At 44.7% G+C, this 62466-nt stretch overlaps 3 protein-coding genes across 4 annotated transcripts; 1 reads left to right on the plus strand and 2 right to left on the minus strand.

The window, feature by feature from the left end:
- Positions 1 to 12582: 12582 nt before the first annotated feature.
- Positions 12583 to 17584, minus strand: dolpp1 (dolichyldiphosphatase 1). The gene is made up of 8 exons (XM_070850661.1): positions 17504 to 17584; positions 16705 to 16805; positions 16464 to 16548; positions 15551 to 15650; positions 15220 to 15318; positions 14011 to 14139; positions 13782 to 13871; positions 12583 to 13099 (listed from the first exon to the last, which is right to left on the minus strand). The coding sequence occupies exons 1-8, from the start codon at positions 17577 to 17579 to the stop codon at positions 13063 to 13065; spliced, it is 717 nt and encodes a 238-aa protein (XP_070706762.1). The 5' UTR covers positions 17580 to 17584; the 3' UTR covers positions 12583 to 13062.
- Positions 17585 to 21922: 4338 nt separating this feature from the next.
- On the minus strand, positions 21923 to 30245 carry miga2 (mitoguardin 2). Its single transcript, XM_070850667.1, has 16 exons — positions 30192 to 30245; positions 29139 to 29415; positions 28771 to 28981; positions 28562 to 28677; positions 28336 to 28456; positions 27349 to 27476; positions 26971 to 27088; positions 26604 to 26710; positions 26316 to 26428; positions 25809 to 25881; positions 25054 to 25140; positions 24816 to 24914; positions 23943 to 24077; positions 23787 to 23840; positions 23579 to 23695; positions 21923 to 22915 (listed from the first exon to the last, which is right to left on the minus strand). The coding sequence occupies exons 2-16, from the start codon at positions 29232 to 29234 to the stop codon at positions 22715 to 22717; spliced, it is 1776 nt and encodes a 591-aa protein (XP_070706768.1). The 5' UTR covers positions 29235 to 29415; positions 30192 to 30245; the 3' UTR covers positions 21923 to 22714.
- An 855-nt stretch (positions 30246 to 31100) lies between these two features.
- On the plus strand, positions 31101 to 33848 carry st6galnac4 (ST6 (alpha-N-acetyl-neuraminyl-2,3-beta-galactosyl-1,3)-N-acetylgalactosaminide alpha-2,6-sialyltransferase 4). 2 transcript variants are annotated; one of them, XM_070850484.1, is made up of 5 exons: positions 31101 to 31422; positions 31535 to 31681; positions 32113 to 32525; positions 33053 to 33160; positions 33278 to 33848. In XM_070850484.1, exons 1-5 carry the CDS (start codon positions 31411 to 31413, stop codon positions 33462 to 33464), a joined length of 867 nt encoding a protein of 288 aa, XP_070706585.1. In that variant the 5' UTR covers positions 31101 to 31410; the 3' UTR covers positions 33465 to 33848. The 2 variants fall into 2 exon arrangements, with proteins under 2 accessions (XP_070706585.1, XP_070706586.1); XM_070850485.1 differs by having other exon boundaries at positions 32116 to 32525.
- The last annotated feature ends 28618 nt before the right edge of the window (positions 33849 to 62466 follow it).

The following is a 62466-nucleotide window of genomic DNA, read 5'->3' on the forward strand; positions in this document are numbered from 1 at the left end:
CTGTTGAATGTTGGTAAGTGGATCTGGACTTTTCAACAAAATGGACCACCATATTTATGTTTTTCCATTTGCTTGAGAATACCATTTTTAGTTAAGTCAGTGTCTTCAACCTTAAACAAGGAAATTCAATAAATGAGTGTTAATATAAAAATGTTGTGATGAACAGAGATAAGACCATGAGGATGAAATGCTGCTCCGATTATTATTGGAAAATATTAAGTGTTGTTATCTTGCTTAAAAACTACAAATCCTGTGGAGTTGTTAGAATTTAATGAGAGACAGGAAACATTCAAAATGAAAAAACAAGAAACAAAAAATGTCGCCGCAGTGAAGGGTCTCAGTATGTGCAAATATTCATGATGCTGTCAGAGAGCTCAGGAAATCAGAAAAGCATGTGGACTAAGCTCCCCGCAGCTCTCAAATAGATCACTGCTGTCCATCACTGCACACTTGATGACACGTTCCATCAGTTTAACACAAAGCATGACAAGGAACTCCTCAGGAATAACTTACTGTTTCTGCAGTATCCAGAAGTACTGCATAACATGAGTGAAAACTGTGTCCAATGCCAGTCACATCATCTCGCATTCTGCATCTGCATCTGCATCTGCATCTGCATTGTGCCCTTACTGTATTTCCTTCATTTCTTTTTACCGCATCAAAAATCCATTTTCCATTTCCTGGAAAAGTCTTAGGGCTTCATGAAAATACAGGGAGTACGAACAGAGTACAGCTCCCTTTCCAGAGTTGGATGTCCAACCATAAATCAAGCGACGGGCAACAACAGACCCTGATTGCTGAGGTGACTGAGATCCAAGGACCTGTCTAACTGAAGTACAGCGTTGCTTGGCCGCTACAAGAGAATTTTCTGGAAAGACAAGAGTCAGTGCAGCACTTCACAAATCTGGACTGTGTGGGAGAGTGGCCAGATGGCAGAAGACGGCAGCCTGGAGTTTGCAAAAAGGCAGTGAAAGATTCTAAGTGTGTGACGCAAAAGACTGCGGTATGATTAAATGAACACTGAAGTCTTCAGCCATGATGCAAAGTGATATTTTTAGTGTATAACAGCGTTACTCCTGAAGGAGAGCATCATGGTGGCAGCATCCTGTTGAGTGTGGGGACAGGTGAACTTGCAAGGAAACTCCCTCAAAGAACTACAAGTGAGGTTCTGTTCTGACAGGAAAATGACTGCATGCATGTAGATGAATCACTAAAAAGAATGGAGATTAAACAATCTCAAAAAACAGCAAAGACAAATGCGTCACAACAAAATTGATTGTCCCTTCATTGGAGCAGGAACACGCTGTAAGCAGAACACTGACATATTATCACCTTATATAGTTCATATGGAAAACATGTTAGCAAACAGTTGTCTATTTACACATCAAAGCAAACAGGAAAAAACATTACCATTCATTTGGAGTAACGTTTCCTGCTACTTGGTGAATATAAATAACACATTCACTCTACTTTTTGCTCTGAATTTGGTCTCCACCGTTTCTTGACAGAAATATCTGGTCCTGTAGCTGCTAAAAGCTCCAGGAAGTGTACAGTCTTTTTTTTAAAAGCGTTTTTCTTTTCTTTTTTCAAAACTGCTAGCTGCGTCTACATTTGAGAACGGTAGGAGTGAACCAAAACAGTTACGTTTGGTGCTGTAAAACCAAACTAATGAGCTGAATGAGTTGAAAAATGTTAAGTTGTTCATGTAAGCCATGCTAAAAGTTGTGAAGTAAAGCAGTACCTTTCACATTACACATGTTCATTTCATCCATTACTCATACATTAATATTGATTTTAGCAGCTTTAACACCCACTGCAAAAAATAAACAAAAATGCCAAGTGGTTTATCAAGTCAGGTGGTCTGCACATGTCATGGGGCTACAGATAGCTGAACCAGTAATACAGTAATAAAATCTAAATAAAAGTCCAGCGCACATACTTTTCTCATTTTTTATAAATTGCTTCCCAATTAAAAACAAGTGAACCATCTGTTGGTTGTTGGTTGTTGTTACTAGCATGTCAAATTCACCAATGATACATACTTGTGGATTATCATCATCATCATCTTGAGTCAGTGTCAGCTGTTTGATTGGGCCTTTTAATCATTTTGAATTAACATCTCATGTCTGAGGGTACCAATATAGACAAATGATTTTCATGCTGGAAACAGCTTCAGAACTCTAGAAGTTATATTAATGAAGCAGGAAAAAAACACAACCAGTTGACAGAAGCAACGTATTACTGAATTATAATGTTTGTCATTTAAACGAAAGCCAATTTAGGCTTGTATCATGATCGCTTTTGCATCAACAGAACCTAACAAAACTAGTATAATAATAAGAGGCTATAGGGGGAAACATCAACATTCCCACTGAGACAGAACAGAAGTACAAACAGGTGACAATACAACAGAACATTAAGGAGGATCATAAGCTATTCATTCAGACTGTGAGGATTATGAAGATGAGGGAGTCCAAGGAACACCAGCAGCTCTTGTCTGTGATCCTGTGCCTGATCTCCTCCTGGTTATAAGAATGCTGAGTTTTAGTCAAGTTGAGTTGAGTGAAACAGGCACACAAAGTGCATAACAGAGATTAAATGGGAACACCTTTAAAGCATGAAAAGGAAGAAAAATATTTTAAAAAGTAAAAGAGAAAAGATATCACGCGCAATATAAGAAACCATGATAATGACACTGGGAGGCTGTACAATGGTGTTTGGAGCTAAATGCAGTGTACTAACATGCCCACAATGACAATGCTATCATGCTGATGTTTAGCAGGTATAATGTTTACCACATTTTCCATTTTAGCTTAACATGTCAGCATGCTGACATTTGCTAATTAGTACATACATAGTAGGATACATAATGCAATCAATGCGTTGACCTAAATGCTAACACTGGCATGCTAACATTAATTTCTGGACCAGATTTAAAACCATGATACATCCAACTGCCAAGACATTTCACCAAAAATCACAACTGTCAACGTGCCAGTGGATTAGAGGAAAAATCAGGGGATCAACAAACACATTAACATTCAATCTCTGGAGAACATAAATGTCTGTACAAACTTTCATGGAAATCCATTTGATAGTTGCTGAAATATTACAGGCTGGACCAAAATGGTGGACCAACAGCCGACTGACAGACTGACATTGCAATCCCTGCCAAACACTATCCTTGCTAAAAAAAAAGAAAAATATGCATGCATGTGTTTATATGTGGGAGTGTTTGGGCAGCTTTGTATAACAAAAGGGTCTTAAGTCTGTATCTATATTTATTGAGGGATTTAGTTTCTTTTGCAGTGTGAATGTAATAAATGCACACTGGTGATCCTTGACCTGATAGAAAATTGATAAGAGCTGGTGTAAGAAATGGGATGGTGGGAGTTATTATCTTTTCTCTTATGAATATGATCAGAAGAAGCACAAACACACAAGTAAAAACACAAATACAGAGAGACGGACACTCCTGGCACAGTTTTCTGAACTTTTATCTCCTTTCATTGTACTGTTCAGCACAATGAAAAATGCTATATTTCACATATTCAGTTCAGTCTCCTTATATCAGGCATGTATTGAATAATTTATGGGTCTTGTATTTATAATATAACTATTCTTTATGGTGCAAATTCACACACATATCTCTGCCCTGTGACAAAAGTTCTTTACAAGAAACTGGTCATCACTTGAAACAGTTACTGGCTGCTGTGGTAACCTACAGAGGGTGCAGCACAACAAAGAGGGCAGCAGTCAAAAGGTCTGGTTGTGAAATGGAGAGGCATCAATAGAAAGAGGAGAGAGAAGCCTGTGAGAAGGTGAAGAAATAAAAGGTTTAGGTAGTGAAGGAAAGTTATGGCCTGGGGCTATAGACAGGTAAGTGTGTGGTTGAAGAAAACAGCTGAAAAGAATTGTAAAAGAGGGCTATAAAGAGAAAACAAGAAGGCTGAATCCTGAAAAAGCACACGAGATGGAGGGAGAAGTAGAAAAAAAGGTTGGCAAGAACCAGGCTCAAACAGCATTGAATAGTCACTGAATGCCTTTGCATTCTGTAGTTACTCTGTAAAGTAGATGTCATTGTTGGTGGCAGGGTCCGCCACTTGCATACTTGATTCACTACTACAAACCAAACTACTTGTGCCATGTGCAACATGAAATCATATTGTGTTTGCAATTATTTTTACAAACTTGACATTGAAATAACATGAGATTGTTTGGCTGCACTGTAAACAGATGCAAACAGTCCATTTAAGTATTCAAGTAAAATACTTTAAAGCTATTTAGCATTTATATACAAACACCTAATAAATGTTAATAACACACTAGAATGTAGTGGTATATACAGCTATACGGACATTTTTAGTAATGTACAGCATTTGTAAAAAGCTTCCATCCATCCATTGTCTATACTGCTTATGCTTCAGGATTGCACGGGGGCTGGAGCCTATCCCAGCTGACTTGGGGTGAGAGGTGGGGAACACCCTGGACTGGTCGCCAGTCAATCACAGAGCTCAGATGAAAATATTATATATCATTACAACTATGTTTTAGAAGATTGTTATTCATTATCTGCTTAGAATATTATCTTCTTAATGGGTGCCCACAGGAGGAGTTATAGTTGTTGGTGAACACTTATATCTGTTTACAACTTGATTATAGTATGTTATAAACGAATGATTAAATGTCTACACATTGCTTATGAATGCTAAAGTAACTATACCAACTAAACTAACTTCCACAGGCTTTCAGCTCACTGTTTTGCTCAGGTGACGAGGGCTACATGGCACGAAATGAGTTTCTGTTATTGTGTTAATCAAACTACAAAGCAGATTTTCCTCCCATCTGCAGTGCAAGAGCCCACCTGGTCTTTCTTTGCACTGATATTCTGAAATGTGAAAGAAATTCATAAATTTCACTACAATTTGTGGCAATTAGATCCACTCTGAAGCTGTATGAGACAGCGAGGCAGGGATTTTACAAAAGTCGGTGTGCTGAAGCAGATGTTGTGGTTCACAGACACAATATCTGGTACAAATAGTGCCAGGCTACAGTTTGAGAACTGTATCAGTGTTGTGTTTGTTTGTATTACCCAGTGCGATAATAATACTAGTGCTACATGAACTCCATGTTGTGTAAAAATAGAACCACATGTTCACCAGCTGGCCTAGGATCAGGGCCTAACAGAGACTTTCTCTACTGTTACACAGTCACTGTTGTCTCAGAGTCTAAATAAAGACTAAAACTACTGGAGGTGACAGGGCAGAACTAAAAAAAAAAACTCAGCAATCAAAGCTTTTCAAAAATCTTTCAGTCTACCAGCCATTTGTCTGATGTGGAGATTAACTATTCTATAACACAATTCATTGGAGGTGTCAATGAACAGATCTAAACTAGCCCTTAAAAAAGGACAAAAAAAATATCTAGTGACTTAAACAGGCTAATGTTACACAACAAATACATACAGACAAAAAGGTCATCACAATTTGACTCCCAATACTTTTTGTCCTTCAAGCAGCAGTTTTGTCCTTGAACCAAACCACGTTACAAGGGAACTACTGCCTCCTATAAAACACTTCAAGTCAGTGTGTGTTGCCCTCAAGTGGAGAAGCTGTGGAAACACAAAGAGACACAGCAGTGATGTTCAGGCAGTAAAGGCCTTTGACATTAACCAGTAATTTATATAACAGTGAACGTGAATATGATTTATATCTATAAATGATGAAAAGATTTTTCACACTTGGCAGCATTTACTGGTACATTCAGTGGTGGAAAGTAACTAAGTACATTTACTTGACTGTGCTTAGGTGATTTTCTTTACACTTATTCTTCTACTCCACAACATTTCAGAAGAAAATAATGTACCTTTTACTCAGTAGTACATTTATCTAAGAGCTTTAGTTAGAAGTCACTTCAATAAATCCACCAGTGCAGTAAAAATGTTTCTGTCTGTTTTTAAAGCCATTTTCCAAGATAAGGTTTACTTCCTCATAACTCTAGTGAAGCGATGTGCTTAATTCTCACTGCTTATGAAATACAGACAGTTCTTTGGGCAGGTTCAATGTGCTTGAAATTAAAAAAACAGGTTGAAATACTCTTACTGCACTGATAGATGTGTTTTTTTTACTTGTTTTAAGAAAATAGGATTTCAAAAACCTAATTATAGACAGAATTACTTTTATTAAATGGGAGCTTTGCACTGTTTGAGACTGAACTGCCCAACTGTACATAGGCCGCTTAAAAGTAGCTTCAGCTTAAACAGCTGCAATCAATGGTAAAGTGCAATTTTAGATTCAATAATTCAATAATATAACCAGCCTGTAGTAGCTTTTGACACTACAAAAGTACATTTTGTTGATGATAGAAATGCACTTTAAGTATTTCTACATAGTTGTGTTGTTACTTAAGCAAAGGATCAGTTTAACTCTTAGTTAACTTAGTTAACTCACTCACATTAAGTTTTTTATTTTGTAAGAATAACAGAGTCACAAAATAATCGACTGATTTGATTGTAAAAGTAAATTACATTGTAAAATTCCAAGAGCTGTTCTGAAAAGTCAGATTTTGTGAATTTATATGGGGTTCAGGTTTGTAAAATAAGACAGTGACTTCATGAAATGTGTCACACCTTCACGGTCAACAATATTTTGTGAAAATGAGCATGGAGGAGAATATTCAGTTCTGTTCTCTGTTTGGGGGCTGCTCGTCATCGCTGCTCAGCTTATTGAGACTGGTGTTCCCTGACTGTCAGGGCTTTAGAGGGAGCTGCAGTCAGGCTAAGCAGATATGCTTGCTCGAGTGAAATGGACAAAAATTGATTATGACATTTCTCATGAGCCTTGATAATGGACAGGAATACAGTTGACACCTAAAATCTGTGCATGTTACAGAGGTTATAATGCAATTCCACAGTGGCTTCATCTCAGCTGATTTGAATGTGAGACACATAAGAAGGATATATCTAAATGTGTTTGTTTTGCTAAATAAATGTGAAAGTCACCTCAAAGAGTTAAAACTCAGTGTAATGAATTAAGCACAAATAAACAGGTCTTTCACACAGGTCTTTCGGGGGTTTTTAAAGTTCATTTTACATGTAATTAGGAGAAAACAAAACTAACATCCATGGCAATCCATAGCCATGCTAGTATTGTTGCTGCCTGCAGCTTCTGAATCTGTTAAGTACAGAAGGAATCGACTCATCTACAATAGTTTTTACTTTCTTAGCTACAGATATGGACGTCGAATCAGTGAAGGGGTGAGATGAGTGAAAAAGAAAAGTGAAATAGAGGACCATTAATTTCTCACATTTTACTCATAAAATTCAGTAAATCAACAGCCTTGCTGAGCTGGTTTAGGGCTTTGGATCAGATTAAGACGATCATTTGGCTCATGAACAATACCCATTTTACTCCCAAAGCCAATACAACAAAAAGCAAAAAAAAAAAAAAAGAATAAGAAAACAGCATGAGGTAGTGAAAAAAAACATGTGCGGCCATTGCTCAAACATTTGTTAAAACACAGTTGTAGTTCAGTTTGAGATCCAGCAGGTTGTTTGTGGTATTTTGTGTTTTTATCCAAAAGACAGAAAAAGAAATGTGAGGGCGGCAGTTTGAATGCGCCTCATGCCAGTGCTTATACATTTGTTAAAACAATTGTGTTATGTTTGCATGTTTCAGCGGAGGAGATAGTGGCTCTCCAGCCGCTAATTATCATAGACTTGTTAGTCGTTCAAGATGAGTTGGCAGAGTCGATACAGAACTCTTTTTGAAACCTTATTTCCCTGAAAATTGTGTCATTTATTTTTATCCCAATGAGTGGAGCTATTTAGTTTACCTTTACCCCTATTTCTTTGATGGTTATATCTTTTTATTTAATTTCTAAAATCAGTCCACTGTAGATGAACAAGTCGACTTGTCAACAACTGTGAAACCATTAAGATACTGTAGAATACAGTTTCAGTACAATAAAGTCAGTTTGGACAAGAGGCTGTGCATAAAACTTGCTTTGGGCCTCTCAGGAGGATGAAATCAGCACTGCTCATGGATGTAAGCTAATGTTAAGACCCAGTAACAAAACAAAACTGCAGAAAGTAGGCGGAAGTGTTCATATTTCACATTCATTATTTATATCCTAGTCTATTTTTTATCATTTGCCTGTGGTGTCGGGTATCATCTTCATGTTTTTAGCACACTTGAAATATATGTTTTAATTATCTCATGAGACAGCGTTAATATTGCTTCTTAAAATCCTGTCTCATAGCCAGTTCCCTTCACTGACATTAGTTCATATAATTCAGAATTCTCACATGGGCAATTCAATGATTCTTTGTATTATATTTACCCTACATGTTGGTAGTAAAGGTGAAGAGAATATTAATTAATGACTATACATATCAGTGAGTTTAACATATGTCAGTAAAATCTGCCAAAATCCAAAGAACACAGGTAATAATTGTATGATTGTCAGTAAGAGTCTGTGGCTACATCTGATCAATGGCTTTATCAATAGTTTTAGCCATACAACAATATTGTAAATGTTAAAATTATATTTATTCATTTATGGCAATAGTTAGTGTTAGTTAATTTGGATACTAAGAACAAGCAATATTGCTTCCTTCATTAAAGTGAAATAAAAGACTCAATGTTTCAAAAGCAACATTGTTTTATCATTGATACCATTTTATAATCAGAAAACTCTGAATACATTGACAATAGTCAATTTTGGATAAAAAAGGCCGGTTTGATCATGTCATTAAAAGATATATATATAAACTGTATTAACGTGATGGACATAAAACAAATCTGTGCTTATCTCACTACAGTCCGTACTGTAGATGTGAGATGGGTGCCATCTAGTGGCACTGGTTCAACAGTAGAGGCTCTGTGTGTAAAACATTATACACTGTGAAGAATTTCATCAATTTGACTTAACCTGCATTTTTGACATTTTGTTAAGGGGAAAGATGTGAGCTGGCGGGATTTAATACCCTTTTATACTTTCTTGGATTAGATTTAATCTTTTATTAATTATTACCAGTGTTATTGAGGCTGGAATTGCTGCAGATTTAATAACTAAGTATCTGAAAAGAGTCATTACTGCAGAACATTTTTAAATTCTTAATAAAAACATCTTGAGGAAATGTGACCACTTGCAAATCTAGCGAGTTCATTTGTTTAATGAGCTGTGTATGCACTTCCAACAGTGTGACTCTGCACATTTGTGTACAGTAAAACACTGATTTTGAGGCTTCATACGGTACATTTTTTCGACCGAGTTTTGTGCAGAGATGTTGAACAGCTTCCATTTCTCAGACTGAACGCCCTCAAAGCTGCTGCTGGTATCCTGTGAGATTCCGCTCTGAAATTCTTGCCAATGTCTGCTGGCAGAAATGTGTCCTGCCAGTCCATAAAATCATCAAAAATTCCAAATTAGAGGGACATCGTCAGCGTTTGTTGTAAGAAGTGTTGAGGTAATTCTCTTCAAAGATACATGTCGTGGACTTGAATGCAGTATTTGAGGCAGGTTTGGTCGAGCTTTACAGGAGAGCAGAACCAAACCAGGGGACTCAACAAATGCAAATCACAAGCTGTTTACTTCATTCAATAAATACTCTTCTTTTTGATATGTGATACACCTTTGATTCAAATTCACTTATATCTTCTGCTCAGACAGCACGAGCAACAGAATATTACACCTTTTAACATGACAACATAATATGCTGTGTAAGAGTTGCAGTTAGACAGCAGCAGCCTGTTGATCAAACTGAGCCTGCTGTTCTTACTTGAGGACATAAATCTTAAAAATTACAGTTTCACCTTTAAAAGTAATTTTCAGCTGGGCACTCTAGTTTTTTGCTAACATTTCTCAAACAGGAGTAAATAGCGTATTTGTCAGGGGCTATTTTCTGCAGCAGATTATTACACATTTTGCACTATGGCGAGCATGAGAAGAAGCAAGTGTGGAGCGCCGTGTTCATGGTAATAAAGGGACATGTCAGCCAGTGCAGCAGTGTGGCTCTTTGATGTGTTCTCAGTGCTTTTTAGACAACAATAGAGGTTTACAGCACAGAGGAATAATATATATCAGGCTTTGGCTACACTGGTAATATCTGATCTAGTAACGATTAGTAAATCATTTTGTGTTTTGACCTTGTCATGGGATTTGTTGTTATCCTTAAAAGAATGCTTTAAAATCTATTTCAAATATACAAACGTGACAAATCAAAGTAATAACCTTTCTATTTGACATATTATCGTACAAATGTTGTTCATCCCTGCAGAACCGTTCCTTAGACTGCAAAAGGGACCTTTCAGAGCATTAAACCAGTAAAATTATATTTACATATTTAACAGGTCTGTTTAACCACTTTGTAACAAGCAATACTGATAGAAAAAGCAGTACTAGAGAAGTTTAGCAACTGTAGTAATTAGAAATAAAGTATATACAGACATTGTAAACTAATATTAGGTTTTGCAATCAGCCGAATTATTATTAGATATTTACAACTTATTTAAAGTCGGCTTCAGCTCACTGCCTTATATTAAGCCTTGTGACATGATCTCAACATTGCAATAACAAGCTTCATCCAGTGGATGTCAGTCCTCCATGATCTTCATTTCAGTGGGCTTGGCGCAGCTTGTCTTATGTCCAGGTTTAATCTTTTAGAATCTAGACAGCGTGAGAGTTCAGAATAAAACATTTGCTCAGAGAAGTTCTGTCGGGCTCAGCCAGTAAAGGCTCGTCTGTGGAGGGAGGGGACCACCAACTCTGAACTATCACTTTGGTCCACATCCAACAAGGTTTCTCCAAAAGTACTCACTGCTCATCTAAACAGTGCAGGTCAGAGAAAATAGCTTAGAGAAACAGAAATAGGTCGAGGTCTTCATCATTTTTATCTAGGCTATGCCGGCCCGTTCCCGACGGGTGTTTGGGGATAGCCTGAGGTTAGACCTGAAAAGTGAATCAAAAATGGAATGGGTCGTTTAAATAGGGCAGATGTTTCTTTTGCGCTCTGCAAGTCAGGAGGATAGACGTGATTTCTCGAGCAGTGTTCAGTGGTCACATTGGGGAACAGAGCGCAGGGAGAGGAGTGCATGACGCTCCTTTTACAATGCAAGGAGCTTGTCCATTGTTTGAACCAAACAGAGGGCTATTTTTCATTTGTCACCTACCCTAGCCCATATAGTCCCCAAATACACACTGAAATGCTTCTGTTTTGGGAAAATAAGGCACTTTTTTTTTTTTTTATTCCTTGAGACACATTTTCCACAATTTGTGTCATTGGGGAGAAAATAATAATGCAATTTTATTGCAGGCCTGAGCACGATTGTTGGCCATCTCAACAGTATCACACAATAAACTGTAAACAGTTTGCATTATTTTTTGCTTCCATGGTGTCATTGCAATATTCCTCAAGGACAGCGATGTCTGCACTATATCTTGTATTGTTTTATCATGGCAGGTGCCTCATGCAAATCTTTTCATCAGTATTTCTGTCACTACATTTCATCTCCCTTCTCAGTTTTGGAGTTGGTGATGCATCAGGACAAATGAACTGAGACACTGCGGTGGGAATAACAGCTCAGCCGACAGACACTCCACTGACTTATGCGCATCGGTGAATATCAAGTGCCACATTAGCTCAACAGCAAATACTCTACAAAGCAAAACAGCATTTTGATTACAAAAGGGTGCCACTGTTTTTCAAAGGACGACATTTGAACCGTCTCTTGTACATAAACACATTTTTATTCAGCCTGATATAGGTTACACATGGAAAAAAAAAAATCAAATTCTAAGAGAACTACTTCCCTTTGTGGAGCTAATGATATGACAGTTTTAAATCAGCTTCAGATCCCCACTTGACAGCTTTCAACATTAGCTGCCGTGGGCTGTGAGGAATTAAGCATAATCACATGCTACGACTGACCTGAGGCTTTTTTTCCATTCTTTAAAAATAATACAAAAAGAAAACATATCCCCTCAGCAGTCATTAAGTGTTTCCGCACTAAATGATATGGAATGTCAACTTGGAAACGCAGATAAAAAGAAAACTCTGCAACGGCAGAAAAAAAGATAAGAAACTCATTTAAAAAAAGAAAAAAAGAAAACTGATTCCCAGAATTCTTTTCCCAGGCTGCTACTGTGTGTGAGGCATTAAGGAAACACCACCTCAGTCCAAAGTGTGTGCGACAACAAAAATGACTGAAACCTGCTGCTGTGATTCAGTCTCATGATCCTCAAACGTGGATATGAACAGAAATAAACCTCGATGCTTAATAGTACATAAAGTACATTAAATTCACACTGCTTGCAGATCAGCTTTGGAGTCTAATATATTAGGACTGACAGTCATAGATACAAAGCAAAGACTGATGACGGAAAAGAGGGGGAGGGTTTTAACATTTAACTAGTGTTAGTCTTTTACTTGTAAATTTCACAAAGTGCAAATTCTCATTTATATTACATCATAACCAATTTTTTTTTTTTTTTTTTTTTAGAAATTGTTCATTTTCTATCATATAACAATGAAAAATGGAAAACCTAGCCATAACCACCCCCCTACCCACCCCTACCCACCAGCTATCCATCAGAATATTTTAAAAAAAGGAATCACTAAATACATGCTGCAATGACGCCCACCAATTTGTTTGAAACTTGACCAAAGCCTCCTTTTAGGCTCCTTGAATCTCTTACAGTACACTGTTACTGTCAGCGTGCGTTTATAGTTAAAATATATATATTAATCTATCATTAAATAGTATGCCTCTTGCACAGTCTTGCATGCATTGAAGAGCATTTTGGGCAAGCTGTACAAGAAGGAGAGGCGTGTGGACGGACTTGCTCAGGCTGTAGGCTCCGGGCCAGGTCCAGGCACTCTTTCGCCACCTGTAAACGGTTTTTGCCCTTTACTCCTTGCAACCACGTCAGTCCAAAAGATGGTTCTCCAGTGTGTTTTTGTCGAGTGAGCATTTGTGTGTGTGTGTGTGTGTGTGTTCATGAGTGTGTGTATCTAATTGTGTATGTGGTCCTAAACTCAGTTTCACAAAAGAGCTGTGTAGATCACTGAAGTTTTGTTCCAAGCTTTCGTTGCCTGTTCCTAGAAGACGAAAAACAACAACATAAAGAGACTGGAGTCATGCCACGCAACTGTCTCACACACATCAATGGCCTGGTCCTGCCAGCATTTTGAACACTGTCGGGTTCACTAACGAGGACCAAGTAAACCCACACAAATCTTTTGCATAAAGTCTAGCTGTGACCCACGTGTTTGCACCATAGCATGCCATCTAGACGGTGCTGAATTTGAGGGAACAGAGCCAGAGTTAAAAAATGGAGAAAGTTATTGCAGATTATTAGCTGTCTTGCATCATTTACTTTTATTTAACCTCCTCTGTCAGAGTAAAACGAGTTCTATAACAGACAGATGATGACAGAAGTCAATGATGGACACTTGAAGAAACTGTGGGAATGTCTAGTTAACAAGCTTGTTAACTGACAGTAAGCTTCATCAATTAACTCTTCATTAAAATTATGGTGCACAATATTGAGAACAAAATACCAGGAGCAGTAAATGGCACACCACAGAGACCATAGAAAGCTCAGGCAGCTATTGTAACTGATAAGTGTTACGTTAGACAGGAGCTACAGTAGTTCACCAGCTAGTCCCAGCCTCTAGTACCAGCTATGTCATCAGGATGTGTAGGTAAACTGTGTCACCTTCTGGTTTGACAGGGCCTTAATTGTGATAGATGTGGTGTATGTCCACAAGAGAAACTTACCTCGCCTCTGACCTGGTCACTGTATACTCAAACCATAAGATGTTGGGAATCAGGCTTGTGTCTCGCACCAGGAAGTACTCTGATATTGGCCTATCATTTGTAAAAAAAAAAAGAAAATTGAACGAACACATTAGTGGAGTAGCCATGACAGGCCAATTATTCAGGCTGAGAATGAATCTTCTTCCCCAGTGACACGAGAAGGAAGCAGAGAAATGAGAGCGCTACTTACCACGCTGCTATTTTGGGGAATAATGGTGTCAGCACCTCTTGTGTGAAAAAGAACCAGATTATGCCAATTGTACTACCAGCCACTCCGCCATAGAAAACCTGGCTCCAGGTGTGATACAACAGGTAGACCCTGAAAATGAGACATTAAAAAGTCCTAAATTACATGAAGTCTAGCAATAAGCACGTTGAATAGTATCAAACTTTGTGTGTTCAATTGTGTTGTTGCACCGGAAGTATCACACATCATCATCCAAATTTTTATTCACCTGCCCTGAGTACAGTTACTGCTGTGATTAATGAGCTTCACACATTCTCAAAGCTGATCAATCAGTTATGCCATTGACAAGTTTTTTTATAATTCTTTATATTGATATTTGGAGGTTCTTGTATTCTATGCCAAAATAAACCCAATTAAATGTAGATCCTTTCTTTGCTGTACTTCAGCATTTCAGCGCAGCTGTGCCAGTCCCTCTGAGATGTGACACCGAGGTTGACAAAACATACAGACTTGCAAACGTCTGAACGAATCTGTTCTCTCTCTCCCATCTATCTTTCCTAGCTTCTCATTTTTGACCAGTGTGGACCATCACTTTCACCAGCTAACAAGCTAACAAGACAAACACTGTTGATGGCAGGTCACATCAGCTGTCACCGCTCTCTGCAAGCACATGTTTGTACTGGCCTAGAGATCATTTGTGAGGGGAGAAGCTCCACTCATTAACTCCACTAAACAATCGAGAGTGTTTTCCTAGTTTCAATGACGTCAAAAGAGTGAAAGAACTTCTCCAGGAAAAGGATGTAGCAGAATTTGTCACCTATATTTCAGGAGTGGCATTTTCTTAAACTTTCATTCAACAACCTATTAATCTTTAGCTTATAAAAGCTTATGAACTTAATATTGCTGACATCATAACCTAGGCCAAAAACTAACTTTGACTTCAGAGGCGAGCCACGCTCGCCTCTGGATTTCTTCACAGAATCATTTCTTATAACAAATCCTGACCAAAAAAACTCACATTTTAATATTCATAGTAACATTTCACAGTGCAGTAGAGAGCTTGGCTCTTAACCTCTGCAATGAATCAAGTGCCTCATGAAAGGTACTTTTAACATAATGCTTGGTTTTATAACCCCAGGATGTTAAAGTTTGCCGCTATATTCACTTTAGATTTTATCTGGTGGATCTGGGGGGGGGGTGTCAGTCCCTTACCTGCTGTATGAGACTGATAAGGCTATGCCCAACAGGATGATGGACAGTATATGTCTCCACAGCAGGTCCACACATCGAGCATTGTTCGTTTGATGCATTCTTAAAAGAGAGATCAGCATGAGTGTCAGCATCTAATGAGTCATCAAAAACATTAATGTAATTCACATAATAATGACACATGCCCTGGAGTAAAACAAGTAAATAACACATGCAAGTATGATTAATGTAAAACTAACAGACACTGCATTTGATTAGTTTGTAACTAGTTGTATTCATGGCAGCATGTTTCCGCCCTTAAACTACCCCAAACACAAAGGAGAAACAAGCTCACCTTAAATAAAGGAAAAGAAAGAAGTAAACAACAAAGAACCAGATAAGCTGGGAATGACTGGAGGGCATCCCATACTCTGTGTGCAGGGTTGTGTGAGCCCCTGCAGAAAGACAACAGAAGCTGAAATAAATATGCATTCACAATATGAAGTGCATCTTCATACAAATATAGAACCATTTCCAATGGCCAGTGGAACCAGTTTCTTTATTATGTATGTAAATTGTGTGTTTGTCTATGATTTTATACTGCATAAACAAAACAAGCCATAAAATGTCACCTTTATAGAAGGCTTTTTTGACGAAAACAATGAATCAAAAAAATAACAGCAGATGGATTAACAATGAAAAGAATCATTAGTGGCAGCTAAAATATATTAGAGCTGCTATATTAGGGTCACAAATTATCAAATTATCACATTTGAGAGGGTAGAACCAGTGAATGGCTCCAGTCGTATTTTAGCTTTAAACATAACTAAAATTATTCAATAATTCAAATATTTTCATTTCTGTCAATCACAAATTATTGCAGCTCTAATATATTCCCAACAACACTTAGCTATAGCAATTGATTTAGCAATTGACTGATTTAGCCTCAGTAACACTTTATATTCTAAACCAAAACTGAATTCAAAAAATACTCTAAAACATGAAAATTACAGTTTATCGACACCATGGGCTTATTTTCTTTTTAACCTAGTTATACATGTTTGAGGCCCAGCTTTTACCTGAGTATTTGCAGCACACAGGGACGCCAGCTTGTGATGAAGATAAACTAAACAACTGAACCAGCAATGTTCTGAACCTCAGCAGGTAATGTGGTTAATATCAGAGGAAGATTTTTTTTTGGCTGTTGTAATGATTTTGCAACGTTGCCCAACCCTTTGAACTACACATAAAGAGAAGACTTCACTCACCTGCACATGGGCGCGGCTCTCTGAGAATGTGCTTCAGCAGCCAGTTCACCCCTTCATTCAGGATGAGCCCACCAAAGAAGGAAATCTGTGTACAACAACAAGAGGTCGGCTTATAGACTTCTTCACATGATCCTGACTCCACTGTTCGGGCTCATGTGAGACAATTAACAACTTCACAGACTGGCTTTACATGTGATGCTCCTTCTGAAAACACCACGAAAAGTGCATGTGCTGAACTCACCGTGTGCAGCTCCCGTTTAAACACTATGAGTGTAACAAAACCCACAAGAACTGCTATGGGTAGGAGACTGATGTAGGCCAGCACATGTCCCGTCAGGTCACCTAAAACATAGTAGCACAGTCCTTATGTTAAAGCATATTATAAACTGGTGTAAAGTCGACTAGCACTGGTGGGAGTGACACTTTGAGGTAACTCAATGAACCCGGATGGTTGAAATATTTAACTGAAGGTAGGAAGCTGCTGTGGTGGAGTAGCTACACCTTCATCTGTGTTACCCAACACGCCACAGTAATTAATTTAGTTAATTCAAACAGATCGGTGGATGTGGTTTATGCTAGTTATACTAGTCAGTATCAGGCCATGGAGCTAGCTGCTACATTAGCCACAGTGCTGGCAGTAACGTTATAAGGTGAAATGTCTACTTATTTCCACCACAGTCTTAAATCATATTTTGCTGTTCAGAATGCTTAAATTTTGTCTATTAATTCTTACAGGACACGACATGTTGGCTAATTCCTGAGAGAACATATCAAACCCGATATTAAGACAGCTAGCAGGCTAGCTAGCCTTCATTGTGGACAGTATCGCCGACTGCGCATGCGTGGCTGTCTCACAATTTCGCAGTCCGGGTAACATTCCCCGCTGTGCTCGGGGTTTTACAGCGTCTCACAATTTGGCAGGATCACCAACGGCCGTGTCCATTCAGTAGCGAGCAAACAACACGCACTCTCCGGAAATTACAAACATTACAGCGTTACAAGAACTCCACCAGATAGAGGAAGATGTTGAGTTCACTCACCCTCCGGGAACTCTACGTGTGTCAGAGATATGGACCGCCATCGAGGTGGTGCCGAGCACTGCTCTTCCAACGCCATCTTACCCGGACACAACCGGGCAGTCTCAGAAAAACGCCCCAGACGCCAGACCAGCCAATCACGAAGGGAGCTCCGTGTTCAGGCGGGCCCCGGCAGCGGAGGAGCCGACCAATCACAGCCGAGCACCGGAGAGGAGATATTCTGCCCATAGAGAAGAATTATTGAATGAACAAAAAACACAAAAGTCCAGCACTCCACATTAAATCAGCGAACTGCACTCATTCAAAAAAAAAAAAAAAAAAAGTTATGGTTTTTTTTGTGTTTGCAAAATTATTATTTCCCACCTGGGTCATCTATAATGTCCAGATCAGGTATTTGCCCAGATATTTACTTTTATAAGGTAGAATTATCAAATATTTTAAAATGATATTTTTTTTACAAGTTGTAACTTTGATAATTGCTTTTTAAAATGATTTATAAATCATTACTCATGCTTTACAGATAAGTTATGAGCCATTCGCAAGAGTAGGGCTGCCTTTAGTGATTTCTGAAAAGTCATCCTACACTTTCCTACAAGGAAAAGCCATCTAAAACAACTGCAACTGTCAATATCTCCAAACAAAAAAATAGCTATTTGAGTTGGGCATGCAACATGCAACCATCAACATCGTCAAACGGGCCTGAAAACCTAAATTAAATGGACCAAGATGGAAAAGGCCCAGAAAAGATGGAAACTGTTTGACTGACTGATTAGTACAAAAGTTCATGTAGCATATTAATGAGTTGACTTATAGGCTGTAGCATAAAAGCAGTGAATACAGAGAGTAACATGAAATTTGATTGCTTTAGGGACGAAGTATTAGGGGATATAGCAAGCGGCAGGTGTTCATCTACCTGGACTGAACAGAGAAAGGTAATATATACTCACCCAAACACACAGCAGACAAACTCACTTAAAGCCAGGCATGAATAACACATATACACAAGCCTGCAAAACTGGACACACAAAGAAAACAAGCAAAGACCTGAACAAGAAACCTAAAACACAGACTGACAAACCCCTGTGTAAACTGTAAAACTAAATACTGATATAGGCAAAGGGTAGAGATGTGTGTAACCTTCATGCCTCATGTTGTACAGTCTCCAAAATGTTGTGTACTGACTATGTTCCCTGTTTGTGTTATTGCTTGTTGCTGCGATTTCTGAGGATTGAGGTTGTTTCAGACTAAAAATGTTTCACTGTGGAGGTAAGAGGGGTTCTAAAGATAGAAGAAGTGTTGTGCACCCCCCACTGGCCTAATGTTGAATCACTACAGAGCTTTCTTGTATCTCTCCAACTGACCCTACTCACTTTGTTAAGGTCTAGGTAGGTTTAAAATCCTGCATCAAATTTCAAACTTTATTTACCATCACAGCCAACCTAACATTAGCATCAGAACAGAGGTGGCCCTCCATGATTCCAGGGGTTAGGAGACGGTCAAATAGAAGAAGTAAAAGGAGAAGGACGAAGAAATACTGTATGTAAGAACAACATAGGTTCATAGACCGAAGTTTTGGTCAAAATGAAATTGTGTCCAGATTGTCACACCAATGTGATACAATTTAGGGGGAAATAAATGTTATTATATTACTCTTTATTATGCTATTATAAAGGGTTGCTCCCAAAGGGGTCCCAAAAACATCTCCAACCTTTGGTTAGAGTTGTTTGGTGGGAAAGGGTCACCAAAGTTGAAGGCAGTGGATTTATGCATAAATACACTATTGTATCAAATTAGTTAGTAATGTATAATGTATATATAATATATATTTTCTCTTTTTAATTAAGCCAGTGCTTCCTGATCATTTTGTGTAATACTAGAACATGAGTCCAAGTGGAACATTAAAAATAAACTGAGTCGTCATCAGTTGGAAAAAGGCATAATCATATTGTTTAGTAACAAAAAATAACATTTAATATGGAGAATCAAAATCAATTTACAGTTTGTGCTGGCATTGTGAATTAACGATAGAAAAGACAAAAGGCATGAATAGGACACTTGTAATGTACAGCAATGACTTTCAACAAAAAAAAAAAAAGAAATCACTCTTTCCATATTTTGGCCATCAGAAGTCCCTGTAAAACTATACAACTTATTGAATATATGCTAAGTAGGAGAGTCCATGCCTGAATTTTGACTTTCAAATGATTACAAGTTCCTAAACATTTTCTTTAGCTTACCTCTAATTGGGATTTTCAAAACTAATAACTACTAGATTTGAGTCTGGGTCTAACTGTTGCAGGGATACACTGACTGATGCATTTCAGAGAATACACAGTTAACATGCAAAGGCTGTTGGAGGAATTCATCTCTGATCATCTACTCTCAGGACACGGAACAAGCTGACCGATATGTGAACACAAGACTAGACGTTAGCATTTTTTCATAATTGCATTTACCTGCATGATGCATACGGTAGCAAATATACTTGATAATCTACACTAACAGGACCAAAACATTGGGAGAATGGGAGAACATTTTCTGAAGCAGTTCACCGGGGACTGGACCACAAGTTAAAATTGGAGAATTTCAACATGGAGATTAAAACAAAAATTTTGGATAGTAACCAGAATAAACCATTTCCATAACACACTTTTCTGGGAAAGATAGTTTCTCTACTGTACAGCATTTAAGCTCTATGTTATTAATAATATGTCAGTTCTATGATGCAATAAATAATTCAATATGTTCGTACAGTTAAACTCTTACGCAGCAAAAAAGGATTGTTGGACTTTGCTGCGTCTTTCTGCTTTGCAGATAAAGTGCAAAATGCTTAAAAACACAAAGCTGCACATCTGTCAAAACAAAGAACTACATTATTTTCTGTAAAAGCTCCATTTACAGATGGAAGTTTGGGTTCATGATTGACAGAAACGGAACTAATCCTACAATGGTGACTTGTGACAAGGTCAGTACAGTTAAAAGGAATACAATTGTATTGTGATGTCATATGAACCATAAAAATAAAATTTAAAAAAAGCGCAATTTGGATTATGAAGACCACAAAACACACTTTTATAGTTATGAATAACAAAAAGATGACTCCAGTAAATGATAAACTACTGAAATCACAATACCCAAAGATCTATGAATTTCTTCCCTTTGCTCAATCACGCACAAGCAAGAAACCATAAGCATACATTCTGTGCTTCTTCTGCTGTTAATAATAAATAATCTTTTAATCATGTTTCATTAACATAATGCAGTATTTGATAGTTTCTTAACCTTTAATTTGGCATCTTTGTGCCCCTTCAATGTCTCTGAGCTCCAACAAGTTCACAGTACTGGGAAAACAAAGAACTCGGGGGGGGTGTCATCAGTGCACTTTTGTTATGCAGGTTACAGTCGGACAGTGCTAAACCCCCCTTTTCATTACAGGTCTTCATAAAACCAGAAACAAAATGACAATATACTTGGTAACAGACGGCACCGTTTCATTTAGAGGTCGTGAAGCAGGCCAGCTACACATAACATGTCAACGTGTTTCTGATCAAGTATAACACAGAGACTGAGGGTGTTTGATGTGTCTGATTAACATTAGTTTTTTTTTTTCTTTTAACAGAGGACATTTTAACATAGTAAGAAAAGCACAGGTGTAAAGAATAAAATGAATTCTATTTAGCAGCTTCAGTTTCAGCCTCCTGGTATCGCACATGCCGGCTCTGTCGTGTCTTTCCGGGACACTTTGAACTGAACTATGACAAGTGAAAATGCCGGCTGTGAAAGAGCTGTTCAGTGAAAACAGCAAATGTTTTTCTCATCTACTTATCCTTTACTCATTGACTGCCAGTAACCTTTCAGATTAGAAATATAATCATAAGGAAGTAAATTCTTTCAAATTTTAAGTTGAAAACTCAACTTGTACAACTTGTGTTTGTATGCTTTTCGCTACAAAACGTAATTTTTTATTTTTTAGTGAATTAAAGCTTATATTTGGAAATAATTCAAGTGGGTCAACCAATTAATGAATACATTAACTGTTGGAATTTGAAAACAAATGAAGAAAAAAAAAATAAATGAAGAAGTTGTGACACTTCCTAATTTTGAAGTTTTTATGTTAGTTATTACTCCCTGAGCGCACTGATGCGTTATGCTGTTAACACAGATATTCGTCTGTTACACCTTCAAAACTGGCAACAATCCTCTGTGAGAGGATATCCAGGCGGATGTTTTCACACCTGGTGTTGTGCCATTTCAAATTTCTTTTTGCGTCTCTGTGCCACTTAAAACTGATCATCCACGGCCAGATAAAGTATCAGGGATCGATTGTGACTTAACAGAAAATAAAGCTTTACAAAACGTAACTATTTGCATTTTAGCTGGATTAGCTATGTCCACCTTCGACTGAGAAGACCAAAATCAAAATATAGCTTTGGGATAATTCAATATGAATAGCATGCTAGCACACTAATCTTACACGATGTCTTTTTGCATTTAACACACGTTCTGGGATATATGACATGCTAGCACATTTGATTAAACCAAATTGGAATAAATACTACTTCAGATTAAAGAGGATTTAAGAGCAATCACTGAAGAGACAAATCCATTACATCCTTTATCACGCAGTACAAGTAGTCAGGAGTTATCACGTTTTTAACAAACATCCTTCCCCTTTAATATAAAAACATACAAACACACAACATTGGCAGACTCACATGATTCCTTTTCACATAATAACGAACACTATGATATCCCACCCGATGAATGGAAGGTTACAGTGCAGCCAAAGGTTCTCTGAAGAGACTCGATCCATGTGGGGTAGTAGAGTAGAAGGCCCAGTCTGTAAGGTGTGTTAAGTATCCATGTCAGCCAGCAAGGCAGAGACACGTCCTTGCAGGTCTGAGATCACACGACTGCAATAGGCATTCTTGATATACCACAGCTGATAACAAGGGAAAGCTGGAATCACATCATCCAGCCGCTGTGCCTCATTAGTTCAAGGGACCTGTGATGCTGTAGATCTGGTGAAAATATATCCTCTTACAGTAGTTGATGAACACGGACGAATGAACCAATAATGCTGGTCCTCAGTGTATCACAGGAGAATGAAACAATCCAGTGTTAATGGAGATACAGAAAAAGTCCTTGCTGCTCAGCCCACTGCATTCGGCCTGTACAAGCCCAGTGAAGCCCTTTGTGACGTTAATCATCATGTTAGTTGGGCCCTGAAGAGCCCTCTGTGTCTCTGGGAAGGGCACCATTGACCTCCATGAGGCTATCGATTCCCAGGTACCCCAGTAAAATCTCACTCCGGCGGTGGGAAAGGTTCAGGATGTCCTCAGCCAAGCTCTGAGCGGAGGTGAAGCGGACCTTGTCATGATCGAACATATCCTTAAGGTACTGCACAATTTGTTGCTGCACATGAAAGGAGATAAATGAATGACAGGAACTCATATAGAACATGACAATTCTAACATTAAAGCTTTTATATCACGTCTTCTGTAGCTCTGGAGGAAATGCTCATCAAGTCTGCAAAAACAGTAACTGGGAGGCATGGAGTCTAAAAACAGGTTGAGCAAAAGATGTATGTGAGTTGCAATATGGGAAATGTAGGATCCAGCGTTTTTCGAAGTCCAACACTGCCTTTTATATATTTGAGGGGTTGGTGGTAACTGATTTAAAAAAGGCAAAATTGAAGCAGCAGAGTCTCAAATATCCTGACTTTAAGACCACAGTATGAATCACCCCCAAAACCTGGATCCTACAGTTCCCATAACGTAAGTTTCATAGCTTGATACTGTTGAATTAGAGCCTCCCTGTCCACATCTTTCAAACTCCATGACCAGTGTGCAACACAAGCATTCTGTCATAAATAACCATGCGAGTTATTTCAATTCATTTTATTTTTCAAAGTTTATAACTACTGTTGTTCTCCAAAGCCACAGAAGATATTACGCAACTGTTTTTAAACTCTTAACTTAAATTGTTTATGTGCCAAAACTAGACCAAAACCAGTCAACTGCTTTCCAAAATTGTGAAAAAAAAACATTACAGCATCTTAGTCGTATAATCTCTTACCTTGAAGATGGTACAGACTTCACTTAAGTGTTGCCTGGGTCCCAAAAACCCAAAAGCTAATACCGGGCTCACATGCTCTGATATGGCATAGAAGTGGGAAATAAAACCATCAGGAACCTATGAAGAGCAGTAAGAGAAAAATCTATTAAAATCCAAGAAAGGGAGATGCAATTAAAAGTACTTAATCCTTAAATTAGTTCAAACTCACCATAAGAAGACGCCTTTTTGCTTTTAGGACAGACCAGCAAGCAGTCGCCAGAGCCTAACAGAGAAACACCACATTGTTATTAAAGCAACTTGTAACTAACTTATCAGTGGCAAAATCAGGATATTTGTATGTGTGTGTTCAAGTGTACAAATTAACCGTCTCTTTGAAGCTGTCAGAGAGCCAGCGGTTCCTTAGCACAGCTACCACAGAGGACGGGGGACTCTCCAGGTCTTCAAATGCGTCCATCAGGATGAAGTCCAACACTATGTCGAAAAAGTTCATAGACACCACCTGCAGAGATGACGACATGAGAATCCCAACAGTATTATGTCATTACAAAATAGAAATACAAATCTTATTTAAAGCTACTCGATGGAGTAGCCTGCGGTTTTGTTACTCTGGAGAGGGCTTCTTTCATTTATTTATGATTATCATTTCATGGCAGACTTCTTCCAGGAGGATTTTTCATTTATCAACCAATGGAGGCAATTTCAAAAATGAGGTTGACCTGAAAATGAAAGAGCAACACAGAAGGGTTTGGAGCACAAACAATCACATGTATATTGCAGATCCTTTAGGGAGATCTGATGTGCATTATACCAAATTAATAATTTATATAATGACAGGGTGTTTGCCATTTACACAGCCAACTACACTATGACCCTCGAAGAGAGCTTCACACTGAATAAAGCATAGAGTAACCTGACTGTTGGCTGTACTTGAGTTAAAGTTTAATTCGGGTTAGTCATGCAGAGTATCTCAAGTTCATGTAAACTGCCCGAGTATCCCTGTCGCCATGAATAAATCAATAAACACATATCCTTGCAGTTAGAACAGTACTTTTAAAGAATTCAAAGGTGAAATGTCATTTAGCCAAAAACTTAGTTTTAAAGACTGACCATGACAGCACACACACACACACACACAAGGTCGGGGGATTACACCTACATTAAACGTTAAAAGGTGCATGCTTGAAAAACAAAATGAAGAGGAGAGATGAGAACATGGCAGAATGACAGCATTACTAACCCCTCTGCCCTCCAGCTCCATCTTAGTAATGGGCCACGTTTCCTCCCTCTGAGTGTAAAGCAGCATGTCCTCGTAGCTCTCCAGGAAGGCTTTGGGACTCTGTGATAAAGGAAAAAAGACAGCAACACAGGAAATAATTAGTTAAACTGTACAAATATCTCCACAGAAGCAGAAGTTTGTCCGGTTTATCTAAATGGGACACATTAATAAGTGAGGGTCCAGATGAGTGGTGTTTTACCTTGTTTGCCTTCACCATTAACCCTGTAATCATTTGCTTCCCGGTCTCCATGAAAAACGTTCGGTGAGTTTCATCTAACAACAGGACCTGAAAAAAACACACACATACACATTATCTGACTATTATGGATGGTAATTTCTATGATAATAATAATAATACATCCACCAAACACAGCAGATATGCATGACACACAGGCCATATAAACCAAACTTGTGTAGAATCCCTGGATGTGCCTCCCTGCCAGTACAGATTGCCTGAAACTAGGGAACAAAGTACAGCACAGTACACACTACCATAGTGCCGTCCATATTTCTATGGGTGAGGCACACTGTGAGTCACCTCTGCTGATCACAGCTGTTTTTTTATTTGACCTTGTAGCTTTTGTCTGGATGTCGCCTGAGCACGGAAACCTGACTCACTGCCTGTGGGTGCTAAGAATGTACCTGCACAGAGGCAGTATATTTCAAACTCAGTGTGCTGTATGGTTTCTACTAGAGTGTCATTCCATCCACTGTATGAAATCAGAGACAAAAGACAAAGTCAAAGAGATCTACATTAGATGATCTGCTTGCATCCAAATTACAATGCCTACAAGCTAACTTCTGGAGCTTTTAACCGCTAGCAGTGCTATACAGCAGTGTTTTGGAGAGGTTTGTAGTTTATAAAACATTTATCAGTTATCACACTAAGTGCAACCATCCAAACAAAGAGAATGATCTATGTAATATGGGTAAGTCATATGAGCTGAAACAGACCTCAAACGCTTGTCTCACACAGTGAAGCTTGGCCAGGAAGTCTTGGTCACCGAAACATTCAAGTAATTCAGTCCTGGTAAAAAGAAAGAGAAGTATGAAACTCAATGAAACCTTATTCTTCTTCTCTTAAAGCAGTATAAATAGATTTTTTAGTGGCTTGGGAGAAGTGCAACAAGCTATAAACACAACATTGACACAGTGTCATCTCATTAAGTTGATGTGGCAAATGTGTAATCAAACAATAATCTATGTACACATCCAACAGACACTGTGCAACATTGTCATTCATTTGGAGTTGTGTTTCTGACTGCTTGATAAATTTAAATCCAATGTTCACAACCTGTTTAGGTTTTCACAAACTCCTATCTGAAATATCTGGCTCTTTAGCTACTGAATGTTCCAACTATGTTCACCAGCTAGTTATGAACTTTTCTGTTTGGCGCTGAGCAGGTAGCACGAAGGTCGTGCTTTAAGTATTTAGGTGCAGATGTCACACTTCAGAGTTACCTCAAGGACCGATAGGCCACTTTATTCTCCCGGACCTGTGACAACGCTTCTTCATAGAGAGCTGCTGGCCTAAGTGGCTGGTAGATTTCTTCTATAGACATGGCATCAAACAGCTGCACAGACAAAACACACAAACCTGAGATTACAGTTCACATCTGTTTTGTATAGGAAAGCCGCAGATATGAACGCATCTGCAAGACGTGAGAGTGTAATGTTATGAGTGCTTGATACAAGTTGTTGAAATCTGTGACTGTCATAATGAATCTTGTTTTCTGTCTGTTGACAGACCTCTGCAGCCGAGAAGAAGGAATCGTCAGAGGTAACAGTAGTCGCATCATCATCCCGCAGCCTGTGGAAGCTCTCCACTTGAGGCAAAATGAGAGTTCCTTCACTTTCTGCAAAAGGAGCAACACAGGGCAAGAATCAAAACATTAGAGAAAGTTCATAAGAGAAATAATAAAACAAGACTGTATTAATTCTGCTCTCACCCGAACAAATGGACCCTTCAATTTTGTCAATAATGCCACCCTCCTTAAGCATTAACAAGTTATTTTTAGTAGTTCAGCTCTCTCTTGTTATTCTTCACACAACCATTAAGATTAATGGCAATTCTACCTTCTTTTACCATCACATAAAAGCTAAACATGAATCTCACCAAAGTCTGCCAGCACACTGTCTGTTGGGATACTGCTGCCAAAATCTTCTTGTAGGTGGTACGCCCTGTGCAGTAGTGTCTCCAACTTGTCGGCAAACACTTTGTTACGTGCTTCAACCTGTAATGAAAAGGGGAAAAAAGCAATAAATAAGGAAACAAAGATACTTTGTTAATATATAGTAAAAAGCCTCTTAAGTCCGAGATCAATTTGATTTCTTTGTCTGCGTTGGAACTGTGCAAACCAAGTGGATCACAAATACAGTGGGTGAGATCCCAACTGCACCATAAAATATAATTGTGTACTCAGACTGGAAAGTAATCCAGTCATGAGCAAGAATTTCAAGCACTTTGTACTGGTGATGATTGTTGGATGGTTACCAGAGGAAGGTCCCCACATGTTGCCCCCTGCAGAGCAAGGCTGTTGTTGCTGGAGGTTGAGTGCGTGTGATGGCGGATATTCAGAGCCTGTTCCCACTTCTGTAGAGCTTCCTCAAACAGCTCCATCCCTAGCAGGAAAAGGGCAATTTGAGTTAACAAAACTGTCTATTTGTGAGCTGGAAAATCAAAATCAGTGGCAATTCTTATTTTCTCAAAAATATTGCTTAATGCAGGTTTAAGTGACTCGACTCTGCACAGTTCCAAACTGTGGAAAAAAAGACAGAATTCAGATTTATGCAGGATAATCCAAATGCCAAACAACAGCACTCTGGGTTCAAGAGTCCAACATTCACCTGATTATATCCTAGATTTTCTCCACTTGTTCTACATTACCAACAGCAGAGGATTAATGTTGCCTTCACTCAACGTAGGAAATGCTTTATTACACTGCTGTATAATAATTATGGCTACCATGACATTGTAAAACACAAAGAAAAATAACTTGCATGAGACTCAAGATGCAAAGATTATAAACCAATAAAACCAAATGCACATATGAATTTTACCTCCTAACTCTGCCAACGCAGCATTTGGCTTTTACGTTAGTCCTCAAAACAGATTTTTTTGTTCCATGATCAATTTTTATTTTAGACATAAAAGTACTTCAAGGATAACTCTGGTATTTTTAAACGTGTGCCCTAATTTTACATATTTTGGTGGGTTCAAATCAAAATCAAAATCTACAGAACCAGTTCCAAAAGTTTTATTAAACTACCAGTCATTTCATACCCAAAATATGTAAAAATAAGGCCTGGGTTTAGAAATATAAAGAGTTATCATTTAACAAATATTAAGAAGCAAAATCTGGTCTCACACAGTACAATATATACTATACACTAAGGTAACACACCAAAAAATGTCACCATATATGACATGCATCTTATGTATTATGTTTTTATAAAACCAGAGGTAATAGTAAAAACCAACCCATTAAATAGAGATTTTCGGCATTTGCATCTTCTACTGCCCCCGACTCTTCCACCACAGGCTCCGCTTCCCAAGGCGTGGATGGATTGGCAGACTGATTTGGAGAACTTGGGACCCGCATCTATGCAAGCAACGCAGACAGCAGAAGAGACATTAGGAAAATGTGAAATAAGGGGAAAGTTAAGGAAAAATGACATATAATTTGTTGTAAATTGTAAAAACTAACAGATGCCAGGCTGTGAGAGGAACTTGAGTGTTTACTGGGAGCCAGCGAAGAAATTCCACTCATGGTGTCATTGCTCCGAGTGCTGGGACTCATCATCTGTCGACCAGTAAACTGACCTGTGCGGAGAAAAACATTATCTTGTCATAAAGATAGAATATATTTTCCAATGTGACTTTTTTCCCCCTCTCCCAGCATAAAGTCATGCACACCTCTCTTTAACGACGAGGGTCTTCCTGACTTCATCAGCGCCTCAGGTATTCCCAATGGCTTCTGGCCCTCCTTTCCTTGTGTTGCCTGCTTCCTTTTTCTCCCCCGCCTTTTCAGCTGATGAGCAGTGAGAGCCAGAGCGACACTGCCCAGTGCTGTGGCAAACAGCACCTTCTTCAAGCTTGGAGTAAGCTTAAGCTGAGAAAATATGGACTGAAAACAGGAGAGACACGCATCTGTCATCATAAGGGCCTCTCCCTGACATACATTTAGCCACTGTTACTTATCATGCACTGAACAACTCAATTGGCAGCCAATAGTGCTTGTGTATAGAGATGCAAAACTTAACTGTACATGCAAAGTGGGTTACCTGGCCAAAGGTGGAATAGAGAAACACCGGTATCTCCGCTACAGTCATTGCCAAAGCCTGGGCGATGGACATCCCGTCTGCTTGTTTGATTGACATCTCAGAAATCGAAATGCTTCCAGGCCACAACTCTCCAAAGCCCGTCACATTCACCCTAAACAAGGTCCCCTCTCTGGTCTGAGATCAGCCAGCTCAGGGCTTGATGAAGAACCCTCTGTTGTCATCCACTCCTGGGCTTCTACTCCACACTCGTCCAGTGTTTGGCTGTAGATTGTTTAGCCTGCAATAGATAAGACACTTGACTTGAATGTGCCAGACTCCCCAGTTTGAGCAGCATTACATTTCTGCACAGACCTTGATAAAGAGATAATCAATAAACACAGTAAACACTACCGCAAGGCCCAAGACACGGAATTGACTTGCAAAGGTTCGTGGTTTAAGCTGGGAAAATCAAGCCAACATTAACTGTTAAGCAGCAGGGCAGCTTGACATTGTTCCAGCTATTTACCTACACTGTCTGGTATGCAGCCACTGCCTCCCACCTAGTATGCATGACAGACAGCATGTGTGGCTTTAACATGAAACTGGCTTACTTTTTCTTTCTCTTTTTCTTTCTCTACTTCACTAAAACATCGATTGATACACAAAATAATCACTTTCCAGTCAGACAGAACAAATTATTGATAATGTAGAGGCTGCTAGCTAAAAGAGACTGGCTGTAAGGTGAACAGCAAGCTAGGCAAATAGCAAGCACCTCAGACCAGCTCAAATGTTATGTAGAACACACAACAAGTCTAAGTCTTAAGTCTATTGTTAATGACAGGCCAAAATCGGCACTAGCCAGCATGCAGCAGCCGTCCCAGGCGAGCATGCTAACGTTAGCTAGCACGCTTAGCTAGCCTAGCTCAGCCTCATCTGTCAGTTCACATCACGGCATCATCCGGTCAACCGGACACCGACTGTAGGGTTTTGCACTGACGCCTCGGAGGCTTCAGCGGCTGTGTACAGCTCACTGGCGGCCCAACTAATAACATAATCCCTCACACAGGTACATACCGTGGGCATCCAAGGCGGCAGGGAAGGACATTCCTGTGACACAGTCAATGAAAGCCGCACACTAGCTTTGTACTTGGGGGCGAGAGGCTTTGGAAATGCAGGAAAACTGACGTACCAGCAGCCAATGGAGTGACGAGTACAGAGGTCTGCTTTTTTCTTGACCAATCGGATGGAAGGTGAGAGGAGAAAGTAGTTTTAACAGCCAATCGGTTCGGAAATCATAGAGCATCGTCCCTGCGTGAACCAAAAATCAAAAGCTCAAAGCTGCCGGAAAGTTTACTGTGCGGCGTATTTTTGTAAAAATGTCACTAAAATAACATGAAATCTATACATTTTTCATATCTTCTTCAATTTTATAATTGTTTGAGCAATGTCATTCCTAAGAACGTAGTTGAAGCGAGCTCTTTTACTGATATCTAGACATAAAGTTACATTTTGGTCATTATTTACGAAGCTAATCATCTAGCATTTAGCTAGCCAATAGACATGTTTTTCCTGTACATAGGCCGTCTTTGTCATAGTAATAATTGTATAATGCCTTCGTAAATTCTCGTGAACTCCGACTTCGTATTGCGGAGTTGTAAATTTACGAGTGGCGCTGAAGGCAGCAGTGCATTAAGGGCACCGCAACAACCTTAAAAGACAGTTTCCGGCTTTGGCATCTACTTTTCAAAATAAAAGCATGCACACTACATAACGGATTACAAGAAGCGCGTTGACATGTACCTTTAATGCAGTAATTGTTTAAAAATCCGTTGTATGTACTGTACAGTAAGATTTAGGGCCACGTTTTCTTTATGATCTATATTTCCTTTTTCTTTCTTTGGTGTTTTTGTGTTGAATGTGATTAGATGAGACTTTTGTTGTGGAAAAACTCAGACCGGAAGCGTTGTTCCGGATAGAGGAATTCTTAAGGCAGGTCTGTTAATTAATCGTGGGCTGCTGTGTAAACAATATAGTAGTAGATAACAGAGCAGGATTCAATTAATAGCTCATTCAAAAGTGCCGTGGATTAGACTGAACGTGCGTCGAAAATAACAGGATTCGAGATTCATCAGGATTGACGGAGAGCAGCCATTAAAATCTGTAACGTTAAATATGAGTCTATTCTATACCACAGCTGGACTTCTCTCTCTGGCCGCCTCAGCCTCGCTATAAACGGCTGGGAAAATGAGTGTCGACCGGCTCTCTGGAGCAGGGGTTTCCCAAAGGCCTTGATATGAACTCTCAGGTAAGATTTTTTGTCTTCCCTATAATGTGTGTACAATGTGTGTATTAAATGGACGTTCAATGCGTGTCCAGATGTGCCGCCGTGATATACTTGTTTATACCGGTCAATACAGATGCTCCGCTGGCTTTGCCTGCTAAGCCTGAGTCTTCCTCTGTTGTTGTGGTTTGGACATGTGATCACACGGGACGGTCGATCGCCCGCCCTGCGAAGCACCGGGCTCACGGGTTACATGAGGATCCCCCCCGGCAGGACGAACCAGGTGAGAGGCTGGCCAGAGGCTACACCAAATACAGCCCCCAGAGGTTTGACTCCAGGTCACAGTCATGTCCACATTAGGTGGTCTTGTGTTGACACAGCATCGCCTTATAGGCAGATACCAGTCAGGAGTAGGGCTACAAGTAACAATTATTATTATTATCAATCATTTTTCTCGATTAACTTATTAGTCATTTGATCTATGAAATGTAAATTGTGCAGCTCTGTGTTGTAGAATGACAGATGATTGAACCTTGAACTTTGAACCATGAGATAAAAGCAGGTATTAGATGACTGCTGGTTTCAACTGATATGCTTTGTAACTTCCATCAGATACAATTACAAATACATCAAATACATATTGCAGATGAAATGTTGCAATGCATTTATTTGTTGTTTCTTCACAAACCTTTCTTATCCCATCCTTTTTCTCAGCAGTTCCTGGACATGCACTGCAACCAGTGTGCCTTGGTCTCCAGCTCGGGTCAGATGCTCGGAGCTGGCGTAGGAGAAGAGATAGATAAGTTTGGATGCGTGATGCGGATGAACAATGCACCCACAGAAGGGTATGAGAAAGACGTAGGGAGCCACACCAGTGTTCGGGTCGTGTCTCACACCAGCGTTCCCTTGTTGGCGAAAAATGAGCGCTACTATTTCCAGCAGTCCGCAGACACCACCTATGTGTTCTGGGGTCCTGAAAGGAACATGAGGCAAGACGGGAAAGGACGTATCTACAACACTCTCCTGAAAATAGCACAGAAGTATCCCAACGTCAGAATCTATGCTGTGACCAGAGAGAAGATTGAGTACTGTGATAGTGTGTTTCAGAATGAAACAGGAAAAAACAGGTAAAGTATAGTAGAGCTGAACAGAACAATAGATACACAGAAGGCAAGACTTATAACTAATCTCATTACATTACAATTAATTTGCTCATAGCATTACAAAGTTAGCTAACTTTAAAGAAAAATCCTTACAAATAAATATAAATACATTAAAACTCAAACAACACTCTCCCCATTCAGCCTTATTAATTACTTATCTCTATTCGCTACCATACAGTTTACCTTTGCCATGCCTTTTTTTTACCACTTGTCACATGCGTCATAACTTTTTTCATAATTACATGCTTACATACAGGATATAACAAAATAAAAGCCAGCCACAAAATACATTTAAAATGCAAAATGTGCACATTTAAGTTATGTACCACACTATGTGGACTATTGGGGTCATTTACAATGAGCATACCGTGTAGTAATTAGTAAAGTAAACAGTAATGATGCAATGTGCAGTTAATGGCAAGTTGCATTTTCAGGCTTTTATTTTGGTCATGTAAGAGTTTTAAGAACAGATGTTGTTGACTTTCTCTCAGAATGAAGACCGGGGCTTTTCTCAGTACCGGATTCTTCACAATGATTCTCGCTATAGATATGTGTGACAGCATCCATGTTTATGGAATGATTGATGATAACTACTGCAGGTGAGACCCAATTTCATGATGTACACTCAAGCAATATCTTTTTTTTCCCTACATAGTAAAGTGTCGTAAATTACCTTTGCTTGTCTGTTGTCTCTTGTACTTTACTCTTCCTGACAGTCGAGCCAATCACACTGTTGTTCCTTACCATTACTATGAGAAGAACCGAGTCGATGAGTGCAGGATGTACAGGGTCCACGAGCACACACACCGTGGGGGTCATCGTTTCATCACTGAGAAGGCCATCTATGGCAGATGGGCGACACGACACAAGATAGAGTTTAAACACCCGTCTTGGAGCCTCTAAAGAAGGAGATATTACAACCCAGAAGATGCTCCCTGACCGTACACTGGTATTCACTTTTGGTGGCTTTTGGTCCACTTCACTGAAGATTGTTATTTATAATGCACAAGAATTTCATCAAGTCCGTGACGTTGTTTCTGGCAGATTCCAGCTAATTTTGAATGTGACTTTTCTTACCAACGCATACGTTTTTCAAGTAGAAAATAGTCCCAGTGGCTCATAGTGGAAAATATTGTCTACAACCATGAATATAAAATAATGCGTTTTCTTTCAGTGCTTAAGATTTTACCAGCTTTTAACTGCTAACAGGTGAAGTACCGCCCTCAGTATTATGGAATATATAATTTATGTATAGCCATATATCAGTATTGATACTGATAAAGAATATTAAGCCACTAAACTAAACTAGACACTACAACCAGTTTATACCAAAGCTTACAATTTTTAATTTCTTTGTACCTGTGCCTTGATGTTCAATTTTATCCTGCACAATGTGTTCTTTTATGCTGCAATCTATCCTGCAGCTACCATATGCGCTTTTCCTCTGTAAAACAGGAAGTGTATTGTTTAGGACAACCAATGAACCAATGATTATGTTCATTAGCGATGAATTGTTTGATCTCCAAATCAAACAATTCATCTCCAAAAAAATGTCAATCACAGTTTCCAAGAAACTTATTTTCTTCATTTGAATTACTTGTTAGTCTAAAACCCCCAAGATATTCAATGTGCAATCACAAAACCAACAAATAATCACATTTGAGAGGCTGGAAGCAGATCAGTTTTGTCATTTTTGCATAAAGAATGACTCAAAGATTAATCAATTACCAAAACTGTTGCTGATTAATTTTCTAATTGATTCACTGAATCGTTTCAGCTCCAGCACTCCTCTCTGCAAGTTGGTTAGTATTTTGCCTCAAAACATGACACTCCTCTAGATTACTGCTTGAAAGCAGAGACAATCTCAAATTTCAGGCAAGTCTTGTTTGTGGCACATTGGAGTTGATGATCCTTTTAGCTTTATGCTAATTACATGCCCTGACTGCAACCATCTACACTATTTAAATGCTTGAAGTAGTAGTAGTGGTAAGCTTTTCATTTCATATTTGCACATGTTGTTGTTTCCATAGGAAGCTGAGTGCCATTTAACCCAAAGTCCGATCATGCAGTTGTGCGACATGTGGCATCAGTGTTTAAACGTGTATGTTAGAGCATAATGACATGCAGTGTGTACATGTGATGGCATGTGTATACCACCCACAGAGCAGACAGTATTTAAATGTGACTGCAGAGAAGACCTCTACTGTGTACCACCTTCAGTATTCAGCACCACAGACAGCAGTCCTCTCATACACAGCCCCACAATCAAACACATTCACAACGATGCATAAACAGAGGCTGCAGATCTTTGTGGTTAGTGAGGATTACCTGTGTTGGAATGAAGGGGTAAGGACACCCAACAGACTTCTTGGAAGGCTGATGGGACATTTGTAAAAACTGAGCAGCTGCACTGCCCGCAGCTCCACCACTGTGTGGCATCCTACACCAACATCTGCAGAGTTGTGGCCAGACACCACACAATACATTACTTATTTGTATGCAGACATCTGCTTTAAGATTGTTTACCTTTTTTTTTTTTTATTATTTTGCTGCCTGTCTACAATATAAAACATAGTGCTGCCTTTTTCAGTTGCATAATGCTTATTTTGTGACCAATTCCAAAGACTGTAATAGTATTTGCACTACTGAGCAACCTACTGTGTCAAAGTATTTTACTACAGTGTACATTTCAGACATGAATTGAAATGTATAATTGATGACTTTTTAGTCTAATAGTCTACTTATGTAGTGATCTGTGCAAAGTAAAAACCTAAATGTAAACTTGACTACTGGTATTTGCAAACGAATATGAATAAATCTGCTGTCAAATACGGTCTGCTTGTGTATGAGCCTGTCTTAATGTGGTAAGTCGGCCAGAAAACAAGTGGCAGCCAAAACAGTGGAGGAGGGGGGATTGGCCAAAAACGCTGACCCCGGGGTCAAGGAAATGGCCGTTTTGGGAGCCGACGCAAAACTGCCTCTTTTTTGCCTCATCCACCTCCAGACCTGTTGGGAAACAGTTACTGATCACTTTTAATGTGGTAAGTCGGCCAGAAAACAAGTGGCAGCCAGAACAGTGGAGGAGGGGGGATTGGCCAAAAACGCTGACCCCGGGGTCAAGGAAATGGCCGTTTTGGGAGCCGACGCAAAACTGCCTCTTTTTTGCCTCATCCACCTCCAGACCTGTTGGGAAACAGTTACTGATCACTTTTAATGTGGTAAGTCGGCCAGAAAACAAGTGGCAGTGGAGGAGGGGGGATTGGCCAAAAACGCTGACCCCGGGGTCAAGGAAATGGCCGTTTTGGGAGCCGACGCAAAACTGCCTCTTTTTTGCCTCATCCACCTCCAGACCTGTTGGGAAACAGTTACTGATCACTTTTAATGTGGTAAGTTGGCCAGAAAACAAGTGGCAGTGGAGGAGGGGGAATTGGCCAAAAACGCTGACCCCGGGGTCAAGGAAATGGCCGTTTTGGGAGCCGACGCAAAACTGCCTCTTTTTTGCCTCATCCACCTCCAGACCTGTTGGGAAACAGTTACTGATCACTTTTAATGTGGTAAGTCGGCCAGAAAACAAGTGGCAGCCAGAACAGTGGAGGAGGGGGGATTGGCCAAAAACGCTGACCCCGGGGTCAAGGAAATGGCCGTTTTGGGAGCCGACGCAAAACTGCCTCTTTTTTGCCTCATCCACCTCCAGACCTGTTGGGAAACAGTTACTGATCACTTTTAATGTGGTAAGTCGGCCAGAAAACAAGTGGCAGCCAGAACAGTGGAGGAGGGGGGATTGGCCAAAAACGCTGACCCCGGGGTCAAGGAAATGGCTGTTTTGGGAGCCGACGCAAAACTGCCTCTTTTTTGCCTCATCCACCTCCAGACCTGTTGGGAAACAGTTACTGATCACTTTTAATGTGGTAAGTTGGCCAGAAAACAAGTGGCAGTGGAGGAGGGGGAATTGGCCAAAAACGCTGACCCCGGGGTCAAGGAAATGGCCGTTTTGGGAGCCGACGCAAAACTGCCTCTTTTTTGCCTCATCCACCTCCAGACCTGTTGGGAAACAGTTACTGATCACTTTTAATGTGGTAAGTCGGCCAGAAAACAAGTGGCAGCCAGAACAGTGGAGGAGGGGGGATTGGCCAAAAACGCTGACCCCGGGGTCAAGGAAATGGCCGTTTTGGGAGGCGACGCAAAACTGCCTCTTTTTTGCCTCATCCACCTCCAGACCTGTTGGGAAACAGTTACTGATCACTTTTAATGTGGTAAGTCGGCCAGAAAACAAGTGGCAGTGGAGGAGGGGGGATTGGCCAAAAACGCTGACCCCGGGGTCAAGGAAATGGCCGTTTTGGGAGCCGACGCAAAACTGCCTCTTTTTTGCCTCATCCACCTCCAGACCTGTTGGGAAACAGTTACTGATCACTTTTAATGTGGTAAGTTGGCCAGAAAACAAGTGGCAGTGGAGGAGGGGGAATTGGCCAAAAACGCTGACCCCGGGGTCAAGGAAATGGCCGTTTTGGGAGCCGACGCAAAACTGCCTCTTTTTTGCCTCATCCACCTCCAGACCTGTTGGGAAACAGTTACTGATCACTTTTAATGTGGTAAGTCGGCCAGAAAACAAGTGGCAGCCAGAACAGTGGAGGAGGGGGGATTGGCCAAAAACGCTGACCCCGGGGTCAAGGAAATGGCCGTTTTGGGAGCCGACGCAAAACTGCCTCTTTTTTGCCTCATCCACCTCCAGACCTGTTGGGAAACAGTTACTGATCACTTTTAATGTGGTAAGTTGGCCAGAAAACAAGTGGCAGTGGAGGAGGGGGAATTGGCCAAAAACGCTGACCCCGGGGTCAAGGAAATGGCCGTTTTGGGAGCCGACGCAAAACTGCCTCTTTTTTGCCTCATCCACCTCCAGACCTGTTGGGAAACAGTTACTGATCACTTTTAATGTGGTAAGTCGGCCAGAAAACAAGTGGCAGCCAGAACAGTGGAGGAGGGGGGATTGGCCAAAAACGCTGACCCCGGGGTCAAGGAAATGGCCGTTTTGGGAGGCGACGCAAAACTGCCTCTTTTTTGCCTCATCCACCTCCAGACCTGTTGGGAAACAGTTACTGATCACTTTTAATGTGGTAAGTCGGCCAGAAAACAAGTGGCAGCCAGAACAGTGGAGGAGGGGGGATTGGCCAAAAACGCTGACCCCGGGGTCAAGGAAATGGCCGTTTTGGGAGGCGACGCAAAACTGCCTCTTTTTTGCCTCATCCACCTCCAGACCTGTTGGGAAACAGTTACTGATCACTTTTAATGTGGTAAGTCGGCCAGAAAACAAGTGGCAGTGGAGGAGAGGGGATTGGCCAAAAACGCTGACCCCGGGGTCAAGGAAATGGCCGTTTTGGGAGGCGACGCAAAACTGCCTCTTTTTTGCCTCATCCACCTCCAGACCTGTTGGGAAACAGTTACTGATCACTTTTAATGTGGTAAGTCGGCCAGAAAACAAGTGGCAGTGGAGGAGGGGGGATTGGCCAAAAACGCTGACCCCGGGGTCAAGGAAATGGCCGTTTTGGGAGGCGACGCAAAACTGCCTCTTTTTTGCCTCATCCACCTCCAGACCTGTTGGGAAACAGTTACTGATCACTTTTAATGTGGTAAGTCGGCCAGAAAACAAGTGGCAGCCAGAACAGTGGAGGAGGGGGGATTGGCCAAAAACGCTGACCCCGGGGTCAAGGAAATGGCCGTTTTGGGAGCCGACGCAAAACTGCCTCTTTTTTGCCTCATCCACCTCCAGACCTGTTGGGAAACAGTTACTGATCACTTTTAATGTGGTAAGTCGGCCAGAAAACAAGTGGCAGTGGAGGAGGGGGGATTGGCCAAAAACGCTGACCCCGGGGTCAAGGAAATGGCCGTTTTGGGAGCCGACGCAAAACTGCCTCTTTTTTGCCTCATCCACCTCCAGACCTGTTGGGAAACAGTTACTGATCACTTTTAATGTGGTAAGTTGGCCAGAAAACAAGTGGCAGTGGAGGAGGGGGAATTGGCCAAAAACGCTGACCCCGGGGTCAAGGAAATGGCCGTTTTGGGAGCCGACGCAAAACGGCCTCTTTTTTGCCTCATCCACCTCCAGACCTGTTGGGAAACAGTTACTGATCACTTTTAATGTGGTAAGTCGGCCAGAAAACAAGTGGCAGCCAGAACAGTGGAGGAGGGGGGATTGGCCAAAAACGCTGACCCCGGGGTCAAGGAAATGGCCGTTTTGGGAGGCGACGCAAAACTGCCTCTTTTTTGCCTCATCCACCTCCAGACCTGTTGGGAAACAGTTACTGATCACTTTTAATGTGGTAAGTCGGCCAGAAAACAAGTGGCAGTGGAGGAGGGGGGATTGGCCAAAAACGCTGACCCCGGGGTCAAGGAAATGGCCGTTTTGGGAGCCGACGCAAAACTGCCTCTTTTTTGCCTCATCCACCTCCAGACCTGTTGGGAAACAGTTACTGATCACTTTTAATGTGGTAAGTCGGCCAGAAAACAAGTGGCAGCCAGAACAGTGGAGGAGGGGGGATTGGCCAAAAACGCTGACCCCGGGGTCAAGGAAATGGCCGTTTTGGGAGCCGACGCAAAACTGCCTCTTTTTTGCCTCATCCACCTCCAGACCTGTTGGGAAACAGTTACTGATCACTTTTAATGTGGTAAGTTGGCCAGAAAACAAGTGGCAGTGGAGGAGGGGGAATTGGCCAAAAACGCTGACCCCGGGGTCAAGGAAATGGCCGTTTTGGGAGCCGACGCAAAACTGCCTCTTTTTTGCCTCATCCACCTCCAGACCTGTTGGGAAACAGTTACTGATCACTTTTAATGTGGTAAGTCGGCCAGAAAACAAGTGGCAGCCAGAACAGTGGAGGAGGGGGGATTGGCCAAAAACGCTGACCCCGGGGTCAAGGAAATGGCCGTTTTGGGAGGCGACGCAAAACTGCCTCTTTTTTGCCTCATCCACCTCCAGACCTGTTGGGAAACAGTTACTGATCACTTTTAATGTGGTAAGTCGGCCAGAAAACAAGTGGCAGCCAGAACAGTGGAGGAGGGGGGATTGGCCAAAAACGCTGACCCCGGGGTCAAGGAAATGGCCGTTTTGGGAGGCGACGCAAAACTGCCTCTTTTTTGCCTCATCCACCTCCAGACCTGTTGGGAAACAGTTACTGATCACTTTTAATGTGGTAAGTCGGCCAGAAAACAAGTGGCAGTGGAGGAGGGGGGATTGGCCAAAAACGCTGACCCCGGGGTCAAGGAAATGGCCGTTTTGGGAGCCGACGCAAAACTGCCTCTTTTTTGCCTCATCCACCTCCAGACCTGTTGGGAAACAGTTACTGATCACTTTTAATGTGGTAAGTCGGCCAGAAAACAAGTGGCAGCCAGAACAGTGGAGGAGGGGGGATTGGCCAAAAACGCTGACCCCGGGGTCAAGGAAATGGCCGTTTTGGGAGCCGACGCAAAACTGCCTCTTTTTTGCCTCATCCACCTCCAGACCTGTTGGGAAACAGTTACTGATCACTTTTAATGTGGTAAGTCGGCCAGAAAACAAGTGGCAGCCAGAACAGTGGAGGAGGGGGGATTGGCCAAAAACGCTGACCCCGGGGTCAAGGAAATGGCCGTTTTGGGAGGCGACGCAAAACTGCCTCTTTTTTGCCTCATCCACCTCCAGACCTGTTGGGAAACAGTTACTGATCACTTTTAATGTGGTAAGTCGGCCAGAAAACAAGTGGCAGCTAGAACAGTGGAGGAGGGGGGATTGGCCAAAAACGCTGACCCCGGGGTCAAGGAAATGGCCGTTTTGGGAGCCGACGCAAAACTGCCTCTTTTTTGCCTCATCCACCTCCAGACCTGTTGGGAAACAGTTACTGATCACTTTTAATGTGGTAAGTCGGCCAGAAAACAAGTGGCAGCCAGAACAGTGGAGGAGGGGGGATTGGCCAAAAACGCTGACCCCGGGGTCAAGGAAATGGCCGTTTTGGGAGCCGACGCAAAACTGCCTCTTTTTTGCCTCATCCACCTCCAGACCTGTTGGGAAACAGTTACTGATCACTTTTAATGTGGTAAGTCGGCCAGAAAACAAGTGGCAGCCAGAACAGTGGAGGAGGGGGGATTGGCCAAAAACGCTGACCCCGGGGTCAAGGAAATGGCCGTTTTGGGAGCCGACGCAAAACTGCCTCTTTTTTGCCTCATCCACCTCCAGACCTGTTGGGAAACAGTTACTGATCACTTTTAATGTGGTAAGTTGGCCAGAAAACAAGTGGCAGTGGAGGAGGGGGAATTGGCCAAAAACGCTGACCCCGGGGTCAAGGAAATGGCCGTTTTGGGAGCCGACGCAAAACTGCCTCTTTTTTGCCTCATCCACCTCCAGACCTGTTGGGAAACAGTTACTGATCACTTTTAATGTGGTAAGTCGGCCAGAAAACAAGTGGCAGCCAGAACAGTGGAGGAGGGGGGATTGGCCAAAAACGCTGACCCCGGGGTCAAGGAAATGGCCGTTTTGGGAGCCGACGCAAAACTGCCTCTTTTTTGCCTCATCCACCTCCAGACCTGTTGGGAAACAGTTACTGATCACTTTTAATGTGGTAAGTTGGCCAGAAAACAAGTGGCAGTGGAGGAGGGGGAATTGGCCAAAAACGCTGACCCCGGGGTCAAGGAAATGGCCGTTTTGGGAGCCGACGCAAAACTGCCTCTTTTTTGCCTCATCCACCTCCAGACCTGTTGGGAAACAGTTACTGATCACTTTTAATGTGGTAAGTCGGCCAGAAAACAAGTGGCAGCCAGAACAGTGGAGGAGGGGGGATTGGCCAAAAACGCTGACCCCGGGGTCAAGGAAATGGCCGTTTTGGGAGGCGACGCAAAACTGCCTCTTTTTTGCCTCATCCACCTCCAGACCTGTTGGGAAACAGTTACTGATCACTTTTAATGTGGTAAGTCGGCCAGAAAACAAGTGGCAGCCAGAACAGTGGAGGAGGGGGGATTGGCCAAAAACGCTGACCCCGGGGTCAAGGAAATGGCCGTTTTGGGAGGCGACGCAAAACTGCCTCTTTTTTGCCTCATCCACCTCCAGACCTGTTGGGAAACAGTTACTGATCACTTTTAATGTGGTAAGTCGGCCAGAAAACAAGTGGCAGTGGAGGAGGGGGGATTGGCCAAAAACGCTGACCCCGGGGTCAAGGAAATGGCCGTTTTGGGAGCCGACGCAAAACTGCCTCTTTTTTGCCTCATCCACCTCCAGACCTGTTGGGAAACAGTTACTGATCACTTTTAATGTGGTAAGTCGGCCAGAAAACAAGTGGCAGCCAGAACAGTGGAGGAGGGGGGATTGGCCAAAAACGCTGACCCCGGGGTCAAGGAAATGGCCGTTTTGGGAGCCGACGCAAAACTGCCTCTTTTTTGCCTCATCCACCTCCAGACCTGTTGGGAAACAGTTACTGATCACTTTTAATGTGGTAAGTCGGCCAGAAAACAAGTGGCAGCCAGAACAGTGGAGGAGGGGGGATTGGCCAAAAACGCTGACCCCGGGGTCAAGGAAATGGCCGTTTTGGGAGCCGATGCAAAACTGCCTCTTTTTTGCCTCATCCACCTCCAGACCTGTTGGGAAACAGTTACTGATCACTTTTAATGTGGTAAGTCGGCCAGAAAACAAGTGGCAGCCAGAACAGTGGAGGAGGGGGGATTGGCCAAAAACGCTGACCCCGGGGTCAAGGAAATGGCCGTTTTGGGAGGCGACGCAAAACTGCCTCTTTTTTGCCTCATCCACCTCCAGACCTGTTGGGAAACAGTTACTGATCACTTTTAATGTGGTAAGTCGGCCAGAAAACAAGTGGCAGCCAGAACAGTGGAGGAGGGGGGATTGGCCAAAAACGCTGACCCCGGGGTCAAGGAAATGGCCGTTTTGGGAGCCGACGCAAAACTGCCTCTTTTTTGCCTCATCCACCTCCAGACCTGTTGGGAAACAGTTACTGATCACTTTTAATGTGGTAAGTCGGCCAGAAAACAAGTGGCAGCCAGAACAGTGGAGGAGGGGGGATTGGCCAAAAACGCTGACCCCGGGGTCAAGGAAATGGCCGTTTTGGGAGCCGATGCAAAACTGCCTCTTTTTTGCCTCATCCACCTCCAGACCTGTTGGGAAACAGTTACTGATCACTTTTAATGTGGTAAGTCGGCCAGAAAACAAGTGGCAGCCAGAACAGTGGAGGAGGGGGGATTGGCCAAAAACGCTGACCCCGGGGTCAAGGAAATGGCCGTTTTGGGAGCCGACGCAAAACTGCCTCTTTTTTGCCTCATCCACCTCCAGACCTGTTGGGAAACAGTTACTGATCACTTTTAATGTGGTAAGTTGGCCAGAAAACAAGTGGCAGTGGAGGAGGGGGAATTGGCCAAAAACGCTGACCCCGGGGTCAAGGAAATGGCCGTTTTGGGAGCCGACGCAAAACTGCCTCTTTTTTGCCTCATCCACCTCCAGACCTGTTGGGAAACAGTTACTGATCACTTTTAATGTGGTAAGTCGGCCAGAAAACAAGTGGCAGCCAGAACAGTGGAGGAGGGGGGATTGGCCAAAAACGCTGACCCCGGGGTCAAGGAAATGGCCGTTTTGGGAGGCGACGCAAAACTGCCTCTTTTTTGCCTCATCCACCTCCAGACCTGTTGGGAAACAGTTACTGATCACTTTTAATGTGGTAAGTCGGCCAGAAAACAAGTGGCAGCCAGAACAGTGGAGGAGGGGGGATTGGCCAAAAACGCTGACCCCGGGGTCAAGGAAATGGCCGTTTTGGGAGCCGACGCAAAACTGCCTCTTTTTTGCCTCATCCACCTCCAGACCTGTTGGGAAACAGTTACTGATCACTTTTAATGTGGTAAGTCGGCCAGAAAACAAGTGGCAGTGGAGGAGGGGGGATTGGCCAAAAACGCTGACCCCGGGGTCAAGGAAATGGCCGTTTTGGGAGGCGACGCAAAACTGCCTCTTTTTTGCCTCATCCACCTCCAGACCTGTTGGGAAACAGTTACTGATCACTTTTAATGTGGTAAGTCGGCCAGAAAACAAGTGGCAGTGGAGGAGGGGGGATTGGCCAAAAACGCTGACCCCGGGGTCAAGGAAATGGCCGTTTTGGGAGCCGACGCAAAACTGCCTCTTTTTTGCCTCATACACCTCCAGACCTGTTGGGAAACAGTTACTGATCACTTTTAATGTGGTAAGTCGGCCAGAAAACAAGTGGCAGCCAGAACAGTGGAGGAGGGGGGATTGGCCAAAAACGCTGACCCCGGGGTCAAGGAAATGGCCGTTTTGGGAGCCGACGCAAAACTGCCTCTTTTTTGCCTCATCCACCTCCAGACCTGTTGGGAAACAGTTACTGATCACTTTTAATGTGGTAAGTCGGCCAGAAAACAAGTGGCAGTGGAGGAGGGGGGATTGGCCAAAAACGCTGACCCCGGGGTCAAGGAAATGGCCGTTTTGGGAGCCGACGCAAAACTGCCTCTTTTTTGCCTCATCCACCTCCAGACCTGTTGGGAAACAGTTACTGATCACTTTTAATGTGGTAAGTCGGCCAGAAAACAAGTGGCAGCTAGAACAGTGGAGGAGGGGGGATTGGCCAAAAACGCTGACCCCGGGGTCAAGGAAATGGCCGTTTTGGGAGCCGACGCAAAACTGCCTCTTTTTTGCCTCATCCACCTCCAGACCTGTTGGGAAACAGTTACTGATCACTTTTAATGTGGTAAGTTGGCCAGAAAACAAGTGGCAGTGGAGGAGGGGGAATTGGCCAAAAACGCTGACCCCGGGGTCAAGGAAATGGCCGTTTTGGGAGCCGACGCAAAACTGCCTCTTTTTTGCCTCATCCACCTCCAGACCTGTTGGGAAACAGTTACTGATCACTTTTAATGTGGTAAGTCGGCCAGAAAACAAGTGGCAGCCAGAACAGTGGAGGAGGGGGGATTGGCCAAAAACGCTGACCCCGGGGTCAAGGAAATGGCCGTTTTGGGAGGCGACGCAAAACTGCCTCTTTTTTGCCTCATCCACCTCCAGACCTGTTGGGAAACAGTTACTGATCACTTTTAATGTGGTAAGTCGGCCAGAAAACAAGTGGCAGCCAGAACAGTGGAGGAGGGGGGATTGGCCAAAAACGCTGACCCCGGGGTCAAGGAAATGGCCGTTTTGGGAGGCGACGCAAAACTGCCTCTTTTTTGCCTCATCCACCTCCAGACCTGTTGGGAAACAGTTACTGATCACTTTTAATGTGGTAAGTCGGCCAGAAAACAAGTGGCAGTGGAGGAGGGGGAATTGGCCAAAAACGCTGACCCCGGGGTCAAGGAAATGGCCGTTTTGGGAGCCGACGCAAAACTGCCTCTTTTTTGCCTCATCCACCTCCAGACCTGTTGGGAAACAGTTACTGATCACTTTTAATGTGGTAAGTCGGCCAGAAAACAAGTGGCAGCCAGAACAGTGGAGGAGGGGGGATTGGCCAAAAACGCTGACCCCGGGGTCAAGGAAATGGCCGTTTTGGGAGCCGACGCAAAACTGCCTCTTTTTTGCCTCATCCACCTCCAGACCTGTTGGGAAACAGTTACTGATCACTTTTAATGTGGTAAGTCGGCCAGAAAACAAGTGGCAGTGGAGGAGGGGGGATTGGCCAAAAACGCTGACCCCGGGGTCAAGGAAATGGCCGTTTTGGGAGCCGACGCAAAACTGCCTCTTTTTTGCCTCATCCACCTCCAGACCTGTTGGGAAACAGTTACTGATCACTTTTAATGTGGTAAGTTGGCCAGAAAACAAGTGGCAGTGGAGGAGGGGGAATTGGCCAAAAACGCTGACCCCGGGGTCAAGGAAATGGCCGTTTTGGGAGCCGACGCAAAACTGCCTCTTTTTTGCCTCATCCACCTCCAGACCTGTTGGGAAACAGTTACTGATCACTTTTAATGTGGTAAGTCGGCCAGAAAACAAGTGGCAGCCAGAACAGTGGAGGAGGGGGGATTGGCCAAAAACGCTGACCCCGGGGTCAAGGAAATGGCCGTTTTGGGAGCCGACGCAAAACTGCCTCTTTTTTGCCTCATCCACCTCCAGACCTGTTGGGAAACAGTTACTGATCACTTTTAATGTGGTAAGTCGGCCAGAAAACAAGTGGCAGCCAGAACAGTGGAGGAGGGGGGATTGGCCAAAAACGCTGACCCCGGGGTCAAGGAAATGGCCGTTTTGGGAGCCGACGCAAAACTGCCTCTTTTTTGCCTCATCCACCTCCAGACCTGTTGGGAAACAGTTACTGATCACTTTTAATGTGGTAAGTTGGCCAGAAAACAAGTGGCAGTGGAGGAGGGGGAATTGGCCAAAAACGCTGACCCCGGGGTCAAGGAAATGGCCGTTTTGGGAGCCGACGCAAAACTGCCTCTTTTTTGCCTCATCCACCTCCAGACCTGTTGGGAAACAGTTACTGATCACTTTTAATGTGGTAAGTCGGCCAGAAAACAAGTGGCAGCCAGAACAGTGGAGGAGGGGGGATTGGCCAAAAACGCTGACCCCGGGGTCAAGGAAATGGCCGTTTTGGGAGGCGACGCAAAACTGCCTCTTTTTTGCCTCATCCACCTCCAGACCTGTTGGGAAACAGTTACTGATCACTTTTAATGTGGTAAGTCGGCCAGAAAACAAGTGGCAGCCAGAACAGTGGAGGAGGGGGGATTGGCCAAAAACGCTGACCCCGGGGTCAAGGAAATGGCCGTTTTGGGAGGCGACGCAAAACTGCCTCTTTTTTGCCTCATCCACCTCCAGACCTGTTGGGAAACAGTTACTGATCACTTTTAATGTGGTAAGTCGGCCAGAAAACAAGTGGCAGTGGAGGAGGGGGGATTGGCCAAAAACGCTGACCCCGGGGTCAAGGAAATGGCCGTTTTGGGAGCCGACGCAAAACTGCCTCTTTTTTGCCTCATCCACCTCCAGACCTGTTGGGAAACAGTTACTGATCACTTTTAATGTGGTAAGTCGGCCAGAAAACAAGTGGCAGCCAGAACAGTGGAGGAGGGGGGATTGGCCAAAAACGCTGACCCCGGGGTCAAGGAAATGGCCGTTTTGGGAGCCGACGCAAAACTGCCTCTTTTTTGCCTCATCCACCTCCAGACCTGTTGGGAAACAGTTACTGATCACTTTTAATGTGGTAAGTCGGCCAGAAAACAAGTGGCAGCCAGAACAGTGGAGGAGGGGGGATTGGCCAAAAACGCTGACCCCGGGGTCAAGGAAATGGCCGTTTTGGGAGGCGACGCAAAACTGCCTCTTTTTTGCCTCATCCACCTCCAGACCTGTTGGGAAACAGTTACTGATCACTTTTAATGTGGTAAGTCGGCCAGAAAACAAGTGGCAGCTAGAACAGTGGAGGAGGGGGGATTGGCCAAAAACGCTGACCCCGGGGTCAAGGAAATGGCCGTTTTGGGAGCCGACGCAAAACTGCCTCTTTTTTGCCTCATCCACCTCCAGACCTGTTGGGAAACAGTTACTGATCACTTTTAATGTGGTAAGTCGGCCAGAAAACAAGTGGCAGCCAGAACAGTGGAGGAGGGGGGATTGGCCAAAAACGCTGACCCCGGGGTCAAGGAAATGGCCGTTTTGGGAGCCGACGCAAAACTGCCTCTTTTTTGCCTCATCCACCTCCAGACCTGTTGGGAAACAGTTACTGATCACTTTTAATGTGGTAAGTCGGCCAGAAAACAAGTGGCAGCCAGAACAGTGGAGGAGGGGGGATTGGCCAAAAACGCTGACCCCGGGGTCAAGGAAATGGCCGTTTTGGGAGCCGACGCAAAACTGCCTCTTTTTTGCCTCATCCACCTCCAGACCTGTTGGGAAACAGTTACTGATCACTTTTAATGTGGTAAGTTGGCCAGAAAACAAGTGGCAGTGGAGGAGGGGGAATTGGCCAAAAACGCTGACCCCGGGGTCAAGGAAATGGCCGTTTTGGGAGCCGACGCAAAACTGCCTCTTTTTTGCCTCATCCACCTCCAGACCTGTTGGGAAACAGTTACTGATCACTTTTAATGTGGTAAGTCGGCCAGAAAACAAGTGGCAGCCAGAACAGTGGAGGAGGGGGGATTGGCCAAAAACGCTGACCCCGGGGTCAAGGAAATGGCCGTTTTGGGAGCCGACGCAAAACTGCCTCTTTTTTGCCTCATCCACCTCCAGACCTGTTGGGAAACAGTTACTGATCACTTTTAATGTGGTAAGTTGGCCAGAAAACAAGTGGCAGTGGAGGAGGGGGAATTGGCCAAAAACGCTGACCCCGGGGTCAAGGAAATGGCCGTTTTGGGAGCCGACGCAAAACTGCCTCTTTTTTGCCTCATCCACCTCCAGACCTGTTGGGAAACAGTTACTGATCACTTTTAATGTGGTAAGTCGGCCAGAAAACAAGTGGCAGCCAGAACAGTGGAGGAGGGGGGATTGGCCAAAAACGCTGACCCCGGGGTCAAGGAAATGGCCGTTTTGGGAGGCGACGCAAAACTGCCTCTTTTTTGCCTCATCCACCTCCAGACCTGTTGGGAAACAGTTACTGATCACTTTTAATGTGGTAAGTCGGCCAGAAAACAAGTGGCAGCCAGAACAGTGGAGGAGGGGGGATTGGCCAAAAACGCTGACCCCGGGGTCAAGGAAATGGCCGTTTTGGGAGGCGACGCAAAACTGCCTCTTTTTTGCCTCATCCACCTCCAGACCTGTTGGGAAACAGTTACTGATCACTTTTAATGTGGTAAGTCGGCCAGAAAACAAGTGGCAGTGGAGGAGGGGGGATTGGCCAAAAACGCTGACCCCGGGGTCAAGGAAATGGCCGTTTTGGGAGCCGACGCAAAACTGCCTCTTTTTTGCCTCATCCACCTCCAGACCTGTTGGGAAACAGTTACTGATCACTTTTAATGTGGTAAGTCGGCCAGAAAACAAGTGGCAGCCAGAACAGTGGAGGAGGGGGGATTGGCCAAAAACGCTGACCCCGGGGTCAAGGAAATGGCCGTTTTGGGAGCCGACGCAAAACTGCCTCTTTTTTGCCTCATCCACCTCCAGACCTGTTGGGAAACAGTTACTGATCACTTTTAATGTGGTAAGTCGGCCAGAAAACAAGTGGCAGCCAGAACAGTGGAGGAGGGGGGATTGGCCAAAAACGCTGACCCCGGGGTCAAGGAAATGGCCGTTTTGGGAGCCGATGCAAAACTGCCTCTTTTTTGCCTCATCCACCTCCAGACCTGTTGGGAAACAGTTACTGATCACTTTTAATGTGGTAAGTCGGCCAGAAAACAAGTGGCAGCCAGAACAGTGGAGGAGGGGGGATTGGCCAAAAACGCTGACCCCGGGGTCAAGGAAATGGCCGTTTTGGGAGGCGACGCAAAACTGCCTCTTTTTTGCCTCATCCACCTCCAGACCTGTTGGGAAACAGTTACTGATCACTTTTAATGTGGTAAGTCGGCCAGAAAACAAGTGGCAGCCAGAACAGTGGAGGAGGGGGGATTGGCCAAAAACGCTGACCCCGGGGTCAAGGAAATGGCCGTTTTGGGAGCCGACGCAAAACTGCCTCTTTTTTGCCTCATCCACCTCCAGACCTGTTGGGAAACAGTTACTGATCACTTTTAATGTGGTAAGTCGGCCAGAAAACAAGTGGCAGCCAGAACAGTGGAGGAGGGGGGATTGGCCAAAAACGCTGACCCCGGGGTCAAGGAAATGGCCGTTTTGGGAGCCGATGCAAAACTGCCTCTTTTTTGCCTCATCCACCTCCAGACCTGTTGGGAAACAGTTACTGATCACTTTTAATGTGGTAAGTCGGCCAGAAAACAAGTGGCAGCCAGAACAGTGGAGGAGGGGGGATTGGCCAAAAACGCTGACCCCGGGGTCAAGGAAATGGCCGTTTTGGGAGCCGACGCAAAACTGCCTCTTTTTTGCCTCATCCACCTCCAGACCTGTTGGGAAACAGTTACTGATCACTTTTAATGTGGTAAGTTGGCCAGAAAACAAGTGGCAGTGGAGGAGGGGGAATTGGCCAAAAACGCTGACCCCGGGGTCAAGGAAATGGCCGTTTTGGGAGCCGACGCAAAACTGCCTCTTTTTTGCCTCATCCACCTCCAGACCTGTTGGGAAACAGTTACTGATCACTTTTAATGTGGTAAGTCGGCCAGAAAACAAGTGGCAGCCAGAACAGTGGAGGAGGGGGGATTGGCCAAAAACGCTGACCCCGGGGTCAAGGAAATGGCCGTTTTGGGAGGCGACGCAAAACTGCCTCTTTTTTGCCTCATCCACCTCCAGACCTGTTGGGAAACAGTTACTGATCACTTTTAATGTGGTAAGTCGGCCAGAAAACAAGTGGCAGCCAGAACAGTGGAGGAGGGGGGATTGGCCAAAAACGCTGACCCCGGGGTCAAGGAAATGGCCGTTTTGGGAGCCGACGCAAAACTGCCTCTTTTTTGCCTCATCCACCTCCAGACCTGTTGGGAAACAGTTACTGATCACTTTTAATGTGGTAAGTCGGCCAGAAAACAAGTGGCAGTGGAGGAGGGGGGATTGGCCAAAAACGCTGACCCCGGGGTCAAGGAAATGGCCGTTTTGGGAGGCGACGCAAAACTGCCTCTTTTTTGCCTCATCCACCTCCAGACCTGTTGGGAAACAGTTACTGATCACTTTTAATGTGGTAAGTCGGCCAGAAAACAAGTGGCAGTGGAGGAGGGGGGATTGGCCAAAAACGCTGACCCCGGGGTCAAGGAAATGGCCGTTTTGGGAGCCGACGCAAAACTGCCTCTTTTTTGCCTCATACACCTCCAGACCTGTTGGGAAACAGTTACTGATCACTTTTAATGTGGTAAGTCGGCCAGAAAACAAGTGGCAGCCAGAACAGTGGAGGAGGGGGGATTGGCCAAAAACGCTGACCCCGGGGTCAAGGAAATGGCCGTTTTGGGAGCCGACGCAAAACTGCCTCTTTTTTGCCTCATCCACCTCCAGACCTGTTGGGAAACAGTTACTGATCACTTTTAATGTGGTAAGTCGGCCAGAAAACAAGTGGCAGTGGAGGAGGGGGGATTGGCCAAAAACGCTGACCCCGGGGTCAAGGAAATGGCCGTTTTGGGAGCCGACGCAAAACTGCCTCTTTTTTGCCTCATCCACCTCCAGACCTGTTGGGAAACAGTTACTGATCACTTTTAATGTGGTAAGTCGGCCAGAAAACAAGTGGCAGCTAGAACAGTGGAGGAGGGGGGATTGGCCAAAAACGCTGACCCCGGGGTCAAGGAAATGGCCGTTTTGGGAGCCGACGCAAAACTGCCTCTTTTTTGCCTCATCCACCTCCAGACCTGTTGGGAAACAGTTACTGATCACTTTTAATGTGGTAAGTTGGCCAGAAAACAAGTGGCAGTGGAGGAGGGGGAATTGGCCAAAAACGCTGACCCCGGGGTCAAGGAAATGGCCGTTTTGGGAGCCGACGCAAAACTGCCTCTTTTTTGCCTCATCCACCTCCAGACCTGTTGGGAAACAGTTACTGATCACTTTTAATGTGGTAAGTCGGCCAGAAAACAAGTGGCAGCCAGAACAGTGGAGGAGGGGGGATTGGCCAAAAACGCTGACCCCGGGGTCAAGGAAATGGCCGTTTTGGGAGGCGACGCAAAACTGCCTCTTTTTTGCCTCATCCACCTCCAGACCTGTTGGGAAACAGTTACTGATCACTTTTAATGTGGTAAGTCGGCCAGAAAACAAGTGGCAGCCAGAACAGTGGAGGAGGGGGGATTGGCCAAAAACGCTGACCCCGGGGTCAAGGAAATGGCCGTTTTGGGAGGCGACGCAAAACTGCCTCTTTTTTGCCTCATCCACCTCCAGACCTGTTGGGAAACAGTTACTGATCACTTTTAATGTGGTAAGTCGGCCAGAAAACAAGTGGCAGTGGAGGAGGGGGAATTGGCCAAAAACGCTGACCCCGGGGTCAAGGAAATGGCCGTTTTGGGAGCCGACGCAAAACTGCCTCTTTTTTGCCTCATCCACCTCCAGACCTGTTGGGAAACAGTTACTGATCACTTTTAATGTGGTAAGTCGGCCAGAAAACAAGTGGCAGCCAGAACAGTGGAGGAGGGGGGATTGGCCAAAAACGCTGACCCCGGGGTCAAGGAAATGGCCGTTTTGGGAGCCGACGCAAAACTGCCTCTTTTTTGCCTCATCCACCTCCAGACCTGTTGGGAAACAGTTACTGATCACTTTTAATGTGGTAAGTCGGCCAGAAAACAAGTGGCAGTGGAGGAGGGGGGATTGGCCAAAAACGCTGACCCCGGGGTCAAGGAAATGGCCGTTTTGGGAGCCGACGCAAAACTGCCTCTTTTTTGCCTCATCCACCTCCAGACCTGTTGGGAAACAGTTACTGATCACTTTTAATGTGGTAAGTTGGCCAGAAAACAAGTGGCAGTGGAGGAGGGGGAATTGGCCAAAAACGCTGACCCCGGGGTCAAGGAAATGGCCGTTTTGGGAGCCGACGCAAAACTGCCTCTTTTTTGCCTCATCCACCTCCAGACCTGTTGGGAAACAGTTACTGATCACTTTTAATGTGGTAAGTCGGCCAGAAAACAAGTGGCAGCCAGAACAGTGGAGGAGGGGGGATTGGCCAAAAACGCTGACCCCGGGGTCAAGGAAATGGCCGTTTTGGGAGCCGACGCAAAACTGCCTCTTTTTTGCCTCATCCACCTCCAGACCTGTTGGGAAACAGTTACTGATCACTTTTAATGTGGTAAGTCGGCCAGAAAACAAGTGGCAGCCAGAACAGTGGAGGAGGGGGGATTGGCCAAAAACGCTGACCCCGGGGTCAAGGAAATGGCCGTTTTGGGAGCCGACGCAAAACTGCCTCTTTTTTGCCTCATCCACCTCCAGACCTGTTGGGAAACAGTTACTGATCACTTTTAATGTGGTAAGTTGGCCAGAAAACAAGTGGCAGTGGAGGAGGGGGAATTGGCCAAAAACGCTGACCCCGGGGTCAAGGAAATGGCCGTTTTGGGAGCCGACGCAAAACTGCCTCTTTTTTGCCTCATCCACCTCCAGACCTGTTGGGAAACAGTTACTGATCACTTTTAATGTGGTAAGTCGGCCAGAAAACAAGTGGCAGCCAGAACAGTGGAGGAGGGGGGATTGGCCAAAAACGCTGACCCCGGGGTCAAGGAAATGGCCGTTTTGGGAGGCGACGCAAAACTGCCTCTTTTTTGCCTCATCCACCTCCAGACCTGTTGGGAAACAGTTACTGATCACTTTTAATGTGGTAAGTCGGCCAGAAAACAAGTGGCAGCCAGAACAGTGGAGGAGGGGGGATTGGCCAAAAACGCTGACCCCGGGGTCAAGGAAATGGCCGTTTTGGGAGCCGACGCAAAACTGCCTCTTTTTTGCCTCATCCACCTCCAGACCTGTTGGGAAACAGTTACTGATCACTTTTAATGTGGTAAGTCGGCCAGAAAACAAGTGGCAGCCAGAACAGTGGAGGAGGGGGGATTGGCCAAAAACGCTGACCCCGGGGTCAAGGAAATGGCCGTTTTGGGAGCCGACGCAAAACTGCCTCTTTTTTGCCTCATCCACCTCCAGACCTGTTGGGAAACAGTTACTGATCACTTTTAATGTGGTAAGTCGGCCAGAAAACAAGTGGCAGCCAGAACAGTGGAGGAGGGGGGATTGGCCAAAAACGCTGACCCCGGGGTCAAGGAAATGGCCGTTTTGGGAGCCGACGCAAAACTGCCTCTTTTTTGCCTCATCCACCTCCAGACCTGTTGGGAAACAGTTACTGATCACTTTTAATGTGGTAAGTCGGCCAGAAAACAAGTGGCAGCCAGAACAGTGGAGGAGGGGGGATTGGCCAAAAACGCTGACCCCGGGGTCAAGGAAATGGCCGTTTTGGGAGCCGACGCAAAACTGCCTCTTTTTTGCCTCATCCACCTCCAGACCTGTTGGGAAACAGTTACTGATCACTTTTAATGTGGTAAGTTGGCCAGAAAACAAGTGGCAGTGGAGGAGGGGGAATTGGCCAAAAACGCTGACCCCGGGGTCAAGGAAATGGCCGTTTTGGGAGCCGACGCAAAACTGCCTCTTTTTTGCCTCATCCACCTCCAGACCTGTTGGGAAACAGTTACTGATCACTTTTAATGTGGTAAGTCGGCCAGAAAACAAGTGGCAGCCAGAACAGTGGAGGAGGGGGGATTGGCCAAAAACGCTGACCCCGGGGTCAAGGAAATGGCCGTTTTGGGAGGCGACGCAAAACTGCCTCTTTTTTGCCTCATCCACCTCCAGACCTGTTGGGAAACAGTTACTGATCACTTTTAATGTGGTAAGTCGGCCAGAAAACAAGTGGCAGCCAGAACAGTGGAGGAGGGGGGATTGGCCAAAAACGCTGACCCCGGGGTCAAGGAAATGGCCGTTTTGGGAGCCGACGCAAAACTGCCTCTTTTTTGCCTCATCCACCTCCAGACCTGTTGGGAAACAGTTACTGATCACTTTTAATGTGGTAAGTCGGCCAGAAAACAAGTGGCAGTGGAGGAGGGGGGATTGGCCAAAAACGCTGACCCCGGGGTCAAGGAAATGGCCGTTTTGGGAGCCGACGCAAAACTGCCTCTTTTTTGCCTCATCCACCTCCAGACCTGTTGGGAAACAGTTACTGATCACTTTTAATGTGGTAAGTCGGCCAGAAAACAAGTGGCAGCCAGAACAGTGGAGGAGGGGGGATTGGCCAAAAACGCTGACCCCGGGGTCAAGGAAATGGCTGTTTTGGGAGCCGACGCAAAACTGCCTCTTTTTTGCCTCATCCACCTCCAGACCTGTTGGGAAACAGTTACTGATCACTTTTAATGTGGTAAGTTGGCCAGAAAACAAGTGGCAGTGGAGGAGGGGGAATTGGCCAAAAACGCTGACCCCGGGGTCAAGGAAATGGCCGTTTTGGGAGCCGACGCAAAACTGCCTCTTTTTTGCCTCATCCACCTCCAGACCTGTTGGGAAACAGTTACTGATCACTTTTAATGTGGTAAGTCGGCCAGAAAACAAGTGGCAGCCAGAACAGTGGAGGAGGGGGGATTGGCCAAAAACGCTGACCCCGGGGTCAAGATACTCACGTGCAGATGAGGCCGACGCAAAACTGCCTCTTTTTTGCCTCATCCACCTCCAGACCTGTTGGGAAACAGTTACTGATCACTTTTAATGTGGTAAGTCGGCCAGAAAACAAGTGGCAGCCAGAACAGTGGAGGAGGGGGGATTGGCCAAAAACGCTGACCCCGGGGTCAAGGAAATGGCCGTTTTGGGAGCCGACGCAAAACTGCCTCTTTTTTGCCTCATCCACCTCCAGACCTGTTGGGAAACAGTTACTGATCACTTTTAATGTGGTAAGTCGGCCAGAAAACAAGTGGCAGCCAGAACAGTGGAGGAGGGGGGATTGGCCAAAAACGCTGACCCCGGGGTCAAGGAAATGGCCGTTTTGGGAGCCGACGCAAAACTGCCTCTTTTTTGCCTCATCCACCTCCAGACCTGTTGGGAAACAGTTACTGATCACTTTTAATGTGGTAAGTCGGCCAGAAAACAAGTGGCAGCCAGAACAGTGGAGGAGGGGGGATTGGCCAAAAACGCTGACCCCGGGGTCAAGGAAATGGCCGTTTTGGGAGCCGACGCAAAACTGCCTCTTTTTTGCCTCATCCACCTCCAGACCTGTTGGGAAACAGTTACTGATCACTTTTAATGTGGTAAGTCGGCCAGAAAACAAGTGGCAGCCAGAACAGTGGAGGAGGGGGGATTGGCCAAAAACGCTGACCCCGGGGTCAAGGAAATGGCCGTTTTGGGAGCCGACGCAAAACTGCCTCTTTTTTGCCTCATCCACCTCCAGACCTGTTGGGAAACAGTTACTGATCACTTTTAATGTGGTAAGTTGGCCAGAAAACAAGTGGCAGTGGAGGAGGGGGAATTGGCCAAAAACGCTGACCCCGGGGTCAAGGAAATGGCCGTTTTGGGAGCCGACGCAAAACTGCCTCTTTTTTGCCTCATCCACCTCCAGACCTGTTGGGAAACAGTTACTGATCACTTTTAATGTGGTAAGTCGGCCAGAAAACAAGTGGCAGCCAGAACAGTGGAGGAGGGGGGATTGGCCAAAAACGCTGACCCCGGGGTCAAGGAAATGGCCGTTTTGGGAGCCGACGCAAAACTGCCTCTTTTTTGCCTCATCCACCTCCAGACCTGTTGGGAAACAGTTACTGATCACTTTTAATGTGGTAAGTCGGCCAGAAAACAAGTGGCAGCCAGAACAGTGGAGGAGGGGGGATTGGCCAAAAACGCTGACCCCGGGGTCAAGGAAATGGCCGTTTTGGGAGCCGACGCAAAACTGCCTCTTTTTTGCCTCATCCACCTCCAGACCTGTTGGGAAACAGTTACTGATCACTTTTAATGTGGTAAGTCGGCCAGAAAACAAGTGGCAGTGGAGGAGGGGGGATTGGCCAAAAACGCTGACCCCGGGGTCAAGGAAATGGCCGTTTTGGGAGGCGACGCAAAACTGCCTCTTTTTTGCCTCATCCACCTCCAGACCTGTTGGGAAACAGTTACTGATCACTTTTAATGTGGTAAGTCGGCCAGAAAACAAGTGGCAGTGGAGGAGGGGGGATTGGCCAAAAACGCTGACCCCGGGGTCAAGGAAATGGCCGTTTTGGGAGCCGACGCAAAACTGCCTCTTTTTTGCCTCATCCACCTCCAGACCTGTTGGGAAACAGTTACTGATCACTTTTAATGTGGTAAGTCGGCCAGAAAACAAGTGGCAGCCAGAACAGTGGAGGAGGGGGGATTGGCCAAAAACGCTGACCCCGGGGTCAAGGAAATGGCCGTTTTGGGAGGCGACGCAAAACTGCCTCTTTTTTGCCTCATCCACCTCCAGACCTGTTGGGAAACAGTTACTGATCACTTTTAATGTGGTAAGTCGGCCAGAAAACAAGTGGCAGTGGAGGAGGGGGGATTGGCCAAAAACGCTGACCCCGGGGTCAAGGAAATGGCCGTTTTGGGAGCCGACGCAAAACTGCCTCTTTTTTGCCTCATCCACCTCCAGACCTGTTGGGAAACAGTTACTGATCACTTTTAATGTGGTAAGTCGGCCAGAAAACAAGTGGCAGCCAGAACAGTGGAGGAGGGGGGATTGGCCAAAAACGCTGACCCCGGGGTCAAGGAAATGGCCGTTTTGGGAGCCGACGCAAAACTGCCTCTTTTTTGCCTCATCCACCTCCAGACCTGTTGGGAAACAGTTACTGATCACTTTTAATGTGGTAAGTTGGCCAGAAAACAAGTGGCAGTGGAGGAGGGGGAATTGGCCAAAAACGCTGACCCCGGGGTCAAGGAAATGGCCGTTTTGGGAGCCGACGCAAAACTGCCTCTTTTTTGCCTCATCCACCTCCAGACCTGTTGGGAAACAGTTACTGATCACTTTTAATGTGGTAAGTCGGCCAGAAAACAAGTGGCAGCCAGAACAGTGGAGGAGGGGGGATTGGCCAAAAACGCTGACCCCGGGGTCAAGGAAATGGCCGTTTTGGGAGCCGACGCAAAACTGCCTCTTTTTTGCCTCATCCACCTCCAGACCTGTTGGGAAACAGTTACTGATCACTTTTAATGTGGTAAGTCGGCCAGAAAACAAGTGGCAGCCAGAACAGTGGAGGAGGGGGGATTGGCCAAAAACGCTGACCCCGGGGTCAAGGAAATGGCCGTTTTGGGAGCCGACGCAAAACTGCCTCTTTTTTGCCTCATCCACCTCCAGACCTGTTGGGAAACAGTTACTGATCACTTTTAATGTGGTAAGTCGGCCAGAAAACAAGTGGCAGTGGAGGAGGGGGGATTGGCCAAAAACGCTGACCCCGGGGTCAAGGAAATGGCCGTTTTGGGAGGCGACGCAAAACTGCCTCTTTTTTGCCTCATCCACCTCCAGACCTGTTGGGAAACAGTTACTGATCACTTTTAATGTGGTAAGTCGGCCAGAAAACAAGTGGCAGTGGAGGAGGGGGGATTGGCCAAAAACGCTGACCCCGGGGTCAAGGAAATGGCCGTTTTGGGAGCCGACGCAAAACTGCCTCTTTTTTGCCTCATCCACCTCCAGACCTGTTGGGAAACAGTTACTGATCACTTTTAATGTGGTAAGTTGGCCAGAAAACAAGTGGCAGTGGAGGAGGGGGAATTGGCCAAAAACGCTGACCCCGGGGTCAAGGAAATGGCCGTTTTGGGAGCCGACGCAAAACTGCCTCTTTTTTGCCTCATCCACCTCCAGACCTGTTGGGAAACAGTTACTGATCACTTTTAATGTGGTAAGTCGGCCAGAAAACAAGTGGCAGCCAGAACAGTGGAGGAGGGGGGATTGGCCAAAAACGCTGACCCCGGGGTCAAGGAAATGGCCGTTTTGGGAGGCGACGCAAAACTGCCTCTTTTTTGCCTCATCCACCTCCAGACCTGTTGGGAAACAGTTACTGATCACTTTTAATGTGGTAAGTCGGCCAGAAAACAAGTGGCAGCCAGAACAGTGGAGGAGGGGGGATTGGCCAAAAACGCTGACCCCGGGGTCAAGGAAATGGCCGTTTTGGGAGCCGACGCAAAACTGCCTCTTTTTTGCCTCATCCACCTCCAGACCTGTTGGGAAACAGTTACTGATCACTTTTAATGTGGTAAGTTGGCCAGAAAACAAGTGGCAGTGGAGGAGGGGGAATTGGCCAAAAACGCTGACCCCGGGGTCAAGGAAATGGCCGTTTTGGGAGCCGACGCAAAACTGCCTCTTTTTTGCCTCATCCACCTCCAGACCTGTTGGGAAACAGTTACTGATCACTTTTAATGTGGTAAGTCGGCCAGAAAACAAGTGGCAGCCAGAACAGTGGAGGAGGGGGGATTGGCCAAAAACGCTGACCCCGGGGTCAAGGAAATGGCCGTTTTGGGAGCCGACGCAAAACTGCCTCTTTTTTGCCTCATCCACCTCCAGACCTGTTGGGAAACAGTTACTGATCACTTTTAATGTGGTAAGTTGGCCAGAAAACAAGTGGCAGTGGAGGAGGGGGAATTGGCCAAAAACGCTGACCCCGGGGTCAAGGAAATGGCCGTTTTGGGAGCCGACGCAAAACTGCCTCTTTTTTGCCTCATCCACCTCCAGACCTGTTGGGAAACAGTTACTGATCACTTTTAATGTGGTAAGTCGGCCAGAAAACAAGTGGCAGCCAGAACAGTGGAGGAGGGGGGATTGGCCAAAAACGCTGACCCCGGGGTCAAGGAAATGGCCGTTTTGGGAGCCGACGCAAAACTGCCTCTTTTTTGCCTCATCCACCTCCAGACCTGTTGGGAAACAGTTACTGATCACTTTTAATGTGGTAAGTCGGCCAGAAAACAAGTGGCAGCCAGAACAGTGGAGGAGGGGGGATTGGCCAAAAACGCTGACCCCGGGGTCAAGGAAATGGCCGTTTTGGGAGCCGACGCAAAACTGCCTCTTTTTTGCCTCATCCACCTCCAGACCTGTTGGGAAACAGTTACTGATCACTTTTAATGTGGTAAGTCGGCCAGAAAACAAGTGGCAGTGGAGGAGGGGGGATTGGCCAAAAACGCTGACCCCGGGGTCAAGGAAATGGCCGTTTTGGGAGGCGACGCAAAACTGCCTCTTTTTTGCCTCATCCACCTCCAGACCTGTTGGGAAACAGTTACTGATCACTTTTAATGTGGTAAGTCGGCCAGAAAACAAGTGGCAGTGGAGGAGGGGGGATTGGCCAAAAACGCTGACCCCGGGGTCAAGGAAATGGCCGTTTTGGGAGCCGACGCAAAACTGCCTCTTTTTTGCCTCATCCACCTCCAGACCTGTTGGGAAACAGTTACTGATCACTTTTAATGTGGTAAGTTGGCCAGAAAACAAGTGGCAGTGGAGGAGGGGGAATTGGCCAAAAACGCTGACCCCGGGGTCAAGGAAATGGCCGTTTTGGGAGCCGACGCAAAACTGCCTCTTTTTTGCCTCATCCACCTCCAGACCTGTTGGGAAACAGTTACTGATCACTTTTAATGTGGTAAGTCGGCCAGAAAACAAGTGGCAGCCAGAACAGTGGAGGAGGGGGGATTGGCCAAAAACGCTGACCCCGGGGTCAAGGAAATGGCCGTTTTGGGAGGCGACGCAAAACTGCCTCTTTTTTGCCTCATCCACCTCCAGACCTGTTGGGAAACAGTTACTGATCACTTTTAATGTGGTAAGTCGGCCAGAAAACAAGTGGCAGCCAGAACAGTGGAGGAGGGGGGATTGGCCAAAAACGCTGACCCCGGGGTCAAGGAAATGGCCGTTTTGGGAGGCGACGCAAAACTGCCTCTTTTTTGCCTCATCCACCTCCAGACCTGTTGGGAAACAGTTACTGATCACTTTTAATGTGGTAAGTCGGCCAGAAAACAAGTGGCAGCCAGAACAGTGGAGGAGGGGGGATTGGCCAAAAACGCTGACCCCGGGGTCAAGGAAATGGCCGTTTTGGGAGGCGACGCAAAACTGCCTCTTTTTTGCCTCATCCACCTCCAGACCTGTTGGGAAACAGTTACTGATCACTTTTAATGTGGTAAGTTGGCCAGAAAACAAGTGGCAGTGGAGGAGGGGGAATTGGCCAAAAACGCTGACCCCGGGGTCAAGGAAATGGCCGTTTTGGGAGGCGACGCAAAACTGCCTCTTTTTTGCCTCATCCACCTCCAGACCTGTTGGGAAACAGTTACTGATCACTTTTAATGTGGTAAGTCGGCCAGAAAACAAGTGGCAGCCAGAACAGTGGAGGAGGGGGGATTGGCCAAAAACGCTGACCCCGGGGTCAAGGAAATGGCCGTTTTGGGAGCCGACGCAAAACTGCCTCTTTTTTGCCTCATCCACCTCCAGACCTGTTGGGAAACAGTTACTGATCACTTTTAATGTGGTAAGTTGGCCAGAAAACAAGTGGCAGTGGAGGAGGGGGAATTGGCCAAAAACGCTGACCCCGGGGTCAAGGAAATGGCCGTTTTGGGAGCCGACGCAAAACTGCCTCTTTTTTGCCTCATCCACCTCCAGACCTGTTGGGAAACAGTTACTGATCACTTTTAATGTGGTAAGTCGGCCAGAAAACAAGTGGCAGCCAGAACAGTGGAGGAGGGGGGATTGGCCAAAAACGCTGACCCCGGGGTCAAGGAAATGGCCGTTTTGGGAGGCGACGCAAAACTGCCTCTTTTTTGCCTCATCCACCTCCAGACCTGTTGGGAAACAGTTACTGATCACTTTTAATGTGGTAAGTCGGCCAGAAAACAAGTGGCAGCCAGAACAGTGGAGGAGGGGGGATTGGCCAAAAACGCTGACCCCGGGGTCAAGGAAATGGCCGTTTTGGGAGCCGACGCAAAACTGCCTCTTTTTTGCCTCATCCACCTCCAGACCTGTTGGGAAACAGTTACTGATCACTTTTAATGTGGTAAGTCGGCCAGAAAACAAGTGGCAGCCAGAACAGTGGAGGAGGGGGGATTGGCCAAAAACGCTGACCCCGGGGTCAAGGAAATGGCCGTTTTGGGAGCCGACGCAAAACTGCCTCTTTTTTGCCTCATCCACCTCCAGACCTGTTGGGAAACAGTTACTGATCACTTTTAATGTGGTAAGTCGGCCAGAAAACAAGTGGCAGCCAGAACAGTGGAGGAGGGGGGATTGGCCAAAAACGCTGACCCCGGGGTCAAGGAAATGGCCGTTTTGGGAGCCGACGCAAAACTGCCTCTTTTTTGCCTCATCCACCTCCAGACCTGTTGGGAAACAGTTACTGATCACTTTTAATGTGGTAAGTCGGCCAGAAAACAAGTGGCAGTGGAGGAGGGGGGATTGGCCAAAAACGCTGACCCCGGGGTCAAGGAAATGGCCGTTTTGGGAGGCGACGCAAAACTGCCTCTTTTTTGCCTCATCCACCTCCAGACCTGTTGGGAAACAGTTACTGATCACTTTTAATGTGGTAAGTCGGCCAGAAAACAAGTGGCAGTGGAGGAGGGGGGATTGGCCAAAAACGCTGACCCCGGGGTCAAGGAAATGGCCGTTTTGGGAGCCGACGCAAAACTGCCTCTTTTTTGCCTCATCCACCTCCAGACCTGTTGGGAAACAGTTACTGATCACTTTTAATGTGGTAAGTCGGCCAGAAAACAAGTGGCAGCCAGAACAGTGGAGGAGGGGGGATTGGCCAAAAACGCTGACCCCGGGGTCAAGGAAATGGCCGTTTTGGGAGCCGACGCAAAACTGCCTCTTTTTTGCCTCATCCACCTCCAGACCTGTTGGGAAACAGTTACTGATCACTTTTAATGTGGTAAGTCGGCCAGAAAACAAGTGGCAGCCAGAACAGTGGAGGAGGGGGGATTGGCCAAAAACGCTGACCCCGGGGTCAAGGAAATGGCCGTTTTGGGAGCCGACGCAAAACTGCCTCTTTTTTGCCTCATCCACCTCCAGACCTGTTGGGAAACAGTTACTGATCACTTTTAATGTGGTAAGTCGGCCAGAAAACAAGTGGCAGCCAGAACAGTGGAGGAGGGGGGATTGGCCAAAAACGCTGACCCCGGGGTCAAGGAAATGGCCGTTTTGGGAGCCGACGCAAAACTGCCTCTTTTTTGCCTCATCCACCTCCAGACCTGTTGGGAAACAGTTACTGATCACTTTTAATGTGGTAAGTTGGCCAGAAAACAAGTGGCAGTGGAGGAGGGGGAATTGGCCAAAAACGCTGACCCCGGGGTCAAGGAAATGGCCGTTTTGGGAGCCGACGCAAAACTGCCTCTTTTTTGCCTCATCCACCTCCAGACCTGTTGGGAAACAGTTACTGATCACTTTTAATGTGGTAAGTCGGCCAGAAAACAAGTGGCAGCCAGAACAGTGGAGGAGGGGGGATTGGCCAAAAACGCTGACCCCGGGGTCAAGGAAATGGCCGTTTTGGGAGGCGACGCAAAACTGCCTCTTTTTTGCCTCATCCACCT

The sequence above is a fragment of the Pempheris klunzingeri genome, chromosome 19 (genome assembly GCF_042242105.1).
Source record: "Pempheris klunzingeri isolate RE-2024b chromosome 19, fPemKlu1.hap1, whole genome shotgun sequence".
Classification (NCBI taxonomy): Eukaryota; Metazoa; Chordata; class Actinopteri; order Acropomatiformes; family Pempheridae; genus Pempheris; species Pempheris klunzingeri.

Excerpts from the sequence above, each read along its gene's own strand:
- dolpp1 (XM_070850661.1), bottom strand. The coding sequence starts at position 17,579 with ATGGCGTTGGAAGAGCAGTGCTCGGCACCACCTCGATGGCGGTCCATA. Across the intron at positions 16,549-16,704 it reads TTAAACGGGAGCTGCACACG|ATTTCCTTCTTTGGTGGGCT; the intron begins GTGAGTTCAGCA and ends TGTTGTACACAG. Across the intron at positions 14,140-15,219 it reads TTATCAGTCTCATACAGCAG|GGTCTACCTGTTGTATCACA; the intron begins GTAAGGGACTGA and ends TCTCATTTTCAG.
- miga2 (XM_070850667.1), bottom strand. The coding sequence starts at position 29,234 with ATGTCAATCAAACAAGCAGACGGGATGTCCATCGCCCAGGCTTTGGCA. Across the intron at positions 27,477-28,335 it reads CGAAAATCTCTATTTAATGG|GGATGGAGCTGTTTGAGGAA; the intron begins GTTGGTTTTTAC and ends TTTTCCTGCTAG. Across the intron at positions 26,711-26,970 it reads CAGTGTGCTGGCAGACTTTG|AAAGTGAAGGAACTCTCATT; the intron begins GTGAGATTCATG and ends CTCCTTTTGCAG.
- st6galnac4 (XM_070850484.1), top strand. Across the intron at positions 32,526-33,052 it reads AATGAAACAGGAAAAAACAG|AATGAAGACCGGGGCTTTTC; the intron begins GTAAAGTATAGT and ends ACTTTCTCTCAG. Across the intron at positions 33,161-33,277 it reads ATTGATGATAACTACTGCAG|TCGAGCCAATCACACTGTTG; the intron begins GTGAGACCCAAT and ends TCTTCCTGACAG.